Source organism: Ammospiza nelsoni, chromosome 2, assembly GCF_027579445.1.
Source record: "Ammospiza nelsoni isolate bAmmNel1 chromosome 2, bAmmNel1.pri, whole genome shotgun sequence".
NCBI lineage: Eukaryota > Metazoa > Chordata > Aves > Passeriformes > Passerellidae > Ammospiza > Ammospiza nelsoni.
In genome coordinates this window covers 88,203,072-88,272,104 of record NC_080634.1, presented here as the reverse complement: position 1 = coordinate 88,272,104, position 69,033 = coordinate 88,203,072, and the positions used below count along the sequence as shown (strand labels likewise).

The window sequence follows — 69,033 nt, the reverse complement described above, 5'->3', positions numbered from 1 at the left end:
ACCATAGTGCAGATGCCACTAAATACAGCTTCTTTGATGGTTCCTACAGGATGGTGCAAGTCACTGTCCTTTTCATAGACACCCTGTGACAATCCAACAGAAGGAACCAGGGCCAAGTTATAAATCACCTGGGCAGTGTCTCAACTGCACTATCTCTGAGAGGCGGGTCCTGCCCACAGTGACACCTTGGGATTAAAATGTCAGCAAGTACTTCATGAAAGTTGTTATCTATTAATTATTTCATAACTGTGTAGAATATTTATGAAACTATGCTGTAAAAAATTATTTAGACTTGAGAATTATTACCTTAACTGTGCTTAGACTGTAATTAGAATACACTGAGGTTAGTGATCTCTTCCGAATGAGCTCAATGGTAGTCAAATATTTTTAAATCCTTTAGAGTGAGGAAAGAGTTGAAGTTTTTTAAAAACAAAGTCCTGCCTAAGAGTACGCTGAGTAACATGTTCATCACAAATGTCGTAAGGAAATATATGAAAACTAAAAGGTGAAAAACAGGTCTTAATTGTTTAACATATTTCTTTCCTGCGTTATCAAAATGCTGTGCAGTATTTTATAAACACCAAATCTATTTTATGTTGCTAAAAGACAGTAAAATGCTTTAAAATATGGCATTAATAGGTTTAATGCTTCCTGTTGAATCTAATGTAAAAAATACCATGTGAAAGTCTAGTTATCTGCCAATGAGACAAAACCTCTTTTATATCTGACATTTTGGAAATTATACACCACTTTTTTTCTAAATGAATAACTGTCCAACATATATCATGCTAGGTAAAGAACTGTCATCTATGATATATTGCTTTTGGCCAAACAACCCTTAGCATGAATGAAGGTAATTATTTTATAGTTGAAAACACAGCTCTCAGTACAAACACAGTGACTGGGTATAAACATTGCTTTTGGGATTGGTGTTTGTAAATCTCTCAGTGATTGTTGTTGAGCTGATGCTACATTTACAAACAGAAACAAATCCTTTTAAACTCCTTTTGTCAGCAAGCCTTGCAATCTCAGCTAAAGTTTTAGCTTTGAGACTTCATTTTGGCACGTAACTCCCAGCATCTTGGGTTTGGCAGAGCTTTGAGGCCCTTACACAGTCTTGTCCCATCTTCCGTGCTGCCCTGTGGAGGGTTGGTGGGGATGGGAATGGTGGAGGGTGGTGAACAGCCGAGCTCTCTGCTGCTGCAGCACAGTGCACTGTCTCTGCAAGCAGGCAAGGGACAGGAAGGGGTGACTGCCTGGCCCCCTTGCACAGATCAGAGCCCACTGGTGGGACCACACCTGCCCATCATTCCTACTATTTCTGACAGTGGAGAGGCTGCAAGCCCTCCCTCCTTGGCAGAGGCGCAAGCTGGCACACTCAGCCTGGGCAGCCAGAGCACACCTGGGTGTGGGGAGGTGGCTAACTCATCTCTCCACTGACTTGCCAAGGAGGGCAGGTGACTGGCCCTGATTAATCACCCATGTCATAGGTGACTGAAGTCATAGGAGCAAACCCTTTTTTGTAGGCTTAAGTGATCAGCAATATGCCACCTGCAATTCTCACCTCCAGTTATCCCTTTTGATAACATAATGATACTACACTCTGCATGAAAGTAATACTACTTAGCTTAAATAATTTTTCAAGCTGATGGACTGTCCTTTGCTGTATATTTAATGGCTGACAAGCAGAGGAATCCACATCAATTTTACCTAAACTGGAAAAAGCTGGGTCTACTGGTGTCCACAGTAAAAAATCCAATCTGGTCTATACTGAAGCAGCTTAATGGTATAGGATTTTCATTTGTATATTAAAATGTTGAATTTATTGTTACATAACATTATCTATCTTGCAGAATGGTATTGGGATATTTTGGGTCAGCCCCCATTCCTCTGATTCCCCCCTCCTGCTGTTCTTGTTCTCATCTGTGCCTTCCTGTTGCTCGCCATCACACTGTGTCCCCCTGCAGCAGCCATTGCTTTGGGCTCTTGCCTTTATTTTCATTAGGTGCTTCTCTTACCCTGTCTTTGCTTTCTGTAGTTTTGGCAGTAATACAACAATATTACATTATTTCTTGTCTAGGCTTGATTAGAAATCTTAACATAACCACTTTGATTTGCTGTTGCAGTGAAGATCCTCTGTTAGCTGCTATACAAGATGGGCAATTTCTTATAAAAAACTGTTTTTAACAATTAATTCATTTTTTTCTGTCATTCCAAACATTTCCTAATCTGACAGGCTTAGTAACTGCAACAAGGATTTCTAGTCAATACATATTTCTCTACAGTAAGCAGACAATGTGACAGAAATGTATGAAATACCCTGGCACACACTTAGAAAAATAAAATACAATGGCAGAATTCCTTGTGCCTTCATGATGATTTGATTTGAGTATGAATAGTGGGGTCACAGGGCAGGTAGAATTCAGTGGGTGCAATGTGGCTCTAGATATTTATAAATAAAACCACCTGAGTTTCATAAAGACTGTAGCATTATAAATCTATGTCCTTTGAATTAAATACAGTCTTTAGATATTATCAAAAAATTGTCTCCAACCTGGCTGGAATCCCAGAGACTCTGAGGTATCTTGATAACTTTGTCACACATGACCTCTCTACCCTTTCACACGTGATGCTGCCAGAAAGACTTTGGAGTTTTTGAAGGCAAATCAGTCTGGTGGTTTGCACAAATCACTGCACAATTTTATCACTGTTGCTCCCTAGTCCTTATGATAAGCCAAACCTTCCCTTACTAGAGGAAATTGTTTGTTCTCCATCTTGCCTTGAAAGAATGAACTTTTAGCTTTAGCTTATCCTAGTGTATTCAGCTTGCTAAGCTATTTACTGGCTTTTAAATGTGTTGGCAGAATATTTGTTTGGTTTTTGAACTCTTCTGGTACCAAACAATTGAAGCATCTTCAGCATACACTATCACAGCTGTGCCCCAAACATCTCTCCATATTCAGTGTTTTTATGATGGTGCAAAATGAGTGTCTCAACCCAAAACAAATTTTAGTAAGGCTTTTACATGCTCTTATTTCAAATACGCCATTGAAAATTTCCCCTCCAGTGCAAATTAATCTACTCATGCATTCATTCATTTTCTCACTCCTCCTGTCTCTCCATCTATGCCTCATTATCTTCTTTCATTTCTACTTTGCACTTAACATCCCTGCTCCTAAAAATAGAGGACTGGGATGACCTTCTTGGTCAGTTTGTTCTCTTTTATATAAACCTCTATCTTTTAAGCAGCTTGTGTTCCACCAATACTCTAGCTTTAAGTCTGTTCCAGATCCTCACTTTTTTTCTCACATTTAAGAATTTTGTTTTGTTTTCTAAACTAGAGTTATTAATGGCCACCTTAATTTCCTTCATTTGCATGTTTTACTAGCTTGGAAAAAACCCAACAACCTTATTTTTCCACTTTTGCTCTCCGTGCTTCCCAGCTTCTTTACCTGTATTGGTATTACTCATTCCTTGATAAGCTACTAGGTTTTCAATGTCCTGTCCTGGGGGTTCACAGACCAAAGGATATTAGCAGGCAGATGTTAGTAGAAGTAGGCAGGGACTTTTTACACATGTTAATTAGAATCATCCTGTTGTGGGAAGACATGAAAATTTCATGGCAAATTATGAGATAATTCCTTACTGGAAGAAGAAATCAGTTCTTTCCAGCCTTCTTAAAAAGAAGCCCTCAGGTCAAAGACAAGCTGTAAATAAGAGTGACTTCCAAAATCGGGAAGAACATCACTGCCAATGGACTTGGGGAAGAACAAGAGCTTCTAGAGGAATGCCTCATTCTTCTTTCAGTATAGTATCTCAAGCACTGGCATGGTGCCTGCTAGCATGCTTTTGAGCTTGTGCAAGCAGGCTACCTGGAAAGAAATTCATGTGATCTAGGTAAGGCAATATCACCCCAAGGCAATAAGGAATCAGCAGTATTTGTGTCTTTCATCCTCCATTCCAGAAGACACAAACACTGTGTGGGTACCAGGGAGTGGCAAACCTTGATTTGCAGTGCCTGTCTTAATAACAAAAGTCATGGAGCCCTGCAATATTTTAATTACTTTTTCATTTTAAATTTTGGCTTATCTGTTATGCATTGTTCCAAGCAGCATTGCCTCTTCAGTGACAAGGTCACCTCCATTAATACCTGGCCATACTACATGTGGTGACTGGAAGACAGAAAGTCATAGGGATGGAAAAGTTTCAGTTTGGAAACACTTCTAGTTAAGTATAGGTCCAAAAAAAAAGTAAAAAGAAGAAATTTTTAGAAAAGCTGAAGAATGGTATATGCATATTCAGCAACTATGCTTCTTTCAAGACTGCACTGGTAGATTCAGGAAGCAGCAGTGCATGACTGAGTAGAGGAGACATGCACAGCTCAAAAACGGGTGGGCTGGTGAGGACAACCAGTTGCTGGCTTCTGTTGGAAATGCAACTCTCTTTCCTCAAGGCCTGAAATTAGATTTTTAAACATGGGCACTAGACATTCACAAGTGATGCCCAGCTTTTCATTATCACTCCATGATTAACAGTTTAGTCCTACAGCTATTATAGTTTGTTAGACAGGGGCAGTTCTTCTATGGCTGATTTACCTCTGGTTCTCAAATAATCTGAAGAATTTTTTGTTAGAAAGTTTTTAGGAGGCACTTGAGGGGTCAGAACCACATACACTTGAAAGGAGTATTTTACTTATTTGATGATATTTTTATGCTTTATATATTCTGTGCTGATTGACTGTTTTTAGGTGTATGCAGGGTTTTTTTAAGACAATCACTGTAAACAATGTGTAAGGACAGCATTAACCCAGGTTCAGTCCAGCTTGTTTTTGTTCTTTTCCTTACCCCTTGCAAATGATTCCTGTTTCTCTCTGAAAGGGAGTCAACAGGAAGCATGACACTCTGGGGAAGGATGTGTGACAGCATTAAACTTCCTGGTGAAGCTTCATTCTTTGTACTATCATAGCCATAAGCATCAGTGCCATGAGTGTCCTTACCTACTGATCCTGTGCACCATGAGAGAAAGTCTCTTAATACATTAGCAGTTAGATTAGATGCTTCATGTACACTGCTTTTCATGGATAAAGAAATTTTGCAATTTTATGTTAAATGTGGTTTTAGTTATCTAAAAGAAATAAGATATTATGTTAAAGAGTCAGGGTTTTTTTTAAATGAAAGACAGGAGAAGAGTGGATTATGTCTTTATTTTGGTTCAAAAGGAGTAACCATAAGCCACAAGCCAACACTTACCTGTTCTAAGCACCAGTAGAGAGAAAATGCTGAGAATTCTGATTTTTATCCATAAGAAAAACTGATCAAATATATTTACTGATAGGTGAAGTACTCGAGTCAGAACAAAGCCATGCTTGCTCATGCAATCTCAGGATGCATGTTCCAATGACATCATAACGTTCCCACCCATCAAAATCACTTTGTCATTCAGCCTAAAGGTCAGATGACAGAATGGCTCCAGATTTAATTTTATCATCCCAATGGACAAGGAGTCAATTCCCACTTTCAAGTTACTTGGATCCCCCACCTCCTTTATTATTCAACCTTGCCTCATTGAGCAGGCAGCATCTGAGAATACATTCCTCATTTTCACAAGTTACAGAGCTGCAAATGGCCAAGGCAGGGCTTCCACATGAACAATGTTTATGAGATATGCGGAGAGCATTTTATTTTCCTAAGAATTTCACCTAAGAGACAACAGCCAGTAGATTACAAAGCCCATGGGAGCCAGAAGTAGCTTTGCATTTGTCAGCCTTTGCCCCTGGGCTTGTCAGGCAGTTCTATAAGCCCTGCAGTTCAAAGCATTTAAAGGAATGTTTTCTTGCAACATATTTTGTTTAGTGCAGCCAAGCCTCAAGAGAAGTTTTCTGGCACACTCTATGCAGGGAAAGTTTCAGCACATATGATCGCTTTTAAAAAAAAACCTTGTAATTACTACATTTACAGATATTTATGCATGACAATGGATGGAGCTTTTCTGTATAGTGCATAAAAAATTACCTGAGCAATGGTTAAAAAATTCGCTGGAAGCAGCATAACAAATCAAGAGAATGACTAGTTTGATTTTTGGGCACCCACTTACAAATCCATTCCACTTACACTTTCAAGAGAAATTTTTTAAGCCTTCCCCCAAAAATATGAGTCTCTACAGAAGCTTGTGCCGTGGCAGTCATGGTGTCTGAAAGGATCCTGAGAACATTCAGTTCTACTATTTTTAATGATATGATGGGAAACTGTTTCATTCCTGAGAAATAAATGCCTTTTCTATACCTCAGGGGAAGAGTTGTGCAAGCCCAAATCATTTGCCATGCCTAGGCTAGTCTTTTAATTCCTATTATGAGAAACTGGAGCTCCAGAAAGTCATGTTCCCATCCCAACCACATGCCTTATAAGGAACTTCTCTTGCCTGTCTCTGTTTACCAATCCTGGAGAGTTGAAGCCAATGCTTTGGATGGCCTGTGGGTGTGTGTTTCCATCTGAACATCAATATGCAGGTAAGGCTGATCCATTGATCCTATAAAGTGACAGGTTTTTTTTATTACTCTGTGATTGCATAGTAAATCAGAGCAAAACAGGTAAAGCACAAATCTCAGCCCTATCTGTCTGTCAGCTGGAAACTGAGCTCACAAACATTTACAGACCAAATACTGCAAATAAACACCTGGGGTTCTGGTTATCTTAGGTCAATAGGAGCTTTTTAATACCAAGTTCAGGTTTATGGTGCACATATTTTAGGATAGTTTTTATTTTGGTTTCTCCAGAAGGGTGAAATAGCTGGGCCTGTTCAGCCTTGAAAAGACATGACTGAAAGGGGACCTCCTTAGTGCATGCAATTATCTAAAGGGGGGATGCCAAAAGGAAGGAGCCAGGCTCTTCTCAGTGGTGCCAGTCACCAGGACAGAGGCAAGGGGTAGAAACTGATGCACAGGAAGTTCCACCTGAATATGAGGAAGATCTTTACTGTAGGGGTGACCGAGCACTGGAACAGATTGTCCCGAAAGGGTGTGGAGTCTCCCTCACTGGAGATACTCAGAACCATCTGGACACAATCCTCTGCAATGTGCTGACCCTGCTTGAGGAGGTTGGACCAGATGACCCACTGTGGTCCCTTCCAACTTGACTGATTCTGTGATTGTGTGAGCACAGCATCTCCCCAGTCAGTTCCTCTGACTTAAATAAAGGACATGCGTGGCTGCTCTTGTTATAAATATTGTCAACGGCTTAGCCTAAATTAAGAATTAACGAGACCAGAAGGCTCGAATGCTCTATATATAGATTTCTGTAACTCTCCAAGTTGGCCCGCGTATTTCTGGCTCCCCAAGGAATGAATGCACGGCGTTGTGCAGGCGCCTGTTGAGGATGAATTTATTCCGCATCGGTGTCGCCGCGGCAGCAGTGGCAGGGGAAGGGGCAGGGTGGGGGCGGTGGCAGGGGCAGTAGCAGGGGCAGGGGCAAGGACAGCGGCAGGGACAGTGGCCCCGGAACCGCCCGTGCCCATCATGCCAATGCCCGTGCCCGTGCCCATCATGCCCGTGCCCGTCCCGCCGGCCCTCGAGCAGCTCAGCCCTCGCGCTGTCCCTCCCGCCGCTCGGTGGTTGCGGCGCGGGGTGAGGCCGGGCCGTGCCGTAGCAACCGCGCGGTCTCCAGGCTCTCAGCGGCTCCGAGCGCGGCCGGGCAGGCGGCGGTGCGGAGAGGCCGCGGCTGGAGGCAGGTGAGGACGGAGGGCGGCCGGGCGGGCGCCACCGCGCTGGGGGAGGAGAGGAGGCGGCTCAGGCGGCAGCTGGGTCCCGGCACTGGCGCAGGGCTGGCGCCGAGCCGTTGTCCTTCACCCCCGAGGCCCCGGCTTCCCTTCCCCGCCCGTTGCCATGCGGTGATACAGGGACGCGGCCGGTTGCCTCAGGGGGCCTCTGAGAGGCTGCGGCGCCGGTGGGCGACGTGGCCGGGGCTCATCTTGGCCCTTGTCCCGCTCTTCCCCTCTTCCAAGGCCCCGCTGTGGTTCGGCTGTGACACCTGTGCCCTGTTTGAAAAGGGACCCCATCAGTGTATAAACATCTAAAGGGAGGGGGGCGGACGGGGGTGTGTGCCAAGAGGAGGGAGCCACGTTCTTCTTAGTGGTGCTAATCACTAGAACAGGAGGCAAAGGGCAGAAACTGATGCACGAGAAGTTCCACCTGAATAAGAGGAAGAACTTTGCTGTGGGGGTGACTGAGCACTGGAACAAATTGTCCAGAAAGTTGTGGAGTCTCCCTCCCTGGAGATGTTCAAGAACATCCTGGACACAATCCTGCACCATGTGCTCTGGCAGAAAGCTCTGCCTGCTTGAGCAGAAATTGGACCAGATCACCCACTGTGGTCTCTTCTGACCTGACCCATTCTGATTCCATGATTCCATTTCCTCAGTGGGCAGCCACCAGGCTCAGCCCCCTGCACTGCCTTTTCCTGGGTTTTGGTGCTTCAGGTGGTGTAGGGCTGTAAGGCGTGTGGGCTTTCCCAAGACATTCCTGCCTGTCAGGGACAGCCCAGCGGAATGGCCTCAGCAAACATTGCCACCCACACATGCTACACACCCCGAGCCAGTGCTGGGTTATGGCTTTAGCAGTTTGTTTGCACTGGCCAGAGCAGAAAGGGTAGAGGTGCTCAGATGAACTCTGGTTCACCTTTTGAAAATAACCTGTTTGGATTCAGATCTTCGGCTGAAGGTCATCCCAGCTACCATTGGTTTTGAGCTCTCTGTTTCCAAGATTTGAGGTAAAACTCAATGTTTCCATTGGAAGTTGCTTCATCTGTTTTCAAATGCTCCTTTTCATACAGAGCTAACATTTCACGTCCAGGTGTTGTTCACAAGCAACTAGAGGTGGTGCTGGAGGCTGAGGCAGGGGAAAATCTGTTGCCATATCTCTGGGCATCTGGAAAATGAGTCAGCACCTGGAATTCATTCTCTGATGCATGCTAGAATGTGTCTTAGCTATTACCATGAGAGTACTATGATACTTCTTCTGTAGAGAGAAAAATGGCACAAGCCTTGTGGCTTGCTGTGGCCTTTCAATACAGGCATTTTATGCCACGGCTCCCCTGTGGCAAGGGCTTCCTTTTAATGCCCTGATGCCAAGGCTAATCAAGGGTTGTGCTGCACAACGCCTGGGGTGTTAGGATGCAGAGTTCTGTTTTTTTTAAGTCCTCCCTGCCCTTCTCACTGTTCATCTCTTTCTTCATGAGCAGGACAAAGACTGAAATGGGTTATATGTTTCCACATGAGTATCTAAACCCATATAAGAGGAATAAATAGCATGTTCCATTCTGCGATGAAGAAAGAGGGAGAAGGCTAAGACTTTGGGTTAAATATTTACCCTGTTTTTGCTTAACTGTGGGAAAAACTGCTTGATGACAGTGGCTGACAGCTGGCCTGCTAGTGATTCATAAATATCTCTTATTCATTCATCTTACTTACTTAAAGAAAAACCAAAGCACTGGTGTCTCAAAGCAATACACTCAGCCACTGTATGCTACCTTGCTTTGTCTAGCATTTTGTCTTCTGTTCCTCTGCTGTGTCTTATTCATGCTTGGGCCATATACCAAGTTCACACACATAATTCCTTTTCTTTGTGACTCAGCTTGTAGTCTTATATGTAAAGTTATGAATCTCTAAACAAAACTGGATCTCAGATACTTCCAGGTTTAGTCATAAATTGGATTATAGCAAAGGTAAGGCATACTGCAAAGCAATAATAGAATATTATACACTGGCTGACAGCATGCCAAAGCACCACACTTATTTTTCTCGCATATTGGCTCTTTTTAATGATGATTTGGGGTGAAGGAAGGGAAACAATATTACCAATTTCCTGATTTCCTGCTTTTGAGCTTGTGGATCCCTGTCAGATCTGACTTCAGCCTTTCTTGAGAAGGGGAGTAGCTATCATTTTTACATTATTTTTTTGCTTGTTGAAAACCCTATTCTCATCCTTCTGTGGTTTATTATTAGCTGGGCATGTGGAACTGGTCTCCAGTTCATGTTGACCTGTGCATGGCAATATTTTAATTTTTTTAAAACAGTGATTCCCCAAGGTTTCAGAATAAAGCAAAGAGGAGCTGCCAGTCAAGAGATCTGTCATGACTGCTAATCCATCTAAGAGACTTGCCTGGAGCGACTGTGAGTATTTCATCACTATTTTTGCATAGATTCCATGTTCTCCTAGATAACTTCCAGTTTCCTTTGGAGCACTGTGGTGTGCATGCTGGCTGTAGACAAGCCATTCTGAAGCTGTGCCACACTCACCTGGGCTGTGTGTGGGGTGCTGTGCTGACTTTTATGTATTTTTGGGGAAGGAAACTGGGAATGACTGTTGAAGTGACTATAAACAATGCCTGACTGTATTCAAAGCTCAAGCAGCTGCAAACCTACACCTGCCTCTCTCTAGAGTTAACATCTGTCACTGCTGCTTCTGCACAGAGCAAAGGAGGGCTGGTAAAATGCCAGTCTCTACAGGCGTGCCAGCCCAGCATCCTGCTTGTAGGACTGATGGCTGGGAAAGAACTCGTGCCAGTCTACACCACATGGAAGCCCTCTGTCACTGAAGGATGATTTCTGAAGATAAGAGTCTTATTTCCTTTATGTAGTGTTAAATGTGGAACTGTCTATCTAATGAACCTTTGGAACCAGGTTGGTTGTTATAATACTTGAATTTAGCAGGGAGTTCTAATCATATTCCATACAAGACTGAAGATTATTTTGGAGGCATTAGAGACAGAGGTACCTTTCTTTGTATTTTGGGTCAGTTCAATGTATGCAGTACATTTACAGGCAGTTTATGGTATATGGGCAATGGAGGACTGGGACACACCAGATGATGTTGGTACTGGAGAAAATGTATAGAAATTTCCAAAGTCCACAGAAAATAAACTTAGATACAGCAAGGACATTTAATCAACTAGAGACAGCTTAGCTCATGCAGAGTATTTTGGGAATGAACAGGAAATACAAAGTCCTCCTAGAACCTCTGTGCTGAAGAACAGAGGCATTATTGTTTGTCATTGCTTCCATTTCTGCCTCAGCACTCTGGGGTCTGAGCTGCTGCTGCTGCCAAATGCAAGTAGAGCTAGCCTAGCAAACCATACTGCCATGCTCAGGTGTGTTCCATGTCCTGTAGAAGTTAAAAGGAACCTGGACCTTCATGTCCATAATTTCTTGTGCATGCACATGATCCATCACAGCCCAGAGCAGAAACTGACAGAACCATCATTTGAACTTGAGGCAAGTGATTTGACCTGAGGGAATTTCACCAGCCTTGAAATAAAGTCAGGTTCTTCTGGGGACAATGCTATTGCTTATGGGAGGAGTTCAACATAAATTTTTTAGGAAATACTTGTTTATTACGTAATACTTCTAATGTGTATGTAGTAATGGTCTGAATCTTTGAATGCCTGTTATGTGTTCTGATTTCCAAGACTTAGGAGAGATGTCTTAGGAGTTGGAAGAAGTGCCATTTGGCAAACTGGACTTATATTTCAGGGCTTGAATTTCAACATAGAAGAGACATTTACTTTAATAAATTGAAAGTGAATGTATATGGATGAATAGAAAGATGTAACAGCAACTGGATGTGTAGGACTGAGAGCAGCTTTCCAGATTAAGGACATTATTCAGTATTAAAAAAAGCAAACAAGAGGTAAGCTATACATATATACATTACCATGGAATACAGGTAAAGAAAGGAGAAATTAATCTCATTTGGTTTTGAAATAGTTTGGTTACAATATAAATGTAGTGTTTCCCTCATTTCTATTTACAGCAGTTGCCTTTGATTCAAAGCACAGGCAAGACCCTGAAGATTTCCACGAGGTCCACAAGAAGAAATCAAAAGAGAAGAAAAAGAGACTGGCAGTTGGTCAGTGGAGAACAGATGTACAGTCCCTTGTTTCTTCTTCTGAATGGCTTCAGCGTTATGGTCTCAAAAGAAACAAATTGTCCCTGTCCCAGATTTTATCCCAGATTGGATTCCAGCACAGGAAAGGTAAAAGACATATCAATAATAGGACAATAAATCCCCCAACTTTGAATAGTCTAGAGAGTCACACTCATTCTGCACTCATTATGCAGTGGAGATTTTCACATTGTCTCTTATGATAATGGCAGAAATGGAAGCTGTATCCGCAGTTGCTGACATTGCCAGTTCAAAGAACTGAGAAACTCCTTCTCCTTTTAATATGAGAAGGACTTAGGATCTGAGAATAGCTTTCCTTACCCAACTGTAAGTTCTTTCTTTACCCTAGGCTGCAGTTCACATCCTCACCAATATAGCTGTCACTCAGAAATAGCTAATGCTGCTGAGACTGTTAATCTTTTTCTTGCAAATAACACGCGATAAGATCTCTGTCTCCTTTCAGATGGCAAACATAATGTATGCCATGCCATAATCTGTGATCTACTATTGATCATCAGGGTTAGTAAACGTGCTTGGGAATAGGATATTATTTCTGGGTATCCAGCTTTAAGGAAAAAGTTAAATTTAATTAGAATTCAGTCTGCTTTTCATGCAAAGTCAGACTATAGAGAAATGTTCCTTTGCAGTTATCTGACAGCTGGAGGGGAAGAGTTTGCTAATAATTATTAACCACTGCCATAATGGTGCTTTGCAGAGCATGGTAATATATTCTTTTCTTTGAACAGCTTGCTGCCTGAGAAGTAGGAATTGTAATGTATTGCCATAGTTCTAGGTTGCATAATTTAAGGTTTTGGCTGGCTTGTGTCCATGGGGCATTCAAAGATCACCAGTGCAATTCCTGATATCTTGTATGCTGCAGATGAAGAAGAAGCTGTTAAGCAGGGTTAAAGTTGTTGCAGTGTTAGGAGCAGAATGTACTATCTTGGCAGGGCAGCATGGTGTACAGATAGCTGCTTTATGACGTTAACTATTCCCACCCCTAATGTTTTCCTATCAGTGGAGATCCCGGAGAAGATTTCTAGCTAGTGAAAGTGCAGAGTGCACCCTTTTCCTTAGATGCACTCACTTCTGCACCCATTAAATTGTGTAAGAGAACAGCATTATCTGTACCAGATTTTGTATTTGGTTTGACAGACAAATATTTGCAGTCCTGTTGTGGATTGCCCAAACCTCACAATAATAAAGTCCTACGTAGCTTTTTGGCCTATAAGTAATGACGGGAGTTTTTTCCTCACGTCTGACTAAACTGGGAGGAAGCAGCAAAAGCAGGGCTGCTCTATGGGAGGAAAATGAGCCAGGAGCCAAAAGGGACTGCAGCCCAGGCAGTGCCCTCACTGAACAGGATACAGTCCTGCAGCAGGGCGAGGTAATTAACCAAGCCAGGGGATGGGTTAAGGGTCCAGCCAGGGAATGCAGCCAAGGACAGCAGGAGATGCAGCCAGGGGTTGAAAGCCTCAGGGCCCCATCATAGATATAATCAGAAAATAAAACAAAAGCAGAATTAGAATTTCTCTCAAGTTTCCTAATGTCAAGAGCTCAATACTGATGCAAGTGCCTCACACATGGATGACATACACATCAGCCTGGAAAATACCTTTTTGAAGTAGTTCTGAAGATTAGCAACTTGATATTTTGTAAATTTTACTGTAGATTATGTGACCACCTTGGGGAAACCTGTGGCTTCTCGATATGCAGATGGTCTGTTTCCTCAGTACAGGAGAGCACAAGATGGCAGCGTGTATAATGTAAGTGTGGCTGGCTTGTGGCACCTTCCCTATGCACTTAGAAGTTACCACTGTAGCAGAAGGATGAGACTAAAATGCTTTCCTGTGACAAAAAATACTTTTGTTCTTTGTGAGAACTTTATCTTCTGATAATTTTTTCTTCTGTTTTGTCAATCTGTTTGTGATAACTATCAGTGGTAGAAAAATTAGATATCTTTTTTCCTTTCTAAGTCTTAGTCTCTTGCCTTGGTGCAGCATTGCAGTAAATCTTCTCCAGACATGATTGCAGTTTCTAAGCAACATCTACCCTGTCTTGAAAAAGGGAACCCATAAAGAGAAGATGCTCAGAACCAGTTAAAAAAATAAAATTGTAATCAATAAAACAAATGGGGACACTGAAGTAAGAAAACATAATGCACTGTCATTGCCAATGCAAAGCAGTGCTTTGCTTAGTGCCAGCAGGTCACAAAAGGCTCAGTCTATTCTACAGAGACAGCTAGCTGGATCTCTGCCCAGGCTCATGTTCTAAGGAATGTCTTAGCAACAGCTGCTGGCAACCCCATTGTTAAGAGAATGGATTCTGATTGAAGAGATGTGCCTGTGAGTGTGGAAGGGAGAGAGTTCATTTATAAAAGATTTTACAAAAGCAAATGGCTTGTCATTTTTCTGATGACTAGAGTCACTTCTGATGTCACAATGCTTAAAAATGGGTAAAGAACCATTTCAGGGAGCCTTTTCCCCTCATTTTAGTCCCATTAATTCAGTATGAAATATCTATATAATGTCTTTTAATCTTAGGACATGTGAGCAGCAGGAAAGACATTTTTGCTACTATATAAAATCTGGTCAGATCTCCTTTAGGATGTTGAGTGCATATTGTGTACAGTTAGTACAGGCTTAGAGGAAGCCATTTGAAACAGAGTAGGTTCTGAGAAGAGCTGGTAGGATGAACTGCAGTGGAGTGATGATCTTACAAGAGGGCTTGGTTGATGCTGAAATGTAAGCCTGAAAGAAGACAGAAGAAGAGTAGTATTATTGCCCTTGAATGCTACAGAAAGGCAAGTTACAGGGACAGGGAGAAGCTGTACTTTTCTCTGCTAGGCATGCTAGTCCAAAAATAAATGGGTACGAACTGAATGAATAAAATTAGGCAGGACAGTCAGAAGTTTGCTGGCCCTCAGAGAAATGGAAATCTGCACTTGCTTACTACACGAGGGAATATTCTAAGAAAACTGCTTTAATTTAAGATGGAGTTTGGTTGGTGTAGTGCAATAAACTTTGTATGAATCTGACTGTCATAGGAGGAAACTGGATTTCTGAGTGCTCCTTCGCAGGCCGACATTCCTTTGGCAGAGTGCCTGAGACTCTGTATCTGGGAGGCACATTACAGGGCCTGAGTTGATATTAAAGAACACAGAAAAATACAAATGAGAGGAAGAAATGTGCAGACTGACACACAAAATGTCTTCTCTCTGAGAAATGTTCTTGTTTAAAAACATTTGTATTTCCAAGGTTTTGTACTTAGTCCTGGAAAGGAAGTTAGAGGTAGAAGGCAACAAGTAAATCAGCTCACATGGGCCAGAGATATTGGGGAAATCTGTGGTGCATTTTTAGACTCACAGGCTTAGGGAATGTGTATACACTTATTCATAGGGAGGATGTGCTGGTTTTAATTTTAATACTGAATCTAGACTTGACTTTACTGAAAAGATATGGGAAGTTTTATTTGTTGATTGCAGTTAGTTGAACTAAATTTGCCTAAGCACCTACCCACAAATAGTTAATCTGTAATGCTGGGCGTTGTTAGTTGAATAATAGTACAAATAAGAAACTTTTTACATTTTCCTTTCAAATGCTGAAGACAAAGTGGAGATTGAAGTGCCCTAGAACCAAACCGTATGCTGCCTTGTATTGCTGCAAAAATTTTTTTTAAAGCCAGTCAAAGTTCTAGTCTGAGAAGGTACAAAGTTTCTGTGTCCTTGTTTGTTCCCCCATCTGCTCTGCAGCCCTTTCTACATCCTAGCCTGTGTTGAGCTCATTCTAATTGCTCCAGTTTTGAGACAGACAAGTCAGACAACCCACTGGCACTGTCCCATGCTCACATAAAAAGATTATGAAAAGCAATTAGGACAAAATGCAATGCCTTTTCTTTATAGCTTAGATGCATTTGTCAAGTATTTGGTCTTGAAACAGTGGAGGGAAAATGGTTTTTTTTTACTGCCACCTTAGCTGGCATATCTGACACTTACAAACTAGCTATGCAGCTGTGCTAAGCTTGGGGCTGCATTTGTATTATTTGTTTTGATGTTCAATTTCCTTCTCTCCCTTATTTGAATAAAGCTGACAGCCAAAAAAGAACTGATTCTTCATTTTGTGGATTGTCTAATTGGAGCTATTGAGCTTTATGAGCAGCGAATGGAATGGTTAACCAGTGAGAGCCGGCAGATATTTGGAGTGATTCAAGAACAGTGCATTGTCATTGTGTTGGATTTTGGCACTGCAGCTCCAACTGAATTTGATCTGTGTCGGGATGCACTTTCTATGGTGCTTGTGGAACAGGTGATACAAATTTCCAGATTCAACCTCATTCGGTAAGCAGAAAGAATGCGAATCAAGAATGGTTTGGGTTGGAAGGCACTTTTAAAGGTGGTCTCATCCAACACCCCTGCAAATGGGCAGGGACACCTTCCACTACACCAAGTTGCTGAAAGCCACATCCAACTGCACCTTGAATGTTTCCAAGGATGAGGCATCTCCCACCTCTCTGGGCAACCTGCTCATGTGTTTGAGTACCCTCATTGTAAAAAAAATTCTTCATTTTTTCTAGTCTGAATATAGATTCTTTTAGTGTAAAACCATCATCTCTTGTCATATTGCTACAAGCCCTATTAATAGACTCTCCCCATTTTTCTTTTAAGTCCCTTCAAGTACCGAAAGGCCACAATCAGGTCTCCCCAGGCTGGACAAAGAAGTCCGAGTCAGCCCATTGCTGTAGAATAAAAAGGAGTTGCATGTTATACATGTTTGGATAAGGGACTTTCTGTACTGGAAATTATCATGGTTCATGTCATGCTAATATCTGTAGATTTCCCACCAATTTTCGCCCATAGCCATGTTGAACTTGCCACTTCTATGTAACAGAAGGCTGCTGTTTCCCTGAAGAACAGATAATGGGTAACAACACACATATTGGCACGTCTACAAAATCGGAAGGATTTGCAATAGCAGTAATGCCCTTCAGATGTTGCAGTATTAGTGAAACAGTGAGGTGCTATCTGACCACCTATTGCATTCTTGTGTCTTTAGACATTACAGGTTTCTGCCTTGCAGCTAAATGTGCACTTCTCCAAGTGCCATAGGCACAGGCATAGCCCTTTGTGTTTCTGTAGATTTCCATGGTCACAGAAATCAGTAGCAGCACTAGGAAACAATAGTAGATTTCCATAACAAAAGAAGATTTCCAAGCGCTTGTTCCCTAAGAGGAATAAATTAATTTGCATTTAGTTAGAAGAATAGAAGTAGCTATTCATATTTTACCTATCTGCAAAAATTCTCATGCATGCATGAGAGTTTGAATGTTTGGTTTGGATAGATGAGTGGAAAAAAATTATGCACAAATTAGGTAATATAATTTTAAAATTGGCTCCACAATGTTAACTTGCAGTTACATGGTGATTCTTAATGTTATTTTACCCAGGCACAGGTTTGATTCAGGTGCCCTATCTTAATTCTCTAGATTGTGATACTACTGAGATTTGAAAAGGAGAATAATAAAATCCCGGAAAGGTTTGGGTTGGAAGGGACATTATAGACCATCTAGTTCCAAGCCCCCTGCCATGGGTGGGGACATCTTCCACTAGACCCAGTTCCTCAAAGCCCAGTCCGGCCTGGCTTTGAACACTTCCAGGGATGAAGAATTCACGGCTTCTCAGGGCAACCTGTTGGAAAAGTAGGTATTTCCCAAAGAAGATATTTTCCAAAGCAGATAGATTCCATAGTTTTTGAGAACAGAAAACTTTTTCTTTAAAAATGAACTGCAAAGCTAAGTCAAAATTGAAACAATAATTATGTTCATCAATTTGTTTGCTTTTGCAGGATGGAAACAAACGACAATATAGCATATAAATTGCTACTTTAAAAGAATCTTGGGTAATATATTTGCCTTTTAGATTTGCAGGAAACTCTTCAAAATAGTTCTTGATGGAATATCACAGATACTGGAACCAGTTGGTTTTATAGTTCCTTTCTGCCTTTTTATGTACAAGTGCACAGGCAAAAGTGCTGATTGGCTTTGTACTTCTGTTCATCCATTAAGACTACAGTCTTTTGTCAATTAAAATACCAAAAGGCCTAGCATCATAAGTTTTGTTTTTGGTGGCTAGGTAAAGTTCAGCTGTACTACCAAAAAAAGTGCTCTGGCACCAAGATCGTGGAGCAAGTTGTAGAACAAGACCTGTGGAATACACTTTTCTTTTTCATGCCCTGTGGAATAAACTTTTCTTTTTCATGCCCATACTTTAAAAACCTGATTGAGTTTTCATGATAAGAAGAGTTATGAATCAGGAACTCTTTTTAAAAGATTTTATCTCCTCTGATCCTACTTTGGAAACAGTTGTGTCAAAAAAACCACCTTGTAAAATTACAGTATATTTCTAATGGTTTCATTTTTTCTCTGCTTCCTTTATTGCAAGTCTAGATTTAGTATCTGTGGTATACTGTAATTCTTATTTAAGAATATAAAAGAATTGTAACAATAGCAGAGCTCCACTCTCTTGTTCTGCCAGCATGATTCTCACTCTTTCTGATTTATCGTTAATCTCATTTTCAGGGCTGCTCAGGATCTCACGAAGTGGCAGCAGAAGTGCGCTCCTGTGTCTGAGCGTGCTGTAAAGTCTGCAGTTCGATGGCTCTGGAAGCTGGAGCGTATGACAGCTGTCAGCCACAGCAGCTCTGCTGAAGCTCTGCTGGAGGCCATGGCTGATGAAGCGGTAAGCTCATGCTTTTCAGAAGCCCAAGTAAATCCAAGAGTGTTCAGTGCTAGGCTGGCTGCTGTGATTTGCCCTGATCAATGCTGCAAAGATAAATATTCATGTCAGCATTTGGAAAGGATTTTTTTTCCCCTCAAGTGTAGCTCTATACTATGCTTTATGATTGTCTTTTTATGTAAATGTACTGTATTTTGAATGCAGAAACTTGTTTATTTTCTTTTCTAGAGTACCCAGAATAAATAACATTCAGTCATTAAGGGAAAGAGAAAGCATCTTCCTTTCCACTTTCTTTGCCATATAAGTTTTTCAAGGCTTCAGGTTTATGACAAAATTTCTAGTTATCAACATTACTGAAGGCAGGGAAACCATTTTTATTTTGTTTAGCATCCAGCTTGCTCATGAAAAGTTATATTTGAAATTCAAAATAGTGAGTACAGAGATTTATGGAAGTATTAGCTTATGATAGGGCTACACAAATCCTTTTTCATCAGCGAGGTGATAGCTAGACTTTCTTCCAAGACAGAGACAAAGCATGCACAGTTATTCCTGCAATTAAATGCTGTTCATTTTTAAAAGTGCCCTATTACTTTGTTCACTAAAATAGAGTAACAAGAAATGAAACATATATGCCATCATCTCAGCTAGTAACTTGAAACTTGTGTCTTTAAAGAGATATTTTATGACATTTCCTTAAAATATATGTTCTTTCAGTTCTCTAACACCTGAATTTAATGGAAAATTTGGCCTACTGTCTGTGCCGTAGAGTCATTGGTTTTCACTGCTGTTAACATCCATCCCTGTGCACAGATCCAATCCTAACTCATGTAAATCTCTTTCTAGAACATTGTTTGAGGGAGAAGGTAAATTTTGCTTGAGTTACGTTTTGCTTCCTTATGCTGCTAGATTCTCATCCAGATGAGCCTTGAAAGGTCCTGCTTTATTAATATTAAAAAGGAACAAATTGTAAAGAACAAATTGTTCGCCAGTGAAATTTTTTTATGAATGCTTTTTTATGCTGCCTTCATAAATTTTATTAGCATTTTCAATTTGCAGTATTAATACTGATTTCCTGATGAGTAACTAAAATATTGTACTTAGATTTCAGCATTGTTTGGATGAAAAAAGTCTTGTTGGACCTGGTGGGTCTCTGTTTGAATAAACAGAAATTAAAATCTGTCAGACAAGGAAACATGTATTATTATTTTTCCAGATATTGGTGGGCCAATAGGCAATCTGAGGGAGTCTAGTGTGGCAGGTACTCAACATGAAACAAATTTCAATTGCTCCTAAACAGAGTCATTATCATTCATAACTGACAGTTCATTTAAGAGCAATGTTCACTGTAGTGCAGATGGGGGATACCCCATCCAGTCCTAGAGAAAACTTGTCTACTGAGCAGTCATGAATAACTCATTCCTAAGAACTGGCTTCATCCACAGAAGTTGTTCCAAAACAACAGTTGTTTTTTGTTTTTTTTTTTTCCTGGACATGGCTCTTCTTGTCATTTCTTCAGCTGGTCTTTTCTTTCTATATGTGGTGATTCCTTAGATGTCCTTTCCTTATGACCTGTAAATCCCAAGCTCAAGATCAGTCTGCTGTAATGTTGCAATCCTTTGAGCTCTACCTGCCACAACTGCCTCCAGTTCTGTACACATGCCACTCCATGAAGTGTGGATCACTTATCCAAAACACCTCCCCACCAAGATCAAGACTCTGAAGATCTGTTCATGTTGTTCTCCTTTCTGTTCTTACATGAAGTTTGTTTGCTTGTTTAAATGTATAAATTACAATTTTCAAAATATGAAGGACTCACTTGAAAGGTTTTATCATTTCACCACTAGCTTATGAGGAACATTTCCTTTGTGGTATGTCATTGCTGGGTTTGTGGTTAAGTAGAGTGGTTCATAATCTGTGGTTCATAATTTTTAAAAATTTTCGAGTGGGGGTTGTTTTTTTTTCAGTTATTCCCAATAAATGTCAGCATTTTGAAAGTTACAGAGGCAGGCAGAGAATCCCTTGAAGAAAGTGTGAAAATTTATATTCTTGTTGAATATCAAGTTTATGAATTAATGGCAGTCTTAGAGGGGAGGGAGAGAAGATGTGAATCTGAAGGAACACGGAAAAATGGTTGTGCAAATGTGCATGCATACCTCTGGGCCAGGAGCCTCTTCAACAAAAGCAGTAGGAACATGGTATTGTCCAAGGACTGGGTCTCATCTGGGAGACCTTTGTGCAGGTTCAGATAGCTTTTTAGCTGGAGGAGACAGACAGGGAACTTTGTAAAACTGAACTAAAAGACAGATAGGTGCAAGAGTTCATTCTTGATGTTTCTGGCCACATTTTTCTAAAGGTAGTAAGTATTTTGATAATCTTGTACATTAATAAAATACATTCATTATCTCTTTACCTTTAGTATTTATCTAGAATTATCAGTGACGCTAGGACACCTGGTCCTGCTTGCTCCCAAATAAGTGGAATCTGTAACTATGGCTCCTACCTTCCGCATGGAGTGTCTGGCTCCTCTGCAAGATCCAAGAGAAGTTCAAGATGGCAAGGTGCTGCTTCATTGGTTTGTCTGATCCAGCCTGAAATTGGTTGGGCTACTTGGGAGAGACATCTTCCAGTGTTGAGGAAGGTGCCAAAAGGTCCATGAGGGAGGACACTTGAAATGCAGAAATTATTCAGGGAGCTGGAATACAAATCAGTATCCAGGGCAATAGTGGAAATGTAAAAGCACACTTGTAGGTGATATTGAATTTGCATACTACATTGCTTTACTACATAAAATTATGTGAGTGCAGAGACATTTCCTCAGTGCCATCCCAGACTCAAACAGTTGTCTTTTGTGGTGCATATCCTGGGATTCATATTCATAAATATAGAATATTCATATTCACAGAATCATAGAGTCACAGAATGGTTTGAGTTAGAAGGGACCTTAAACACTATTTAGTTCCCACACCCCTGCCATGGGCATGGACACCTTTCACTAGACCAGGTAGCTCAAAGCCCCCTTTAACCTGGCCTTGAACACTTCCTGAGATGGGGCATTCCTAACTTCTCTGGACAGTTGCTCCTGCTGCCTTACACCCTCATAGTGAATAATTTCTTCCTTGTATCTAATCTAAATCTACCATCCTTCAGTTTAAGGCCATTCTTCCTTGTCCTTTTGAAAAGTCCCTCTCCAGCTTTCATGCAGGCCCCTTTAGGTCCTGGAAGGTGCTATGAGGTCTCCCCAGAGCCTTCTCTTCTCTGGCTGAACAGCCCCAACTGTCTCAGTCTGTCTTCATAGGAAAGGTACTCCAGCCTTGTGATCATCTTTGTGGTTCTCCTCTGGACTCCCTCCAGCAAATCCATGTCTTCTGATGTTGGGAGTCCCAGAGCTGGACACAATGCTCCAGGAAACGTTTCATGGGTGTAGAGTAGAGGGGCAGACACACCTACCTTACCTTGCTGGCCATGCTGATTTTGATGCAGCCTTGGGGACAGTTGGATTTCTGGGATGCAAGCACACATTGCTGGGTCATATTGAACTTCTCATCAACCAATACCCTCAAGTCTTTCTCTGTAGAGCTGCTCTCAATCCATTCTCCACCCAGCCTGTGCTTGAACTTGGGATTACCCTTACCCAGAAGCAGGACCTTTCACTTGGCCTTGTACTTCATGAGATTCACTCGGTTCCATGTCTCAGGGCTGTCCAGGTCCCTCTGGATGGCATCCCTTCCTCCCAAGACATCAGATACCACACAGCTTGGTGGTGTTGGCAAACTTGCTGAAGGTACAGTCAGTCTCACTGCCCTTGTCACCAACAGAGATGTTAAAAAGCGCCAGTCCCCATACTGACCCCTCAGGAGCACCGTGGACATTCCACTTGGATATCAAGCTGTCTGCCCCAACTCGTGGAGTGCAACATCCTGCCAGTTCCTTATCCACAGAGTGGTCCATCCACCAAATCCACGTTTCTTCAATTTAGAGACAAGGGTGTTGTGCAGAGCAGTATAAAATGCTTGATAGAAGTCCAGGTAGATGAGGTCAGTAGCTCCAGTGTAGAAGGTTACCAAATTGTCAGGCATGCTTTGCCCTTAGTGAAGCCATGTTGGCTTCTTATTTTCCCTGTGCTTTAGCATAGTTTTGAGGATGATCCACTCCATACTGGGCTCAGAGGTGAGTATATTCAAATGTATTTTTTCAGTTAAACAATGATTTATCAGGTATTTATCAGCCGGTATGTACCATGATATAGAACTGATATACTGCACATATTGTCTTGAAAGTCATCACAGAATAGCTGTTTATTACATTTATTTTTAATGATGGTGAAAATTCAAGAAACATACTCACCATGAGGATCATTACATGGATAAGCACAGGTAACATAAAATCTCTCATAATGTAATATTCAGGCAATAACTAAAGGACATTTTTCCAGCTTCTCTCACTTCTTGTAATAACATTTTCAGAATGTAAGTGTACGTGGTTATAGTAAAACTGCCAAGCTCCCTCTGCCTTGGGAAGTATAAAAAGTACAAATCATCTGTAAGTACCAGCAATAGCATTCAAATAATCACATAATCACAGAATATGCTAGGTTGGAAAGCACCCACAGGATCGCTGAACTCAGCTTCTGGCCCTGCACAGGACCATCCCCAAGAATCATACCATGTGGTGAAAGTGTTATCCAAACACTTCTTAAACTCTGGCAGGCTTGGTGCTGTGACCACTGTTCCAATGCCCAACCACCATCTGTGTAAAAATTTTTCTGATATCCAGTCTAAACTTTCCCTCACACAGCTTCATGCCATTTCCTCACTGGTCATCAGAGAGAAGAAATCAATGCCTACCCCTCCTCTTCCGCTCATGAGGAAGTTGTAGACTGCCATGAGGTCTCCCCTCAGTCTCCTTTTCTCCAGGCTGAACAGACCAGGTGACCTCAGACACTCCTCATACAGCTTCTGTCAAGACCCATCTTTGTTGCTGTCTCTTGGATGCTCTCCAATAGTTTAGTGTCTTTCTTATACTGTGACCATAACCGCACACGATATTCAAAGTGAGGTTGCACTAGTGCAGAGCACAACAGGAAAATCACCTCCCTTGATTGCCATCTTTCCTAACCCCAGAATACATGCTGCCAGTAAAACTATGTCTGGTATAAAGTCCCTACTTTTCAGCACTGGCAAGGCACCAACACAGCACGTCTCTTGATAAAAGTGACATATGGCACAGACCCTTTTTCTGACTAATGATGCAGTTGTCCTTCCTTACTCCTCTCTTTGGCTTCAGTTAATGTCTGTGGAAAGAGGTTTGCCCTGGGCAGAATCAGAGCCAGGGACTGTGGGATAGGTTCTTGTCTCACTTGAGGAAATTTTGTGTAGCCTTCCTTTGAATTACTAGCATAAATGAGAGGAAGAACCAAAGATCTGAAAATCTTATAGACCAAGTAATGCATCAGTTTTACCAAATTTTCCTACTGAGGACGGGACAGTGCTTGAGTAAGTATCAGTCATTTATGTAAAACTGTGTCTTCCAATTATCTTTTTTTCTGTGTAATGACAGGTTGAAGCTGTTTATTACTTTGCTGTCGGGGATGTTCCAGTGGACACAAAGCAGCTACTCCTTGAGAAAATTTCAGATGTCTCCTGTCCAGTGAACATGGTGTCTTTCAATGCTAGGGAAGATGAAACTATTATTTTTCTGAAGGAGTTGAGCCACTTGGCCTCTGGCAGGTATGACAAAGAAGGACAGTAAAGATGACAGTATTCATGAAGTTCTTTGCTGTTAGAAGTGATATTGGGACATACCTGAGTGTAATTCATGAGGAAAATGAGACAAAGCCATTCAGTAAGTGATCTGGGGATATGGAAATAGTCTTAAGATATATGACTAGTATGCAGGCCCTACTTAAACAGTCCATTTTTTTTCTGCATATGTTCTCACTGGCTTGCAGAAAGGCTATTCCCTTTTTATGCCCAAAATCACTTGCCATCTGCCTCTCTCTTGAAGTCTGAAAAAAACTGTTCGGGGGAAATTGTCACAACGTAAACTGAAATAAGTTTTTGTTGTGTTGCTTTGTACATTAGTACAAAGCATTACATTCCTATCCACAAGCACCAGAAAAAGAACTAGAGTTTTGTTGGGTCAAGTGCCATAGAGACAAGTACTGAAAAGGAGATGTCTGTCCGAAATTAACAGCTCATGGAATAACAGTAAAATGATGGGGTGTTATTCTTCAAGCCTGGTTGTGTGGAAAAGCAGTTCTGTAACATGCTCTCTAGCATCCTTTTGGGATGGTTGGTGGAAATTAATATATTCCACATGGCTTTTTGTCTGCTTTATCCTGGGAATCAGCCATGTGGTAAGAATAAGCCTTTAGTATAAATGGATAAGACGACTTAAATCTTGATTCTGTTATCAAAATAAGGAAAACAAATGAACAAATACAAAACCCACAAGACCAAACTCATGCTCAACAGCAAGAAGGCAGTAGGAGTCAGTAGGTGTTTCTCTGCTTAACAGAAGTCACCATACAGTTTCAGACTTGTGAAATTGCTGCTAGCTTTTTCTCTTTCACTGTTGTTTGTGCAAGAGTGGGAAGCCCTCCAACAGTAGAAATCTCCCAAATGACAGCAGAGCAATTGGTAAGATGGCAGCTGCTTAGCTCTTTTATAGCCATCTGTGTTTAGAAATAGCTTTTAGGAGAAGGGAGCGTCTGCCAAAAACTAGACTGGGAAAGTGTTATGTTTGCTCCGGTCTGATATGTGTTTAAAATGATTGTGGTCATTTGGAAGCATGGTACCTTTGTAGTACCAGATACATTGCCAGTCACTATTCCTCATTTTCTTTTGGCAGTGTTTGTACCTTCTTTATTAAAAAGTGAGTGTTTCTTGTATGGTATAGACAGAGACAAAAAGGGTTGTGGCAGGGAACTAAGAGGAATTTTTTTGTTTGATACTATTTTCACTGTCATCTTTTTGCATGAGTCTAGCTTTTGTGCAGACTTACAGGGCCTGTTAATAACTTGCTGGTGGATGATTGCCCAACAACTGTATATAAGTTTAAGTCAGCTTTCCCACAGGAACAGCCAAGTTCATGGGCTTTTCATGCCTTGAACCTGTTTCTAGTGTACTTCTGTTTTAGAAATGCATCTTTTTCCTGCTCTGAGAGCTTCTCTGTTTTGACAATGAGGATAAATAAAGTCTGCATGTCATCCTGATTTGTATGTCCATAATGAAATAAATGTTCCTGCTAGGCTTTCAACTGGGAGGATAATCTGATAAAAAGGTGTTAGTGTCATCTCAGACATCTCAAATTACATGCCTGCTCAGCCTCTTAAAAGCATTAATTAAAAATAGATTTCCAGGAAATTGAAGAGTAAGGTGCTTTGCAGTTAGTAATATCAAAAAGAAAGAATATTCTACATGAGAAGACTTCAGAAAGTACATAAATGTATATAAAAAGCTTGAAAATACTAATCTTAATTAATATAATCTTATTGTAGTGGAAGCTTTAGATATGATTCTGTAGTTGTGTGTTTGCAAATCACCTCTTTAAAATTAGAGAAATATTTATGTGTTTTGTGTACTGGTTAAAACTCATTTTGTATTACAGATTCCATGCTTTTGCTGAGAAGAATAACTGCAGAGATGCTACTGGACCTGCACTAAAATATGAAGAGGATGGAAAAGGATTAATTTTGAACTCTGGAAAAGTGAAAGGGAGAAGGCCACTAGGTAGACAATATAAATCCCAAGATTACACTGATATTATCAGCAACATGTCAGAATAGAAGTGTAGTTTAGGAACTTGATGAATGTAAAATCAGAGGAAACCTGTAGGTGTGGGTGGGGTGAGGACAGGACTGCTCTGGAAATGGAAATTCTCTGTGTGGGAAGGAGAGGGCAAGGAAAAGAGAGAAATTAAGAGAGGAGAGCATGTGCATGTGAGAATGAAAGAAAAATGAAAAAAAAGGGAGAAGATAATTTATTTAGGAATATAAAGAATGGTACTTGTGTGCTTATGCCAGTGACCTTGTGGAAATGTATGGAGAAATGGTTAAAAGGAAGAGGAATAGTGTGGCAGACCATTTGATACAACAGCCAACATCAATATAGGCCAATTTCATTGGTAATATAAGGGGATTAAATCAACATGAGGCTTGCTTGCTTGTCACAAGAATTTGTCACAAAGGCAAAAAGCACACTAAAGTGACCATAGAGAAGGCAATGCAAAGTGGTGGTGGGAGGATTGATAGAAAAAATACCAGGAGGAAACAACCAAAATAAACAGTTTCACTGGTGGGTGGAGCTGGGCAGAAAGCTCAATGTGTTTCATATTAGTCACAGTGCTACTTCCTCTGGGTAAGTGTTCAGTGGGGGACTGGACTGTGGTTTCAGCCAGGGTGGGAGGAGAGGGGCTTGTGATATGAAGTGAGGCTTTGTGTGTCAAATCTGATGTCTTTCTCAGCAGGAGAGTTAAAAAAAAATATTTCTTTTAAGCATCAAGAATCATAAGACATCTTTAGTCTCGTGGCTCAACACACCTACCCCCTTCTCTCCCTTTGTGCTGGGGGCATTAGTGTTGCCCCAAAGGTAGAACAGTGTTATCCTCTTCTCACTGTTAGGGAATGTGTGGCATAAGATGGATTTGGTGTCTCATGTAAGGCTGTTTGTCAGTCTTGGACTGAGTGGCCCATATTTGGGTTGTAATCAAGTTTCTTGCATACTAATCTATCCTTCACTAGGATCATGATTATAGCAGCACAAGAGAAAGAGGCATTGTGAGGGCCAGAAATAAAGAAGTGAGGTATCACCTGCTTTTTTGAGTCATGAAAGGACACTCATGGCTCACCCATGCAGAGTTTAGAAACCAGCAGCAGAGTCTGCTTCAAAACGCTGTCGTTTCATACTAATGCAGAGCAGTATAATGATTGCCTTCAGTCTGCTGTGAGTGCTTTCTTGCTGTACCACATTTGGGGGTGTGCATGGGGGGAGCTGCCTCCCTCTTCCCCTGGGGCAGTCAGCCTGTTTCAATAGATGAGCCTAGAGCTCCTGTATGACTGAAATTACTTCCTCACCACTGTTTCTAAAGCTGAAGGCTGAATAGCTTTAATCACTCAAAAGGGCAGTAATCCCCTTGAAGTGCATTGTCAGTTGTGTCTTATTGCTATTATGGAGTAGAATTTACACATTAAAAAGGAACACAATTAGCTTTCTGCATTTACTGGGTATTACAAGCACAGCCGTGACATCACTGGCAGCCAATTGGAGTGTTTCAGTCATATGCAGAATCTTAAGTCCTTTCAGAAAAGAAAACACATTGAAGACATTATTCTAGTCTGTGTCTGATTTCTCGTTTCAGAGACTCCTTCAAGGACGTTGTAATAAGGCAATAAAAATAAAAGTGTCGGTTACTCACTAATGGGCTCTGAAACTGGTTCTTGGATATGTGGCATAAACTACGCAAGGAAATAAATAGAGAATGAACCAGAGATTTAATCCTCCAAATGTGGTGTTTCTAAAAACTAAAAGGAGGCACAGGAATATTTTGATTATGCTCCTTTTTGCACCACGAATGCAACATCTGGAGGGTGAAACTCATAACCATGTTATATGGACTGGAAAAGCTGTTTTAGCGACATCTGATAGTTTCTGGTATCCACTGAATATCAGCATTTTGCAAATACTGGATATCTTTACATTGATTCCTTTTCATCTGCTTAACAAAACAAGTCAGAACTATTTAAAATTTTAGATAAGAGCTCAATTCTCCCCTCTTTTGCATCTTGAGTAGACATTTGGAAAGCAAGTGTGATAAACTAACAATTTTTTGACACTCATTTTGAGTGGGTGCTCAAGATCAAAACAGGTGTAACTCGTTAAAGAATTAGGGTCCTTTTGCTGGCAGCCTCAGATTTACTTCTGGCAGAGAAATGCTTTTACATAAAGCCTTATTTCACCAATGTGATTATATCTCCTCATCCAGCACTAATTTTCCTGTTATCACTTCTGCCTACATTCTTTGTGCAGTTTATTCATCTGTAAAAAGCTGTAGAATTAAGCAATCTTGTTATGTAGTTAAAATTATAAGTGGAAAGGAGGTGACATTTAAGTTGGTAGTCGAAGACAAGGAAGGCAAGGAATGGTGGAAGCTGTGAAGAAAAGATGTCTTTCTGAAAAAGGGCACACTTGTGTCATCTGCTTGGAGTAACAGGGTGATAAGTGCTACATAGTGCTTGAAAAGCAGCAGTGCTTTGAACTAGATCCTAAAATGAATAGAGGGTCCTTGGTGGCTGACACAGAAACAGTAAATTTCCGTGTAGTGGTTTCTGTGTGGTGGAATAGATGAGCTGGCAAGTGTAGAGAAAATGCAAATGGACTGAAATCAGGATTTTACTGATGTGGTAAATCCAAAGTGTCTGACCTCCTTGTGAGCAATATAAGGCTCTGTCCTTAGATGTGCTTGATATTTCACATATGGGGAAATATGATAGGGAATATTTCAGGTTATTGTGTTTAAAAAAGGAAAGCGTAAGAGCGTCATTCTCCTGTATGACATTGAAGTCAATGAACTCTGCGCTGTTTATGTACACTGACATGGGAAAGATTGAACTCTCCCTTTGGAGAGCCAGAAAAGAGTGGCTACTTTTCCTAGAAGCTGTAGCAAAGATCATTGCCTCTGCTTTTTTCTTGCATGTGCTTTGTCTAGTTTTAGCAGCCTAACCTTGGCCTGGCAAATCTCTTTGCTAATGTGTAGAGAATGATGCAGATAGTTGTTTTGTGATTCCACATGGGATGCAAAGTTCATTTGCTTTGTCCATTTGCCCAGTGGAAAAGGGGCAGGATTTGACTGCAGTGAGTTTCAGTGCTGTTTGACCTGGCAAGTATGCAGGTAAAAGCTGTGGACTACCCTCTTACACCTCTTTGTGCGTTCATTCATCCCCCTCTAAGTGGAGATTTTAAAAATCAATGCCTATGGGTATATTGCTGTGTTCTGCTGCCACGTGGAGGCTGAGAAAGGGACTGGCAGTGAAGAAAATCAATTTCCCCACCTTCCCTTGCCAGCACATTTATTTTCAGACAGATCTTATTTCCTTATATTTGCATTTACTTGCTTCCATGGTTTAAGTCAGATATTCAGACAATTAAGAAATGCTTTTGTTTTCCATGATTTGCTTTTGTATTGGTATTTGCTTCCTGTTTCAAAGATATTGTAGGTATTTTGGACATTTTGTAGGTTGTTTGGTTGTGGTTTTTTTTTTTTTTCCCCAAAGCAGGATTATTTCATTAGCAGTACGGAAATCAGATTGGTTACAGTGACTTGTAAAACCGGGTGAGTTTGTTTGTGGGGAGGTACATGTGGAAAAGCTGCTTCTTTTGAGATTGTCTGCCAGTTAAATAACTGGGAAATGGAAATGAGGGCAGTTATGAGTTTCCGTGTACATGTGCAAGTGTGGTTGTGGTTTTGCTTAGATCTAACATCTTGCTTCTCAGTTCGTGGGAGTCAGCAAAATGCTTCTGCCCCTTGCCACAGGCTCTCCCCACAACCTTGCTCATCCTCTTCCTCTTTCCTAGGCCCTCCCTTCTGCAGAGCAAAAACGCCTTTACCTGCGGGCAGGGCACTCCTGGAACACTACCCAGGGTGAGGTTCTCTGCAGGGTCAGGATGGCTTTGGGGAGAACCAAGGGAAACTGACTGCACTTGGCCCAGGCTGGACATGTGCAGCAGGGTGTTCGGGCCAGTCCCCTTGTGTGTGACTGGTGGCCACACTCTTGCCATTGCAGTGGAGTGGGTTTTGAATGACATCTGGGGGGGTCTCCAGAGGTCTGGCTCTTACACTGCCCCCCAGAGCAGCTGGGAAAGTTCTTCATGGCAGGGGGAGCCAGGAGTGCCCTTTCTCTCCCTGGATAAAGTAATTTTTTAAGGCAAGATGATGCCTGGGACATGGGTACCTGAATGTGTACAAGAGACAGTGGCTTGGAGTGGTTGTGAACTGCACCCTCCAGAGGGGTGACTTTCTTTGGTTGGTGGTCCCCCAAAAATGGCACATCTGAGGTTGAGCAGAGGGAATTTAAACAAAATGAGGTTCATGCCTTTCTTGGTCATTTACCAGAGATGTGCTTTGAGAGATGGGCCACAGCTGAGAGCCACATCCAGAAGATGCTATGCTTTACATGTAGATTTTGATTTTGGGGGTTCCATTTTGAAAGACACAGGCCACTCCTTAGCTGCAGGGGAAAAGAGGCTGAGGCAGAGGTGCAGTTGAGCTTCCTGTGTAGAGAGAGAAAGTGCTATGGATATCACTGCTTGCAAGCTTATGTCCCAGTTGAATCCCGGAAAAATGTTGTTGGAAAAAAGGTTTTAAGCAGCGGGAATTTTACAATGTGCAGTTCTTGGTGCCTGCATTTGTCCTGTGTAGCAAGTGACATCGAGCACACTTGCTTAGGGAAGGCATGCTGTGCTACAAGCATAAATGAGGAAAAAATATCTTCTCATGTAATACCAATTCAATTCACCTATCTTAATGGGGACAGTAACAATAATCCTGTAAAACTGATGAGTCCATATCATTAACTTAAGAGGAAATGAAGCAACACAATGATATAATTGTTATTGATTTAGAGGTAGTTAAGTTTCTTTAAATATTTCTTTAAATATTTTCAAATTATTTAAAATATTTTAAAATGCTAACATATTAATAAAATTAAATCTGGATGACAGTAATTGACAGCTTGTGGAGGATATCCAGATTTATTTGGAAACAGCACCACTGGAATTGCATTCTTAACAGCCTTAAAGTTAGAACTATGTTCATGTGTGGTGTGAATCCATGTGTTTTCATTTCTGGGGAGAGATTGCTTATAAAATAAAAGTAGAATTCTTTCTGAAATATTTGATGGGAATATTTTTCTTAAATTTAACAGGTAATGATTACGTACTGAGGGGAATTTTTAATTCCCTTTTGTGTTTTATGTTGTGGAATGATCTGCCTTACTGAAGCTTTTTGTGATTTAGGAAATGTTGATCTTTGTTCTAATAGCTGCAACAGATGTTTTGAAATGCAGGAAGGTCCCAGGAGATGGCAGTGTACAATAGCACAATTCAAAATATTTGTTGGAATCTGAAAGCATTTCACAATTAAAATCGAGTTATTATTTGTATAATTTTATTATTTTTGGTACTAGTATTGGTATTATTTTTTTCAGAAAGTTTATCAAAGAACTGGCAACCTGCTTTAGTAGATAAATTTTCATATGTTATCTTTCATACAGTGAACCATCACTGAATATTAGCTGAACCACTGGATGGTAAGATATAGTTTGCCTTGTTCAGCATTTTTATGTGCAATTCATAATAGGTTGTGATCTGCAATAGTTTGTAAGCTGTATTTGTGGTTAGGATAGCTGATTATTCAGCTTCTTTTAGATTTTCACTCTAACACTGCACACGGTTTCTCTGCAGTGTCCAATATTGCAGTTTAAACTCTGAGAGTAACCTAATTTAACACATTTTTAATAGCAATCCTACTGCTTAGGTATACAAGGTGTCTCAATTTTAGTAATTTATTTTATGAAATAAATAAATCTTTTGTTATTTTCAAGAAAGACATATCTGTTGAAATTGAGAAAACCTTGTCTTAATTCCAGTTTTGGATCTTTCTAATTATTTTTGAAAATATAGCTAGGTAGTAATTTTTTTTTGGTAACATTTGTTTATGACTGTTGAAGATTGTTGGGAGGAAATTAAATTTATCTTTAGCAAAATTTAATTAGATAGTCATCAGGGAAGGAAGGTTTAAATAAAATTAATTATGTACTTTAGGATGTGGAAAGAGTCAAAACTGTCTTCTCTTTCAAATGTCAAAACTGAGTTTACTCTTTCGAGCCAAGTTTTGCAATGAAGTCCAGGGGCAACAAGTGAATTTCATTGTGGATTTTCCTTATTATTTTCCAAGAGTGTTAAAATGTATTTGCTTCCTCTGTGGGAACAATCTGTGGCCAACTTTGGAGGTTAGCTCCAATATGCTAAGCACCTCTCATATCCTGGAGCCAGGTTTGAGTCTTTTTTTTGAAGTCTGCCCGGGAACAGCATTTGTCATTGCAACGGGACCTCAAGAAAACAAGGTTATATGGCAAGTTCTGGGTATACCAATGACTTTGTTGTGATTGAGGAGTTACAAAAAACTGAAATTGTATAAAAATGTGAAGTTCTATTTATTATTTCTCTTGCAGTGGCTGGTGTCTGTGAAGATGTGTTTTTGATCTGGAAAGAGCTGGAGGAAGCCAAGAGTACAGTGAGACAAGTTCAGGAAATCTTATCAGAATCTGACCAACCTGCTTCTCAAGATGGTATAATTTATGTTTCTTTCATAAGAAATACAGCTACCATTGTATTAATGATCAACATTTTTTGTGAACAGTTTTGATTGCACATCAGTTTGAGGATGATTTTCTCAAAAATTTCTGTATACAGGGTATAGCACCTATGTGTCTATATAGCACTGTAATAGTTATCTAAACTTAGCATTGCTTAAGACTTTCCAGTACAAATCTCTGTTTACTATGGTTTAAGCTTGCCAAAGTTTAGCAGCTCAGGCTGAAACACACCATTTTTAGTTTACCAGTGACTAGGTTTAGAAGTTACCTGGATTTTAGGATATAGAAAGTATTTGGGGTGTTTTTTGTGATGTCTTCCTGTCTGCCTGAACCAGTAAATCTTCATTTTTTTCTACACAGTGCTGGTGAAATACCTTATCCCTCTCCTATCACAGTCTTCTTGGGATAGCCTCCAACCTGGTAGCTAGTTCATTCCACATAAAGGGAAGAAGCAGTGGGGTTGCATTTTTGTCAAGGGCAGAGATCTGAAAACTATTCAGAATAAGCACTCTGACAACTCCTGTCTTAAGACACATAGAGGAACACCTACATTTGTTCATTCAGCCCATAGTTTCTGCCATTGTGTCTGACCTAGCACATGCTCATTTGTTGTTCTGTGCAAACTGATTGGATTGAGCCCTGTTGGAGACAGAAGTGTAGCTGGTTTCTGAACTTCTGCTCTGGAAGGCTTTAACAAGGGACAGTGAGAAGCTACTCAGTCCTGCAAAAATGGAGATGCTCTATGCAAAGCATGTGGGAGAAAGAAAACAACAGTTTTCTTTTCAAAACTTTGTGAACACATTTGTGACAGTTGTTCTAAGGACCACAGGCAATCATAAAGCAAAGTTTTCCACATGAACAGACTCTGATTGGGCACCTGTCCTGATGTTGGCTGATCTCTGTGTGTGTAAGGGCAGTAGATGCCTCCGTAGGTTTATTTACAGGCTCAGGATCTCACTAGTGTGGTCACTGTAGCTGCATCTAAACTGAGTAGACATTTATACCACCTTGGTCTACCAAAATTAAAGTGTAATAAAATAAATTCACCCTGCTATGGGACCCACTGCCTTGTGATTTGGTATTGATGTGGTTTATTGGGATAGTGATGAGTCAGTGAAGAATCCTGTATCCTATTATTTTATGTGTGTTATCTGTATGCAATACTGGTGTCCAGAGTTGTGCAGTGTCCTACCTTAAAATAGTCCTTAGAAAATTTGTGAAACAATATGACATTGTAGTTTGCCTTTTACTTTAAATAGCCATCTCTAAACAAATTAATGTTATGGTCTTTACTGTATTTTCAATTATATCTTCTGTTGTTTCATTTTCTCAAATGAATCTCCTTGAAGTTAGACATCTTATTCAGTATTACTTTCTGGCATTTTGTAATTCAGCTACTAAGAAAATTTGGTTTTTTATGTTGATCCTCTCACTATTTATTGTCTTTGCTCCCTGTCTTCTGGTGGTTTTTTTTTCTAATTACAAAGAAGTTTGTTGCAGTGAGTTTTCTGATAAGGAAAAAAACCCACAGCCAAAGTATAGACTATTAAAAATAATAGAAATATCTGTTTGCTCCAATGCTATCAGAATAAGTAGAACAAGTTTGAAAATTTTGATTCCAGTATCAATCTGGTTTTGAAAATAGCTTATGCAAAATGAACCCTGTTATATAGGAGATTTTTTTAATTTTCTTTATTAGCAGACAAAGGTGATCATCCATTATCAAAACATATAACTGATGAATATTTGACTTCTGAGAAGTGGTTGCAGACATATGGCTTGAAAGCTCAGAAGCTCACACTGTATGATGCACTTGCTGATAGTGTTTTTCACCATGTAGATGGGCCTGTTGGCATAAACACTGAACCAGAGGTTGAACGTTCACAAACTGATGCTGTGAGTATTGTTCATTTTCCCTCATGTCCTATGAGTTGTTTATTTTTTCTTTTAAAACTGGAAAACTTGGTTGATGGATAAAGTGATCATATAGTGTATGGCGTTGTTGTTTTGTATTTTTTGTTAAAATCAGATTATTAATTATTGAGACAGAATAACAATGTCTCAAAGAGCTCTTTGAGAATGACTGCTTTAAGGACTTCTTGCTGGTTCACATACATTCTGAAAGGAAGAATCAGGACTGGCTTAATCAATGCCTTGGTTTTCTTTGTATTTCTGTGGGCTAGGGCAAAGATTTCATGTTATCTTTAGAGGATGTGTTAGTCTCAGATGCTGCAGTGTCCTCTAGTTCGTTAAGAAAATTTGGATTAATTTGTCTTCTATTTGTTTTTCTCAAGCTTTACTATTGACTGTTTGGTAAGCTTCTGGTTTTTGCTAGCTGCAAGAATAAAACCACTTTCTATTGAATCTTTATAGGAGCAAATTCTGTGAACACCATATCCTATGTTTATTTCTACTCCTGTTCACCTGCAACAAGCATGTCTTTGAAGTTTGTTCCCCAAATATTAAAGACACTGCAAAATAATATGTTTTCCACATGAAATGTGTTTTTCTTTCCTGTAGGAGACAAAGAGGAAGATAATTCATGCAAGATATTGTGACAAGTTTGTACATACCCTCTGGAAAGATGGATCTGTAGTTCATGTATATGTTACTACAGAGAAGTATAAGCAGTACAAAGAGAAAATGAGGACAGCTCTCAGACAAGTGGAAGGAAGGTTTGTGTTCTTTCACATAAAATCAGTTTGATCACTTTACATGAGTGTTGAAAAGTTTGACATTTACTGTCATAATAAGTTGAAGTGGTTGGTAAACTGACAGCGGCAGTACGAAGCCAGAAGTCTATTTTAAATCAGAATCTTTTTTGTTGGGTTTCTTAGTAGCCATAGAAGAAAACTGATTGAGATTTTGAACTTTTGTTCTCCTTCTGAAACACAGGTGTGAAAGTCAGTCTGCACATTTTTTGAATTACTACTAAAAGTGCCAAAAAGTATTTGGGCTATAAGGTGGCAGACAGCTTCAAGAATAATCAGTAAAATTTAGTGAACATTCATCTTGTGTACCTAGGATCCCTTGTGACACCAAGAAGCACAGCTTGGCTTGTGCCTGTACTGATGGTGTTTATCTGCCCTTTTGTAATTTTGTGTTGAAGACAAGTTTGAACAGTCTAGATCAGAGTCAGTAATGCACCTGATCACAAGTTCACTGATCAAACTAGCTGTGTAATTCAGATTTATTCAGCCATATGGACACTTAGGTTTTGTATGACATCTACAAAATAATAGGTAGTCTAAGGAAAACCTATTGTAGAACAGAAAAAAAAAAATTTGCCCTCTTGTTTGTATATTAGGACAACAAGATGCCTCACTCAAAAAAGAAGGATGTGAACCTTTATATTATTGGTGAATTTTTAATTTTGTTTCTCCTTTCCAGCCAAAAATATAACAATCTGATTATATTTAGCAAGGTCAAACAGAGTTGTGTTATTCCTTCTAGTTTACCTTCATATTACTGTATTTAGGATAACAATTACATACTGTCAAAGGAAAATTTGAGATAAGCAGTTGTGGTGAGCATGAATTTTTGAAATCCAAATCAAGATTGCTGTTTCGAATGTTTCATCTGAAGTTTAAAAAGTCTTGGTAGACCTCGTCAAACACTTGGGGTGAAATAACTAATGACAAAATATATATCAGTAGCTACTCTAGCAGTATCCTTATATTTCCATGTAAGAACTTTTCTGAAATCTTCTGTGGAGATGTATATTTTTCCCAGGGCCATGATGTTCCATGTGTTAAATGTCTCTGTTTCAGTGTAGATAAGTATTGTATGACTCTCAAGGGAAATCAGATTTGGACTTGCTGCATCCATTACCGAGGAAATGTTCTTGTGCAGAGCAGTATGTGTGCATGTATTTTACTGGCTGGCACATCCCAGTCCTGTTTAAAATGTAAATCAAACTCTGTATTTAAGGCTCAAGGTCCACAAACCATTGAAGCATCTGTGTTATATTAAGGCTCTTTGAAGTGCTTAAGTTCCTTGGAGAAGAGATTCTCAAGTGGTTTCCTGAGAAGGGAGCCATAGTAATATAGGCTTAAATGATTGACTGAGATGAGTCTGGAAAACAGATACAGGGACCATGGTTATACCACTTGTTCCATGTTGCTTCCATGTTGGATTTCCCAGCCCAAACTACCTGATATCTGACTTTAGAAAGGTGCTATATTGTTTTCTATTGAAATAAAAAAACTAATAAAAACCTAAAAATGTCTGTGATGTAGGGACAGGGGACTGATTCATCAAGGGCTTCTGACAGTCACTACTAACAGGTCCTTTGGGAAAGAGAATAAGAAGTATGGCAGTGACAAAAAGATCCTACCTCTCAGATTCTGATACACAGAGCTCCAAAGATGTTACAGAACAGGTTTTGATTTTTTTTTCCTCCCCCAGGATTAAGTGGCTTCAACAAGGAAGCAGAGGGCTTTTTGGGAATGTGTTTGAAGATGATATCTGTATTCTTATTGATACATCCCAGTCTATGAAAAACAAGCTGCCACTAGTGAAGGAAAAAATATTTCAGCTAATGCAGGTATGATAAAGGGATGACTCTGAAGGCTGAGGAACATTTTAGAGTAAACTGATCTTTTCTGGATAGTTGTTACTCTACTTTTTCTTTATTTTTAAAATTTTTTTTGAAAACAGCAGCTTTATAAAAATATTTAGATTTTTCTTCATGCACTCATTTTTTAATTAAGAATTTATATTTTCCCCTTATTTATACAACTATTTGAAAAAAGCAAGAGAAAATATTAAAAATTAAAATTGCTTAGGTCATTCTTTCCCTCAAGCCACATCACTTCTAAAGAAAAGAAAAACAAGCCAACTAAAAAGCAAACAACAACAACAGCAAAAAAAGCCAAATCAAAAACAAGCTATGCAATGAAATGCCTTTTGGCATTTTCATTTTCACTTTTAAGCAGTGTCATTCAATTCCATTGGCTTGTTGTGATTTGTAATGAGTGTTCTAGATTCACTTTTATGCTTCTACAATACAGGGTGTAGAATGTTTTTGACTTCCTTGCATTTTACAGCGACTCAGAACTTTGCACAGGGACTGGCAAAGTGCAGGAGTACCCCAAAAGCTGTGAGTACTGGGAGACACACCTAAGAAAGGATTGTCTTTTCTATGGTTAGAGGTCTACAATGATGTCACCTAAGCTTCATTAATATTTCAGAGACGTGATTAATTTTAAATTTCTTGAGTCTTAAGAGAAGTAAGTGAGATGAAAATTCAGTCTGGCATTGATAGCAATCATTGGTAGGACTAAAAAATTGAAAGTATGACAGAGAGATTTTTGAGCTAAGTGCTCAAGTCATGGGACATAGTATTTTGTGGTCCTCTAAGTAGATCAGCACTAGAAATATCTTAGATACTGTGCTAGAAGGTTTCACAGGAAGCTGCACACAAATTATGATGAAAGGGAAGCAAAGACTTCAGGCTCTGAAAGTTTGTACTTGCTTGCACAAATCTTCCCTAACTTATAACTTCTGTCCAAAAATAGCTTCAGCAAAGTCTTGATTTTCTCCTGCTGTCCTAGTTCTTCTTGCCGGTGCTCTTTATATGATTCTTGTTCTCCTCCTCTAAATGATATCTTACTTTATTTCTGGTTTCAATTTCCTCTGGTAAGCAGTGGTAATCTCTTTCTTACACCACTGATCATAGCTGGTTTCATCTCTCTCTTTCATGCCCTCCTACACATTTGCTGTTTAAATTGTTTGAGAAATATGAGTATATGGAGACTTACTTTGGGAATTTCAAGCAATCTTAATAGTTGCAAGCAATAAATGTCTCTAGCTTTCTATGTCTCTCTGGACACCATATATTTTAATTTTATTACAGTAATAATATTAAAATATAAACATATTTTAAACATAATTTAATATAATAATAAAATAGAAACATATTTTAATATGTTATAATTTATTGCAATAATATCATTAATTATATAATAATTAAAATAATTGCTATTACTCAGTATTTCAGGATACAAGTATAATTTCTTTTAATAGTAGATAAAAATCAGATGCTGTCTCCTGCAGGAGCAACTGAGACACAAGAAGAGATTTAACTTTGTGAAATTTAGTGCCCAAGCAGTGGCATGGCAAGAGAAACTTGTTGAAGTTAATGAGGAAAATTTGCAAGATGCTTGGCTTTGGATAAAAGGGCTTGAGGTAATACAGCAGCTAATTATTACAAAGAGTTTTTAATAAAGTGTGTTTGTTTCTTTGTTTGTTCAAAGTTGTGTATGTTTCTCCACTTTCTGTATAGCTGGGGTGATTTTGCATAGACTGTCTTTGACTTGAGTAAGCTGACAATATAGATGATGGATAAAATTAAGTAGATCTGAATACAATGTATTTGCCAGATATAATAATCCTTTAACAATGGACCTGTTTAGGAAATCATATTAATTCAACTTGCAGCTTGCTATGTTTAGTAGCCAAAATGTGAGCATTGGCCAATTTGACTTCCCTAGGGATCCTGTGATCACTCAGACCCTGCTTTTAAATTTGTCATTCTTGCTGCAGGGCTGCTGCATGGATGAGAGGTGTTGCTGGCTAACTTACTGCTCAGAGGTGGTACAGGAGACCAAAGCCAGCAAACTGGAAAAGCATTTCTAGTTTAGGTGCCATAGAAACATGAGAACAAACATACTCAGACCAAACATCTATCTACCCAGTATTCTCTCTCTGACAGTGGCCAAAATCTGAGTGTTTTTCCCTGAAACAAAGCAGAACTGCTTGTAGTCAGTCACAATGATCCGCCATATTGTAACTATCAGCAGCTTTAGGACCATTAAATGTGGACAGCAATGTTATGAACACAGGACTAAAAATCAGTCATGCAAAGGTATAGATACATCCCACATTATGTTTTCTGGCACAAACCCCCATGTTCATGTAATAAAACTTCTCAGCATTGTGACAGCTCTTCTTCAGCCTTAATACGAGATTCCTGGGGATGAGGGAATTGGGTAAGCAACATAATACCTCTGAGACTACAAAGCAAGATCAATAACTTGGTATTCTCAGAAAACACTAACAGACCAACACACAGAGAAAAGGAGGTATTAGTGTGGCCTCCCTGAGCAGCTGAACACTTGTAACTGAGCTCATTTAGTCTTATTTTGCTGTCCTCCTTGAGGCTTGAAAACTTGTCTGCTTAAGTCATGTATATTGTACAGCATCATGAAAGTTCAATAATACTTTGAACTACCATATTTTGATACCATCTTGTATATGCATTAGTGAATGGCCTTTTCCATCATTATTCATAAAAGTATGAATTTTAGATTATAAATTTCATTCTAAGTTGAGATCTAGATATTGAAATGGAGTAGGAAATGGCACAAGAACAGGCTACTTTCTTTCAAGGATGACATGTGCTTCTGACCTTTTAACCTCTTTTAAGCCTTGCAGTCTGAGATCAAAAAGCTGTCTTTGCAGTGAAGGTGAAATGAACAGAGGGTTGCTCTGGAATATTATTCAGCGTAGATCCTTTGATCCCATTTTATGCTCTTTGGTCCCAAGATTATGAATAAGGAAGCAGAGCTGTAAACAGTAACTAACTGCTCCTTAAAAATCCTTTAAATGTAATGACATCTAAAATTTTAGTGGTAGTACTGTCATATAGTTGAAATATGTCATTGTTGTTTAAACACTGATAAAACTGGTGTTTGTTTGTAACAGTAGCAATTGAGAAACCTAAAATGAACCATAAGGTATGGAGTTACTTTCTTTTAAACCTTTACCATAAGGTACAGGGTTATTTTCTGCACATCATCAGCATCCACCCTATGTTCCTATGATGTAAAAAGCAATTAAGGAAGCTGATTTGTTTTAAATCAGTTGGGCCAATTTAAACATGGTAATGAGCGATATTTCAAAAACTTTATAAATTCTAAAACATCAGGAGTATTAGATAAATTTAACGACTTTGGCTGGTTATTTCTTATGAGTGGGTACTGATAAGAATTGCTTGTGGGTCAGAAGATAAGACAATTAGGTAGATGAGCTATCACATTGCCTGGCCCATACACTCTTATGTAGTCATAAAGAGTAACTGTCAGAATGTACCTTCTATTCCATTTCACCTGATTTCCTTTGCCCTTGTGGGAAGGACTGGAAGAAATTTTAACACAGTTTATAGGACTGAAGAAATAATGATATCTCTTAGCATATATTTGCATGTATGGGTCAATGTTAGATATGTATATTTATCTTCTGTAAGGCATTATATCCATGGATGCTGAATCTCTTCTTACACCACTACAATCCTCACTGCCCTCCAGAACAGTACTCAGGTGTTATACAAGCATAAAACAGACTCTTATCTTTTTAGAGGTTTTGTTTTGGTTCCATAAAAGACTAAGACTTGATGAAATGCTTTTTATACTGGTAAACCTTACATGTTCCTTTAGTTTGGAAGGTTTTGTACACAATGTTTGAAAGGTGGACAGCTAAGATGCAAAATGTAGGGCTTAGGTTCCTAAGCCATGAAATGCATTTAATTGAATTTAGTGTAAAAAGAAGAAAGGCAGATCATGATCACTGAGTATGTGAATGACATAGGAAAAGTGCTATTATTACTCCAGTGGAAATTTTTAGTGAGCACAGCATTAGTTTGCTAGGCATGTTTTGTTGCTAACTTTTTTGTGCTAAAGTATAAATAATACTTACATAAATGTGTGAAAGGGGTAGATGGGAGAGAGTCTGGAAAAACATGTTTGGAAAACCAAGAACTCCTTTACCAGTTTTGGGGATATAAATTTGCGCAACTCTTTCGAGGAACTTTTGAACTGTTTGATTAGGTAAAATATGTGTTTCAGGGGAGTGTGATGAGTTGGCAAGCAGGAGCATCAGTGGTAAAAACGAAGAGAATGCATCTTTTGTCTTCCATCTTCCTATCTGTTTATTGTCTTTTAGTGATTGCTTTCGCTTGTACAGCTCAGATTGCTGCTGCCAGCATTTTTCTTCTGTGTGTTTGCATAAGCACTGAATACCAATCTGGTATCAATTTATTTTACATTGACACTTGCTTAGCTTTTGTTAGCTACATGACATAAATGTTTTCACCATTTTATTAGTCATTTTGGTTCTGTATTATCCCTTAAATCAGTACACTGTCATTATGAATTTAAGAACAGATGCAAAGAATTGTTTGTATTTATAGCTGTTTCTTGGTCTTTTTCTCTTTGGTTTCTTAGGTTGGAAGTTCCACAAATACCCTCAAAGCTCTCCAGATTGCTCTTGCTGATACTGACACTCAGGCTATTTATCTCTTGACCGATGGGAGACCTGACCAGGTATTTCAAAATGAGAAAACAGAGAATGCAGAAAAGAGGTGTCAGCAGTTGGAATTATGAGATGAATGTCATACCTGCAGTGCTGAGTCTTGTGGAGTCTCTTGGATGTTGATTGGCATTGTTTCACAGTTTTTCTGGCTAAGAGCATAAATTAATATTTTACCAAAGAATAATTTGGCTTCATGTACAACTCATATTCTTATTTTTAATATTTTTATTAAGTTCAAAATTAGGGAATAAGTAATTTCTTTTTACCTTGTTAATAATGTCTTTTTATACCTTTTTAACAGTTAAATAAAGGAAATGGCAGATGTTGGTTTTAAGTATTAAAGTTCAACCAACACAAGTATTATATTGCAAACATTACTTAATTTGTCAAGATTTTTGAGTATTTTGAACAACTGAAATGTTATCAGAATTTTGAACTGAGTCAATAATTTTTTTCTACCAGATCCTTCAGCATTTTTGGAGATGGTAGATCTTCTTTTTCACCTAATTTTTATTTCTTTATGGGAGGAGGAAACTAGCTTTCCTATTTTCTCAGCCTCTACTTTGTTTTCTGCTATTGAATTAACTTTTCTTTGAACTAATTCGATTTCTTAAGAAGATCCACACTCATATACTTCCAAAAATATTTTAGATATATCCAGTGATGCTAAACACTAATGTAGTAGTTTAATTTCCTAAACATTAGTAATTTATTTTAAAACTTCAGAAACAAAGAGTACTGATTTTATTACAATTTACATCATGTGCCTTAATGCACTTATCAGTCTTTCAAACTCAGTTTTAAATTAGCTCATTTAGCTAATTTCTGATTGAAATAGCGATCTGTATAAAGTGGATACTTTTAACTGATCTATATCTGTATCTCAGCAACAGAACAACTGATTAAATTGTTACAAATTCTCCATGCTTTGATGAATATGTTTCTAGATGCCACATTTTTAACATAAAGTTTTTTTGATTTTCAGCCCCCCCAGATAATTTTGGCTGAAGTCCAACTTCACTGTAAAATTCCCATCCATACTGTATCCTTCAACTGTGATGATATAGAAGCCAATAAATTTTTGTATGATCTATCTACTACAACACAGGGACGGTTTCATTATTACAACATTTATTTGAGTGATCCTGATACTCCAGAGTTTATTTTTGTGAGTATCTGAAAATCAATATATTTGCTGCTTCATACTACTTTGGAAAGCCACATGACTTGCACTATTGTGATTTCATATTATAATAGATTACTCTTAAAAGAGAGGGTTAATCCTAGTCAGATTTGATGTGATATGAAAGCAATAACATGATTGTTTTCTTGCAAAATTTTTCTAGACAACAACAAAAAAGGTTAAATATTCTGCAAATTACATTTGTAGTGCTATTGTTGCAAACACACTATCCGTCTCCTGATGACCCCTCATGAAAACTAAAACCTAAAAGTACATGTAGACCGAATCAGCTCTGGAAGGAACATGTCATCTATGCTGTTTCAGAAATAAGTTACTGTTTAAAATGAAAGCATGGTTTGTATCCTGTTAATAAATAAGAGAATGCAGAGCTGAATTTGAATGATAATGATTCTATGGATTTTTGTTACAAGTTTGTTCTACAGTAGCTGCACGGGAGAGATCTATAAGTAAGATAAGTAGAATAGCAATCATTTATCAAGTGTGACTGAGCAGCTCAACAATCTACAAGAGGAAATTTCTGAATAGACTAACAGAAACACCCATTTGAAACATATTCTTGCTTTTAATTAAAATTAGCACTCAGTGAACTAATTGCATAGATTTCAGAAATGGTGGTAGTTGAACTATGAGGACAAGACAGTACTGGGAAATTTGAACTTTACAGACACCAATTAGAATGAAGATGTGAAAATAATCCAGCTTTTGAAAAATGTCACTGTACTGGGCAATTTCAGTGATTCTGCTGGTGTGGACTGTGTGACACTGCTCATGTTGGAAAAATAAGGGCCAGAGTCTGTGTTGTACATCTCCAGACTTGGACATGGGAGCCTGTGGTCCTGTGGGAGCTGTACAGGGATCATTGTTGGAATTTCCTTCCCGTTTCCTCCTTTAGCCTAAATGATTCCTAGTCAGTTCCAGTGTGCATCTGAAGAGTATGGTTTTTGCTTCCTTGGGCCTGGGAATACAATGTGATACAGCTGAGATCTGTAGAATAACAGGCAATGTACCTTGTAGTGTACATATCTTGTATTGTGTTTTATTTATGTGCTTATTTTCTTGCTTGCTTGAAATGAGTGGAGCTAGTGACTTCATTACCTTATTCAGAAATACAGCTGTTCCTATCTCAAGGGGTAACTGGCTAGTTAGGGAATGCTTGCCATTTTCCTAGGGAGGAAGAATAATTTGAAAGGCTATAATGCCAAGCACAAGAGCCTACCTGAAAAAGTATACAAAATTTGGAAGCTGTCCTGAATCATTATTCAGAATTATTATCAGAACTTGCATCATTTCAGTTCAGAAATGAAAGATATTTTGGAGTAATTGTACTAAAAGATTTGATTTTCTCTTTGTTAGAATAAAGACATATATCTTTTGAAAAGAGAAATTGATCAAGGAGAGAAAGATCTAGAGAAAGTGAAGACCTTTCATGAGAAAAGTCTGATGATGAATTCTTGTAGTGAAGAAAATTATCCAGAGAATAAGTATGTCCTCATTGTGTTATTATGTTAATGAGAGGTGTGAACTATCTCTTACATTTTTCCTTTTTAAAAGATGTTGTTGCTTTGTTACTCTCAGGGTAATGGAAAAGAAAAATCTGGAAAAATTAACTAATACTGTGATGCCTGAAACAAAATTATCTCAAATATACCAATAGTCTCAACATATTACGAATAATTAAAGCAAAGAGGGGAAATGATTTTTTTGTCTCCAACATGTGGTAAAATTGGTCCCTCTGACCTAGAGAATTCATGAAAAATTATTGTCATCTAAGTACAGCTGCCTTGATACCTCATTAGAATAAGCTGATTAAAACATGAACTATGTACAAATATACACATACAAATATGTGTATTTATTTGTGCAGTGATACTAAAATCATTAAAAAATGCATTAAAAGAAATCAGATTTCTAAGACAGAAATCTATTTAAAACAGTAAAAGAATGAAAATAAAGTAAAAATTATTACAAGTGGACAGTGATGTTATGATTTCCTGTATGAAAGAGAAGGTAGGATGTCCAGTATGAAAATATTTTTAAGTGCTTATTTCAGAATTTGCATATTACATTTTTTATTAATGCTGGGACACATATATATGTGTGTATCTATATATATGTGTATGTGTGTGGCAAATATTCTCATTGCTAATGGTAGTTACTTAGCCCTGGGATTCAAAGTAGCTATTAGAGAGCATTCTGTTCTTATTCCAAATACATGAGTGTTATCCTAAAAGTAATGAACATATTTCAAATAAACTAAGAAATTACATTTAAAAAATTAAAAAATCTAAGAATATTTTAACCTGCTTTGAACTCTCCTTTGAAATGCATATTAGTATAACAGAAAATATTTTGCACTGTTCAAAGCATTTGAAATCAGTGTTTAATTTGCCAGAGAACTTCAGCTTAGTGTTATTCAAACTGGTGTTATATATTTGCTGTAATTTCTTTTTGTCACTTACAAGCTGTAATCACAAGCAGACACACACTGTGTCCCTGTTTCTAAACACATTAAAGAGCAGAGTACTTCTCTTAGGAGTAGGCCATGCTATGCTTCAGAAGAACCATCAGTGCCATCACGTGAGCAAACCAGGCAAAGCACTGCTGCCAGTCCAGCCCAAAGAAAGAAAGCATTATATGCAGGTGAGACTCATATGAGCTGTAATTCTCAGCAGAATTCATTCACTAACTTGAAAAGATTCTGTTGCAAATAGCAAAAATCATCCCTCATTTTGGGAACAAATTAATAGTTTGCTGACTTAAGTAATCATCATTTTGAAAATCTAAACTTCTCTTCATCACTACTTTTCAGCCATCCTACTTATTTGGTGAAAACAGACAAACAAATGTCTGCTCATATGTGCTTTGTCACAGGCCCTGCCATGAAAAAGTAGCTATTTTAGCAGAATGTTTAGAAAGCTCTGTAAAAAGTTTTTTAACAGTAGATATTGAACCCTAATCTCTTTTTATTCTAAGTACATAATTGGCAAGAATGAAGAGGTGATCTATATTTTACCAATTACAGCATTACTTACACTAATGTTTCCCCTTACTACACCCATAATACTACATTTCTCCTGGAAGCGTCCTGGATGCAGTCTGAAACTAAACTTGCCCAGCTGAAGTAAAATAAACCCTCATCTTTGGGGAAAATTCACAGCACAACTTAGCACTGAAGTAGTTTTCTGCTTGATGTATTGTGTAGGCAATCACTTAAAAATTGAATATCAAAGAAGAACTCAAAAATCTGAGCAGTAAGTTAGCTCTTCCTTTCTTTCCCTTTCAACAACTACAGATCAAACAAAGTCAAGTCTGCTGCAATTCCTGAACCGTAGTGTGAAATTTAGGGAAGAAAGCCCAGAGGAAGGAGTGTCTCCAGAGGAAAAGAGTTTTTCTGTCAAAAAGGGTGTGAAATGTACAACCAATTTCAAAGGCAAGTTGACAGAACAAGAAGCTCTGACTGGGGAAGATGGTAAGGTTTCTCCCATTACATTTGTAACTAATGGTGCCTCATTTGAGGCAAAGCTGTGCAGATCTGCAGTACAAAGAACTGAAACTCAACAGAGATGAAGTTGGGTATTGTGAGAGTGTCCTTACAGCTGTGTTCAGACTCCTGCCAGTTCTCAAACTAGCCTTTTACAACTGGGTTTTCAATGGGACTTAGAGATACATCCAGATAATATTAATTTCTTTCAGTAATTAGTCCAACTCTGAACTTTATGATACATCTAAGTACTTCTAAAACCTTACCTATGACACTTGAAGATGTTTGACTTTTTTACATTTCAGCATCTTATGTTTAGTTTTTTATATATATTTTATAGAGCTTTTCGTAGTGGTGTACCTTAAATTAGCTACTCCTGGCCATCTCATTAGTGGTAGTACTTGGTGTTACATCTTGACTTGGGAAATAAGCTGGGTAATCTTTGGTCTTGGTCAAAAATAAATAAACTGAAACAAATTACAGTTTAAAAAACAAATTGCCTTCCTATTTTATAAATTTCTTCTCTGGCTGATTAGAGCTCATGAGGCATGTAGTAGCACTGTTACTATTGATCATGCACCAGGAAGGCAAGGAAACTAAAACTAATTTTCACTGATTAATTTAGCAACTGAAATGTTTTACAGTTGTTGTACATGATGCTGCTTGTAGGCTCAAATAAAAAATGATGCTATTATATGGCGACTAATTTAGGCATACTTTTGTGTGCACAAAACCTCTGAAATAACAAAATGCAAATGTTTTCTCTTAGATTTGAAAATGCAGACTGTGAAAGGGGCATCTGAAAGGTATGTGTGTGCATATATGAATGCACAACAAAACTTACAGTTTACATATTTTCTTCAGTCATTTCAAACCTTTCAAATGTGTTTCTACCTTGAGCTACATCTTACAGTCTCTCTTTTCTAGCTCTCTAGATGTCTCTTCAGCTCTTTGGTTAAAGACCCATGGCTTGGTTGCTAGGAGACTCACCATCATGGATGCCTTAGCTCCTACAACTGTCCTTCACAGTACAAAATACATCCCGGTTCTGGACAAGCATGTGGTTTCTAAAGTATTTGATCAGGTAAAACTTCTATACTGTTTGAAAGCTAGAACAAAATTTGACAGTGTTTTCAAAAGGTTTTTTAAATTAATCTCTATGAATGTCATAATAACATTTTCTGGTATTGTAGATTGTTGATGTACACTAAATTTAAATTTGTCATGCATATCTGAATGTTCATTAATGCATCAGTAAGAAGACAAAACTGATAGTTAGTAGTATGTCTTGCATGCTTTACCCTTAGGTTCCTTCACAGTTACCAGCTGATGTCAGTGTGCAGCCATTGGGTGTTTGGCAATTTCTTGAGCATTGCATCCTCCACTAATATTTATTAATTCGCTGGAGGATGTCTATTATTCCATAAAATCATCTGGAAAAGGGTACTGGTGCACATTTTGTGGATTTGTGCGTTCTCAACTTTTACATGGAACTGCTAAGATATTTTGAAAAGTATTGTCATTCAGGAATTAAAATTAAATTTTGAGAGCTGTAAGGCAGTTGTAAGATTATATAAAATTGTGGAGGAATTTTGTGTCATAGAGTTTAAATTGCTGTTCCACTTACAGGAAGTCCATATCATGGCAAATTCCTCTAATTTTTCTTGTGTGATGCATCCTGCCAAATGATGCAGGATGCATCACACAAGAAAAATTAGAGGAATTTGCCTTGGATATGCTGCAGCTCCTTTCAATTAATACAAACTATTTCTTTAAATAATGCTCAAGGAAAAGCTAAGCTTTTTCAAAAATAATAAAGAAAGAAAAAGGGATTTGTAATAGAATGTGGTATAGAACTAAGTAAAAGATTTATACTAAATGTACACAATTTTACATTTTAAACTATTCATGCTTGCTTTTTAAATTTAGGAATGGGAAATTTTGCTAAAACTTGCGGACTGTAGAAGAAAAACCAGTTCCACTCTTTTGGTAAAACCAAATCAAAATCAAGATCTGTAAGGATTTTTTAAAAAATAGAATTAAAATATGTCTTTTTATATAAGAACATTTTTAAAGGTACATTTTAACATTTCAGATGTAAAATAGCCATTTTTTCAAAAGAATTCAAAGAATTCAGACATTCAATAGTTACAAAACTGTGCAAAACAATCTACCATAAATGTCAAACAAAAGACATTGGGAATTGCACAAAACTCTTACATCTCCTTTGTGAGCAGTCACTTCTTTTTCCATCTTCTTCTGAATATATCTGAAAGGTCCTCTTTCTTCCATGTTTCTCAGTGAAAAGCCCTTGGAGTCCTTTAGAGACAACCATTGCAAAAATATAAAGCAGTCTGTAAAACAGTGTCTTTAAAAGTAGCCTAAATTATGATTCAGCAAATGCTGTGTAAAAGTAGTTTTTAAAAGCAAATCATAGGAGCTCCATGTAGTCTAGTTCAGGATTGAATTAAGTTCAGTGTTATTTGAATTGACAGGTGCTGTACAGAATCCAAACAGTGATCCATGGGCTTTCTTTAGATTCAGGGATGTAAAAGCAAAATAATAATTTTTGTAATTTCTTCATACCTACTAGTCTCCATTAGTTGTAATAAGACACTCAGTTTCTCAGGCAGTGGAGAATTATTTTTCTATGTGTAAAGGAATGAGTTTTTCTGGATCTGAAGCTGAGTATGGAAAAGAAAAAGAAGGTTGAGGGTTGCACACAAGGTGAAAGCAGTAGAATTTTTGAGCTAAAGAACCCACTTGACCTCAAGCTTGAAGCCAGCATATCAAGAAAATAGGGTGAGACTAGACAGTGAGCTTGAATGGGAGACTTTCAGGATCTTGATTACTCCAGTACTTCAGAAGATTCCATTGAAGATAATAAATGTACAGATAATTTTGCATTCTTCCTTCTGAGATCCTGGATTTCTTGGTGTGGAATGCAGATATCCTTGTCTGCTTTTCAGGGGATAGTATAATTTTTATTTTTGGCCTTTGCTGGCAGTGGTGATGGAATAAGTATGAACAGTTTTCTTATCTTGGAGATGCAGCAAGAAAAAGGTTTCCATGACAACTGTTCATTAACAAAAGGCTGACCTGTTGTTTTCAGTTCTGTGCTATCTGTCAGTTTCACCTGAGTTATTTCAAAGAGGCTAATGTATTAAACTACGCATCCAGGTTCATATTCAGAAAAAAATATAGTGGCTTGGGAGCTTGTCTAAATTATGCTATGTTAATTCTGGGGGAAACCTTCCCTGTAGAATCATGTAAATTTATGTTACAGGCTGTGGCATCTAAGTGCAGGTTTGCAAGTCATGAAGTTTTGACTCAGTGCTTTGCTCAAAAGAATTAGATTCTGCCAACAAAACCATCTTTCTTTGGTCTAAAATAAGAACATTTTTTATTTGGTTATTGTGCTTTGATTTTGTCTTTAAGATTTTGAAATTTGAGGTTTGAAATAAAAGCCATTTTTAAATAAGTGAATTCCTTTAGTGTAAAAGTTAAAGTATTTAATTTAGAAAATGGAAAAACATTTTGGCAATAAAAAAATTTCTGTGTGATTTCTTTCAGCTGAATCTGTCAAATTTCACTTGACTTTGTGAGCAGTTTTCATTGTTCTCAAATTATGCATAGCATTTCAAGTTTAGTATTTTCTAAGAGCACATTCCATTCTGGTTTTTGTCTTCAAAAGTGTTACAATGTGTTTATGCTTGTCTGGTCCTTCTATTCTATACAAAATATTTTATAAATCGTATAAAATATTCATGTTGCAAATTATGCTGTTTGTACTTTAAATTCCTCTCAGAATTTGTAAGGCTATGTAGACGTGAGCTCCTACATGGTGAGGCCCTGCTGAATTTCTGTTAACTTGGTTTGAGTAACATCATAGACAGCAACCATGGCATTAGAGAACTTGAAGAGGTGTCATCACTTCCCTGTCTGTCAACTTTCAAACTTCACCTGGAAATGACAAGTAGCCAAACATCACTGCTCAGAATTATGGCCAGAGATTTACCTCATCTGTCTCCAGCAAGATGCTTTCACTGACATGTTCCCATTGTCTTCAGCTTCTAAGTGATTTAAAGATTAATTTTATATTAGGAGCTTTTATGTGGTCTGGCACTGATGTGACACAGATTTATTAATCGGAGAGATGCTGTCCTTGGAAAGAGGGGGTCATATAAAGCCACACTGCTGGTCTTAAAAAATTATTTTTGTTGCAATTTGAAATCCAGCTATGCTGAGATGATTCAAACACAAGTACAGCATTACTGAAAAATGTTCTCAGTTAAATAATTCTCTTTATTGTTATATTTTCTGGTTGTTTGCCTTATTCCCCCAACAGGGGTTTTAGTTTAATGTAAATTGAACCTCATCCATGTTTTTCTCATCTATATCCTGATCTCAGACAGGCACCTGGGGAAGATTCCCACTCAGTCATATGCATTGAAGACAGTTAGGGGGAGAGTAACACTCTCTTTCCTCTGCAGTTTCTTCTTTAGAGTTTTTTTTGTTTATATTCAGCATCAAGACATTGATATGTAAAACAGCTATTTGTTTACAAACTACTGAATAATTTAATGAGCTGAAAGATGGTGGGACTTTGGATGAGAGTTTGGAAGGCATCTTTCCTCCCCTTTAGTCATCCATTTCTAACCTTTTCTCTGCCTCTTTCAGATCTACTTGCAGTGGTAATAATTTTTTTTATAATGAAGTTGAGTTATGTAGGTGTTGTATTGAGAGATTTGAAAATCATTAAAGTTCCTGATTCTGATGAACCTGATTAGGTTCCTAAATAGTCAAGACAAGTTTTGGTGACCAATGTCCACCTCGTTTGCTCTTTGGTGATCAGTGTGATGGTGAGAAATACCTTTCTACAGCTTTACTACTTTAATTCCTTGCAAAAGAAAGTCCTCCAGAAAAAGAGCATTAAATACATTTAAATATCTACTCTCACACCTGTATGCTACAATTAGATGCTAGAAAGCATGAGAGTGTTTTAAGGCAGTAAAACCTGGAAGATGATCATACACTAGACATACTTGTTTCCTTCTGACTTACATTATTAGAGTGAGTTGTTTGACAGTACTGATTTAGTTAGAATTACTTAGTAGTTAGGAATCTTAATTTGTAACTTCTTCATAATGAGATTAATTTTAGAAGAACTGGCTGGAAACTGTTTCCTAATTCTGACATTATTGGTGCTTAGATTTTTCTTTCTGCAGCTTCCAGTGCTCCTTCTGGTTGTTCTGAGCCTTGGCACTCACTCATTCATAAATTTGTATGATAAATGATATCTGTGTCTTTTATTGTATGATAGATGTTACCATTGGCCCATGTTAGCAGTGACAAGAAGGAGATTGCACTAATTAATCCTTGGGCAGTGAATCTTGATGCCTATAAAAAGAAGCTGGAACAAGCAATTATATCCTATGAGAGGCAAGTCTACTCACCAGAAATTTATTATGGTTGCAGTCATATTTCAGTTTTTTCCTCAGGTACTCAGTATTTCCTCACACATGCTTTGCTCAATATTGATAATTCTGCGTGTTGACACACTTTAATCCACCATCAACATTTAGGAGAAATTTTATCTTCTTTAAAAAATTAAAGCAGAATGTAAAAACAGGTAATAGTTAAGGAGATAAATAACAACATGTTGCTCATATTATGTTTTTTCAGAAACAAAAGCAAAATTCTTTTACTTTTTGGGAGCAAACCCGAAACCAGAGCAAACCTGAAACTCAGGAGGAATTTGGCCATAAACATACAATGCTAGCCAGACTTGTAACTTAAAACTAAGCTCCTATATAAACAGGCTGATACTTAAATTGAGGACCTGTTTTTCGCTGCCTGCTCTCTATCACCCAGCTATGCATGCAAAAATATAAATGAGGCATCATTAAGAAACTGACAATTTAAATTTGGTGATTTTTTTTTGAGAGGTATATATATGTATTGTACTTTTAAATTAAGTGTTAGTAAAAACACAACAGAAATAAAGAGGAAAAAGGCCTTAGATCTCCAAACTACTTGTTTCTATGATCTAACTTTGTGCAATTTTTAAAAAATAATGCAGTTGAATAAAGTGTAATTCAGTAATCATATGAGAGCTTTGACTTGAATTATTTTAATAAATATTTTTAGGCTGTATTCTAACAACATTTACAAATGTAATTATTTTATATGACCAAAACCCCCTTGATGACAATGTTTAGTCCTTGGTTTTTGATTAATTCCACAGGGGATCTTTAAGGTTTGAGATTATTTTCCTTGTTATCTATATGATCATACCAGTTCTTTCTAAAGCATGTTATCACTTTCTTTTTCAATCCTATTATCCTAGATGGATCTTTTGTGATAAAGTCAAGAAATTTGATTTGAAAATGCTCTTCATATGTCTAGTATTAATGGAGTTCAGTGAATAAAAGTCTCTTGTTTTCTTTTTTCTGTCACTGAGACAACACTGTTGTTATCAGGCTGATGAAGAATTAATAGAAATTTATTTGTCACTCATTTAAATAGAAGGTTCAAGCAGTTTATCTGTGATGGTGAATTCTGAAAAAAATCAAGTTTTTCATTGCTGTGCCATACCATTGAATGTTTTACATTTACTGACTTTGATTTTAAGGGAAAGAAAATAGTTTTCTGGTTAAACTCTGATAGCATTGCCACAGTCTCCCTAAGACTTTGATAATAAGGATTGCTGTTTACTTCTGTTTACCAACAGAGATCAATAAATCAGTGTATTTACAATAGTAGGATTGAGTTCCTACTTCCATGAAAAAGAGGTATAGAAGACAAATCTACCTGAAGATCCTTGTAATAGGCAAAAAATGAAAAAAAAAAAAAAATCTCTTTGCTTTTTCTCTACCTGTAAAACAGCAAGCCAGTCAGTTTTTTGTTTAATCTAGATGTCACAGTCCTTTTTCTAGTAACTGAACTTCCAAAAGCTGCACTTCAGCTTTGTAAATAGTGGTTGGTCACAAATTTATTCTCATATATGTAGAGGAAGCAATACATCAGAGCATCCAGGTTTCAAGCACAGAAACAAACATGCCAGTATTTTCCCCAGATGCAGATTGAGTTTAGCAACAGATTTAGAGGGAGAAAAGTGGCAAGGGCAGAATTTTTGTGGTCTGACAAAGAGAATATACAATATTAAAGGAGAAAAACACTGAAACCTTCATAATGTGTATGATTTTGTAGAGCCAGAAGCTTTTATAACCAACTGTTATGGGTGTGCAGATTTAGAAGGATGAAATAGGCATTGAAGCATGCTGAGACTGTATATTGGGAATGAACTAAGTATTCTTAAAATGCTGGGATTTAGTTTCTGGTAGATAAAATGAATCATCAAGAATTTAGTATTCAGAATCTGTTGTTAATGTGCTTTTTTTTTTTTTTTTTTTGTACATGCACCACCACAAGACTACTTGTAGTTAGTCAGGTTACAATCTGAATTTTTCCTAGCAATGAATTTGTTCTTGTACCCAAAGGAAATTTGGGAATTTTTTCTAGAATTACAGTAATTGGGATTATCAGTAAGGTTTATTTCTATAGCTGAAATACAGTAACTGAGTGATGGCTTGTTTGGGATGTTAAGCTAGATAATCTTGTAAGAGTTTAAAATTTCTGTCTTAAAAAGCAAAAGCAGAAAGTTTAGTGATGCTTTTAAAAAATCTCAGAACTGCATTGCTTTGGGATAATCACTTCTGTTTTCCTGTCAGTAGTTTTTTTTCATAGCCAGAGTTTAATGAATTAGAAACTTGAATGGCACAACTGAGGGACAATCTTAGCAGGGAAAAAAATTAGAAATTAGCATTACTACATTCAGACTACATTTTCTGAAAATGTTTAATTGGAGGAACTGTGCATCTTAACTGGCATTTAATCAGTTTTGTTATTTGATTTAACTTGCTGGTGCTGAAGACAACCATCCATAGAAAATCCTGGCAGGAAGCAGCAGTGATTGCCATTAAACCTTCTATGACCCTGAAACAGTCATGCTGTTATTTGATGGAAGATACTGCTTTCCCATCTTCTTTTGCAGTTGATAATTTCATAGCTGAATGATAAGGATACAATTTGATGATATGGTGTGCTTGGAATACAAATCAGTGCAGATATCTTAAGAAACTGTGTTTATTTGCTAGTTTTGAGATGATCAGCTGCACAAGGAACTGCATTCCCTCAAAAACTGCTTTCCTTTCTTTAATAGGCGCCTGAACCTAGTTATTTGGAGAGCACTCTCTCAAGAGGAAAGAGACAAGTAAGCTATCACTTTTGGTTTTCTAATGTGCCTCTGAAGGTCATAAATATTTTTTTTCACTATTGTTATGATTGTTATCACTATTTCTATAACCAACCAGTTTTAATTTTCAACTATTTCGTAATTATACCTTGTTTTCTAAAATGTATATATGATATGGAGTAATACTAAATTCTGGACCTCCTTTTTGTGGTGCTGATTGTTTTTAAAAGAAAGGACTTGCATCCCATTTGAATTTTGCTTCTCTATCCTTTATCAGTGTTAAATGCAGGGCCTTGAGAGGGCAGTGTGTCATTGCTTTTGACATCAAAGTAAATCTTCTCTCATCCTGTAAAGAGCTCTCTAGTGGCTGGTTTGTTAAGGTGTAATAAGCACCTTAAAAGCATGTGCTGGAGCTGTATATCACTCTGGAAGTTTGCACTATGTTAGCCTATTTTTTTCTATTGATTTAGAAAAGTAATTGCTGTATAAACATCAGTGAAGTTAGCATCTGTTTGTGCCAGAGAGTAAGGCAAAGATCAATTAATGAAAACTGAATGTGCCTGAAATAGTTCTTCTCAGAAAAATGGGAATGAAAACTAGAATGCTTTTAAGAAAATATAAGCTAATGAGTAAAAGACCTATAGTTTTATAATTTATAAGGAGAACTAAAACCTCATTCTGGTGCAGAGAGGAAATGAAGACTGTTAAACAAAACAGAATGTAATGGAAAAAAAAAGGAAACAGTTGTCTCTTGATAGACAGTGAGCTGCAAAATATAAGAATTTGACAGGGTGTCATCCACAATGTTTAATTATTGATAACATATGGCCAATTATGCATGTAATGAAAAAAATGTCATAGCAATTGCACAGTCTATTGCTAGAGGGGCGTATAAATCATTATAGTATTGTGCATAGATATTAAAATGTTTGATTTATTTTTCATAAATTATGACTCAGCCACTTGAATTTCTCTGTAGCTGTGTTTCTATAAGATGTAGTTGGACCAGGCATGATTGTTCCACCAAACACAGCAGTATCTGGATGAAATGCAAGAACTTGCAGCATACAGAAGATAAATTGGGCAAATCTGATTCTATATTCTGCCTTCACAATTTGTGACTCTATCTGTAGAGCTTTTAAACTTTTTTTTACAACTTTTCCTACTTGTGATTATTAATTTCTTTTAAAATATATATTTTTTTAAGATTTGAAGCAGATGGGCCAGTCCCATATATACAGCATAAAGAAACATTGCTGGAGGCTTTAGAAAATTTGGGATGGCCAGTTTCCTATGAAGATGTAAAATTGTTAGAAGATGAGATATTGACAGCATTAACATATATACAACAAGCCTCTGATCTTCAGGAAGCCGTCAAAAAGGAAATTGAGAAAAGCTTAGTATCATACATAAGCAACTATAAAAAGGTAATACATGGGAAGGGATTTTTCCCCTTAGACATTTCTCTTCACTATGTACCTCTGGAATATTTTTTTTTCATTAACATAGGTGATAAAGTAGAATTTTAGCATGATGCTAAATAAAATGGATAGAGGAAAGAAGGTTGTTAAGAAGAGAGCAAACTTTCAATTACTTTGTTTAAATATTGGGGAAGTAAAAGTTCTGAAGCTTCAGAGACAGCCACAGAAATTGAGCCTCTTAGAAGTAAATCACAGCAAAGCATCTTTATCTCTGCTGTAATGATAGCAGGAAAGAGAAATAACAGATATATTAAAGGCAGTCTAGATACAAGATTTGTTGTTGGGTTAATATCTGATAAACAGGACTAAAAGGTATTCTAATATTAGAGTGTGATCACTGTGATCTTCTATGGTACATTTCTTGTAAAAAATATAGACAGAAGAGGTGGGATTCAGCTTCATTTTTGTACACTAAAATTTAACTGTCTCTAAAATGTGGGTATATGTGAACTGGTAGGCAATATCACAGCATTGAGAACTGAGTCAATGGCATCTGGAGCTCATTCTGAAGTGGACACCCACTTTTGGCTAGGCAGAGAGGCTTATTTTCTCTCTCCATTTCATTAATACTTTAGTCTAGCATTAATACATTAGTCTAGCTACTCTGAAACTGCAGTTGAAATTGGTGGTTTTGTATATATACATGTGTGTGTTTTCTGTAGTTTTTGAGTTTTTAAAGACTGCACATTTAAAAACATTTCAATGTCTTCTTAAAACAGATGATGTTGATTCATTTCACATTAGTTTGAAAATATTACATTGCTATTAAAGCTGTTTTGATTATTGATTTACCTATGCTGTATTATGTCCCAATACAAGAGCAGCAGAAACATGTTTATGTTTCATTTGTTGAGTGTAATTTTACTGTTGCTTGGAACAACCAGTGTGTGCTCTCAGACATGATGTGATTAACATTGTGCAATCACTTATCCTGAGTCAACCTGCTTTAGGAGTCTAATCAGAGCAGCATCTTCAGTAATTGCTAATCTGCAACTGAAAGGCTTCAGGAGTGAGAGGCAGAAATGCAGATGTAATTAGAATTCTGTTTATGTAGCAGAAAAACAATGGGGAAAAAAAGAAGAAAAATGGGAAGGCTTTAAAAAGTTTTGTTGAAGGTTTGGGCAACTGTGATGTCTGCCCACAAAATGGATCTAGAGAAATAAACTGCCAACTGAAATATGATACAACTAGGAAATAGCAGATATGGCACTGAATGAAAACTGTCATTCTGACATCATAGAAAAATCACGATTATCCTGAAACTACTCAACAAAGCAGACTTTTAAATTTCCTGATGATTTTTTTATTAAATTTTAAATAAAACACCATAGTTTTCATCTCTTTCTTTTTTGGCCCTTTCATAAAAATGGGCTAGGTCCATTCAGAATGGGCTTGTTCCCACTGGCACCCAGAGGAGAGTGGTGATTGCTTCACTCTGGAAGTGTCAGGATTATGAGAACCCAAAGTTTGAGCCAAGATACATGGAGATCTGAGGGTATTCTTTATGTCTATTCTCACTTATAGTAGGAAAGTGCAAAGACTATTCTTTTTGAAAGGGAATTAAAAAATGTAGCACCTAATGGAAGAAGTAAACAAAGTCTCCTTCACCCATTAATGCATTGCCTTCAACAGAAGCAAAGCGAAACATGGTAAAAATCTCTGAGAATCAGATAGGGCTCTTTTGTAATAAAAATAATGAATGCCAGAAATGGCCACTCCAACAGTGTCTGCTAAACACCAAAAAGCTGTGTGAGAGAAAAGAAAGATGAATTTGAATTTAGACAGTGTTTCTGAGCCACCTGAATTCTGCATGACTCAGAATCGTCATTGTGGATGCCTGTGTCGTCTTTAATATTTGGATTAATGTGGAGTGCTGGAAGTCGCCCAAGTTATTAGTCAAGCAATACAAATTAGTTGATAATAAATATTCAGCAGCAGCTGTCCTTTTAGAGTCTGAGGAATTCAGTAAATGCTTTACCCAAATATTTTTTGTGTCTGTGGAACTGTAGGTCTGCTCTCATATCAGCCTTTGTTGAGTTATACTTCAAGCAGTCAGTTAAGCACTGTGAAGAGCCTCTGGTTTAGTCTGAGTTTAAAAACCCAGACTGTTCATATAATTAATATTCTGTAGGGGTAAAGAAAAAGCTAGAAAAATCCCATGTATCTCTAATTTAAAATATCTCCTTGCCTCTTTTTTGTGTTTTGCTTATTTTTAGGACTTTTTTCTTAGGGTTGTGTGTGATTTTTGAGAGGGAGTTTGAAAAAAAGATACTTTAATACTTATAGTGAAACTGAGAACAAACAATTCAGTCAAAGTTATTAATATATTTTCCATCATTATTGACTAATAGGGAAAATCAAGTATCAAATCAAATACACTTTTTTAAAAAAAAATTCATCAGAAAAAGAAGCAAGTCATACACATCCTAGCAAGCAGGAGTTTTATTAAAAGTCTGTGAGTTATGGTCATTTTTCGGAACAATATGTAGATCTGTGGAAAAGCTCTAGATTTCAAGTTGCACATTTTTATGATTCAGAAAAACCATGTAAGAGATAGATGCCTGCAAATTGTCCGTGAGATAGACTAATAAATATTTTAAAAACTAATGATGAAACTAATTAATTTAATGGTGAAAATAAATGCCACGATTTTCATTTAGTGGTGAAACTGATTTATTATAAGCAAGTTTTGCACTTGCTTGTGATTTATATTTAGGAAATCATTGTGAGTAGAATGGCAAAAATGATTAGTGCATGAAGAGCTCCAACTAGTTGGGCAGAATAATGGACAGTAGCAGGTCTGGAAGATGTGGTACAATATTTTGCTAAACTGGAATGTTTTAAAATGGTTGCAAATGCCAATTGAATTTTGAATTTATAGTAAATAAACGTTTTTCCCCAGACATTTGAAGATTTGTTTGAACATTTTTTGATTTCATATTTTATTTTTTAATGATTCATCCCATACAGTGAGGTACTTCTAATGCAAATCAGATTACTGTGAAAACTCTCCTGTCTGTACAAAAATATGTAGAGCAAATTTTCTTATTCTGAACAAAGAGCTGATTTTTCCTTACCTCATCCTTTAATATGAACTGTGCAACTTTGTGACCTTTTTTGTAGAAAAATTGTAGCCAGAACACATGAAAATATAGGTGTTGTTCTGACCATAAAGAACAGGAATTTATAGTGAAAACACTTATATAAGTACTTCCTGTACTTAGAACTACTCTTAAAGTTTAAAGCATTTCCAGTTTGCTGTGAATTCTGTACAGATCTTGTAGCATTACACTGCCTCAGTTTTTAAATAATTTCAAATAATCGATTAAGGCTGACTGTATTAGCTGTTGTAGAGAAATAACTGTCTCAAATTACAGAAATTTGAAGAAGAAAATGGGAAGCTGAAGTCTAAGACAAGACAAAAACATCAAATATTTGTAACTCACAAAAGCCAAAAGGTAATTGCGAGATCAGACATCACAGGATTTTATTATCCAGGTATACATTTTTGTCCACATTTTCAATATTGTTTAATGCTCCTTTACACTGATAAAGCATAAGTTATAGTCATAATTAACTTCTTCTTTCTTAAAGACATTTACTATTACATGTGCATATTAATTTAAAATGAATATATATTTTGTATGTGCACATATATATACATTTATAAGAAGACATTAATTTTGTAAAGTTGGAGAGCAATGATATGTTTGTCTATGAAAAGTATGGAAGGAAATCATGAGCCAAGCTTTTGCATGTGTCCAAAAAAGATCACTAAATGCTGCTGCTTTTTTGTTGAATTTTAAGCCAGCATGGTTAATAGGTAAAACTCAGTTCTGTTATTTCACACAGAGAATATTAAAATATTCTCTGTGTGTATGCATTTATCTTTGTGTTATCTTTACTTGTTTGGTTGGGATTTTTTTAATTACATATTTTTAACTGTGGTAGTGGTTTTATTATGTTAACTGTCAGTTTTATTATGTTATCCTGATCAGCTTGCAAATTTCAGGCCTGTGCTTGAAAAAGACTTAGTTTTCTTTTTATAGCACTATTAAGACTGGTTAGTAAAGCAGGGTTTTTTATAGGTTCAAATGTCTCCATTGCCCTAGCACAGCTCACAGTAGCTAAATGAAAATGAAGAATGCATAGTATAGACATGGTTGACCTCAGTGATGTGTGACAGCCTATAGGATTCTTTTACAAAATAATTACCACAAGGGATGAAAGAAAAATAATTTGAATATTTTATTCGGGCTTTTTTTAGGAACTGTGATAAAGAATATCAGTTCTTCCTGTGCCCTTGTTGACTTCAGCAATGGGGAGAGCTGTGATGTCCTTGTCAAGTTCACTATACCTGTGGGAGGTGCTATGCCATGCCCACATCTGCAGGTGAAAAACTGTATTTTTTTCATGATTGCACATATGGATTTTATATTTAAAAATATGAAATTCATTTTATTTTTAGGTAATAAATTATAGATTTTTTTAAAAGTCTCTTCGATACCTTTATTTTAAAGAAGAGTTTTTCATTATGGTAATATCATACCATTTTCAACATGGAGTTTTTCATTTGTTTGAAGCTTGTTTTCATTGTAATTCTATTCCTTTGTTTATTAAAATTATGTGTTCTAAATTAATCTATATTGTTTTCTTTATAAAACATGAATGTTTCCCCACCCATAGAAGAAAGGTGAACTATTTATTAGTGCAGTTATTATTTCATAGCACATACATTATAAATTAAAAGACCCTTTTTTACTTAGTGTGAGCAGTTTACTTACAGCAGGTTTTAACCATTTGGTTTTCACAGCATGTTTTAAATCCAGCAAATAACCATATACTAAGGCAAATAACAGTAATAAAAAATTATAATCCCTGTTCATTTTGGATTTTCTTTAAAATTTATCAGCTGACTATCTGTAATCACAGCTGAGGTTTTTTTGTGATTCTTATTTTACATACCAGAATGGTGATGGTTGCATAGAGGATACAGGATGGATCCATCTGTTTTGAATAAAAGAAACATGTTTATAATTGCAGTGCTATATATAAAACTAGAGACATACCCTTTTTTTCAGTTTGAGATAAAGACAAATCCTGATATAGTAGCTCCTGATAACTCTGTAAGTTCTGTATCCAACTCTAGAGACCTGCAGAATTTTATATAAAACTGTGACTTCTGTGTTAATTTAAAAAACAATTTTGGGTAAATCAGTTACATATGGAATTATCTAAAATTCCCAAGGTTGGTTTGTTGAAAGACTTAAAATTTGCCTAGAATCCAAGGGAATGCACAGTTTGTAAGAGTTTCCTCATTCAGTTCAGCTTGCTAGCTAAGCCCAGGTACATTTAGCAGAGCTCAGTCCTTTATTTTTGTTTTGTGTTCTCTCCCTGATTCAGTGGAAATTGCATGATCAGAACATGCAAGGACCAAGTTCTTCTTTACTTTCAATGGTTCATATTAAATCTTGGGAACATGATAGAATGATGATTCCTGTAAAAATACCTTAGTAGTTATGTCTTGTAAAGCTCCCAAGTGATTCTTGCAGTGGTTCTTGCACTGATGCTTTGCTGTGCACAGGTTGGAGATTACGTGTTTGCCAGAACCGGGACACGGGCAGAAAATGAATGTTATGTACCTGCCATTGTCATAGCAACACCACAGAGGGTGGAGACAGGTGACAAATTCTACACAGTGCTGCTGTTCAACAATAGAGAGGTAAGTAAACCTAGGGGATGATACCAGGCTGGCTGGTTTTGAAGAGGCAGATAGAATTTTCCAAGCTAATGGGCTCTCTGTCCCAGTCTGAGTCTCCAGCTAACCAGAGTAAATCAGATTTCAGAGTGCAATGAACAGCTCATGCAATAAACCTGAACGAAGAAATTCTGTCAGATAATTTATTCTTAAATCATACTCTGTTCTTCCTTCTTTAATACATTTGGTGGCTTTCACAAGTTCCATGCTTCTAAAATAAGAAACATAGGAAGTTTTAACACAGTCATTATAGTCTGACATTAATTCCATTATGTTTGTTTGTTTTTTGTTTGTAAGCCATTATGATAATTTCACTACATTTTTCACAGTGTGCATTAAATAAAATGTACTTTGTACTTGAAACTTTTATATTAATTATCTTTATTAGAGGCTGATTACAGTTACATTTAAACAGTTGATTTTTTATGTATACGTATCTTCATTGCTTTTGAGATTTGAGTTTTAATTAGATGAATCTTGTTCGTGTTATTGCAGGAACACTGTATAAGAAGTGAGCTCATTAAAATCAGCCAAACCAAGTATGCTTATTCCTGTCAGTACATAAGAACAGTGCAGACAGTGGATTATGAGATGTGAGTATGTTTGAACCGAAAAATACCAAATTTTTAAAATTTGAATCCTAAATGTTGCACTTTGAGTTCAGCTATGCTGTCAGTTTCCATACATAGTACTCTAACTACAGCTATTGTGAACTGGCTTACTCTACACATGCAGCTAAGTTTATGTGAGAATTTACTACCTTACTTTCATTCTGGAAATATTGGTGGGATCTGATGGTTTGAAGCTTAGTCCCAGAAAGTTGTTAAGGGCATTGCTGAAATGTGAGATGGAGTTTCTATTTGTATTAGACCTTATTTTACTTTTAATATACTTATTGTAACGTAAAGCTGCACATAAAATTGCAATTTTTTTCTAAGACACTTGTTCATCTTCTGAGCTTAAATCTGGAGATGGAGAGAGAGTGTGTAAGATGAGTATGAGCCCCTACTGAATTCTGCAGAATTAATGGGCAGCAATATATGAAGTGTGCACTGAAAATGCAAGTGTTCCAAGTGTTTATGGATTACATTTTCATCTTGTATTAAGTTCTAGTTTAATCCAGTTGAAATTGGGATAGCCTTTGGAGCACTAACAACCTCATACAACGTTAGGATGGACAATAAGATCAGAACAATCATCTAGGGATATTTCTCCAGAATACATTCCCAACCTACAATTATTGGAATTTAAAATTTCTCTGAAGCAGTATTGGAGTCTCTGTATTAAACAGCCTTGATGGAATTTTCTTCCATGAATTTGTGCAGTTTCTTTTTTTGAAAGCATGTAAAAGTTCATCATCCATAGCTTCTTCCCAGGGGGAGTTGCACAGTTTCACATTTTATGTGAGAAAACATAATTTGGTTTTGAGTCTTCCATTTGCCTTGACATCTACAGAATGAAGGATTTCCTCTTACATGTAGTATGAGCACTGCTGCAAAAGAATAATATAATCTCCATCATGGGAAGTTTATTTCCGAGAAGAAACATGAACAGGGAAAATCACAGAATCACAGAATTAGCTTGGTTAGAAAAGACCTTTGAGATTGAATCCAACCTATCACCCAACACCACCTTGTCAACAAGAGCATGACCTGAGTGTCACACCCAGTCTTTTCTTAAACACCTCCAGGGACGGTGACTCCACGCTCTCCTTGAGCAGCCATTCCAATGCCCAATCACTCTTTCTGTGAAGAACTTCTTCCTAATGTCCTGCCTAAACCTTCTCCTGGTGCAGCTGTCAGTGGTTACCTGGGAGAAGAGACTGAACCCCACCTCGCTGCACCTTCCTTTCTGGTAGTTGTGGAGAGAAATAAATTCCACCATTAAAGGCAATTTTAGATCACAGAATCATGGGATGGGTCAGGTTGGAAGGGGCCATAGTGGGTTATCTGGTCCAGCCTCCCTGCTCGACCAGGGTCATCCCAGAGCACATGGCGCAGAATTGCATCCCAATGGTTGAGTATCTCCACTGAGGAGACTGTACACTCTCCCTGGGAAACCTGCTCCAGTGCTTGCTCACCCACAGATGTTCTTAATTTTAATTGAAATGTTCTAATATGATTATCATCACTAAAGTTTTAATCTAAAAATTATGGGTGACGGTACCAGTTTTGGGCTTGATCTATGGATTCACTGAGAATGACAGAGTGAAAAGCATCTGAGATTCAAGTCCTTTGATTCCCACATATTTTCTAGTACTGATCCCATTAGACTTTGAAACTCAGCCTTCCACCAGCTTGCAGCTACAGCACACAAACAAATTATTGCCCTCTCTTTGCTGAGCAAAATTCCAAATCTTGGAATACATCAGTGCCATTCCAGGCCATATAATTGATATGATAGTAGCCTCTTCTCACCAAGAAGCAAACCTGAAGACCATGGTTTCCTTCTCAATGCAAACAACCAGTTGAAAAGAGGGAGGTATATAACTGGTCTGAGTTCCAGCAAAAGCAGCAGAAGTCTTTCTCTTCTACTGAGTTGGATTTTATTCTGAGGTATCATATTAAGAAAAGATGTGATTAAATGCATGAGCAATAAGAATAGTGTCCATTCTGCATGCTTTATTTCATGAATGAGTGCTTTGGTACAACCATTCACTCTCCAAAGAGAACTTGTTATCAAGCTGACTTGCCATTTTTATGTACAGATGAGGAGAAAATTGAATTTTGCATTGGCAAATGGAGGAATTCTTTGGAGAATAAACTGAAATGACTGCACTAAATGGAGTTTCCATTAGAACTCCTACCTTTTGCGAGGACATGGAAGTGTGCTCTGCAATGAAACTTATTATTTATTATATTTCTAAAATAAATCCCTAACTCCTATGTCCTACTTAGAGGGGGACACTGCAGCATATTGCTCATGGATATGCACAGATCTAATGAGAAAATGCTGACATTGTTGATAGGAAAAATACAAAAATATAATTTAATTGGAAAGGAATCAAAAAGTTTGACTGCAGTATTATATTAGAACCTCAAAAAGAGACTAACTGCTTCTGCTAAGTGCTGGAGTAGTAAGGGAAAAAAATTAAAGGCACAGATTCCATGCTGACAGGAAGTCCTCAGTGCCTATAGGTGTTATACAGTGGCTTGGCTAACTCCAGCTCTGAGTTCTTTGGGATTATCCTTTAATGTTTTTGTGGTGTGTATTAGGGATTATGCTTATTTGAATAATCTTTAGAGGTACTAATATAGCTCTTATGATTTTAGTATGAGACATTACCATCTTTGGGGCATTTTCCTGCCATCACTGTGGAAAGAAATAATTATGGCAGAATAAGCACTCTGCAAATGTAGCTAACAAGTTCCATATGCAAAGTACAACACTGTGCGATATGGACCCACACAGCAAAAGGGCCCTTTTCCCCCACATCCTTTCTGCAGTCATAAGAGGCAGATAAGATTAAGGGCCAGAGCCCTGTTTTAGGCTATCCTTTACTTATTCTATAAGTAAAAGGGAAGCTGAATTGTAGGACATTTACAGCCCTGTCAAATGGTCAAGAGTGTGATAAGTCCTTCTCTTGTCAGTACTGTGAGATGTGGAAAAAGGTGAAATATATGTCTTGTAAAAAAAAAAAAAAAAAGAGGCTTTATGAGGTATGTGCTTTTAGCTTAGTGGATTTCCTTTTCTGGTTTTCCAGCCTGGATGCTAAGACTAAAAAGCCCTGCCCTCACTCAGCTGTGGAAGATGAAGGAAGAGAAGCAAGAAAAAGTATAGTGAAAGAAAAGAGGGGGAAAAAGAAAAAGAAGAGGACAACAGTAGACAAAAGGCATCCCAGGGAGATGATGTCAAACTTGGATAATCTTTTGTCTCCAGAAGTGAAGTAAAACAGAGAGAAAGAAATTCACTGTCTAGCAATAAGGAAGAATGTAAAGATGTAAAGATGTAGCTCTGAAAAAGTGTAAGGAATTAAACATTTGTGAGGGCTTTTAGCTATTCCCAACACAAGGAACAGATTTCTGCATTTCTGGGTGTTAGCCAAGTTAGCTTTCCTGTGTCCTATATGATGAAATTTTTTTACCTCCTTTAGAAACTGTTCTTGACACTTTCTCAGTGTGTGTTTTCACAGCAGTAGCAAGAAATGAATAAAGCCTGTTCCAGCATATCCCACCTTAATTTCCCTAACAGTTGTAGTAGCAGTGAGGATGCAGTAACACCAAACCTTAATACCTGCTTGTAAGCAGAGCATTTATTCCAGTCCCTCTACCATTTGTTCTTTGTTAGACTGAAGTTATGTCTATATTGTGGGTATTAAATGATTGCACCTGTAGCTCAGTGCTTCAGAGGTTAAATTGCTTTTGGTGTATGAGCTGGCTCAGTTAAAGCTGACAGCAGTACCTATACTCCCTGTCACTCTGGAGCAGAGACTGGACTAGTGTAGGCCTGCCATTACATGTCTGTCAGCTCTTCATTTTCAAGATTCTCCTGTCAGTGGAAAGATAACGGGATTTTTATCCATACTTGCTGGGTGTACCTCCTTGTACCATTTTAAATATGTTTTCAATGGTCTCGTTATTTATTTACTTTCAGAAGTGATGGGTTATAAATTCACTCAATCATCATGTTTTCAATCAACTTGATTTAGCTCATCTGAATGTTCCTTCTGTGTTCTCTCTCATCCTTTAAGGATTGCCTGCAAGTTCCATATACATTGCTTATAGAGGCAATTATGGTCCCCATTATATAATGGACATTTTAAGAGTCGCCTGATCAGAATTATATGAGAGCAGAGTGGTTGGGCTTGTCCAGTGAAAAACCTGGTTTCCAAAGGTGGGGCTACATCGTTGGAAATGCTCAGTTATCGCAGACACCTTCCTCTTGGACATTTTGAGATGCAGATGCTGAGGAAATGTGAAATAATCTTAATGTGATCAGCAAGTCCTGTAACTGATTCCCTGCAGCTTGCAGGAAAGATTACACCAGAGCAGTGGTTATCTATGCATTTTAATCCTGCCTAGATTTAGCAAATAATCTCATAGTATTCTAACAAGGCTTCAATGTCATATGCAGGTCAAACATGCTGAAGAAGGTACCTTGTCTTCTTCTTGTGACACCATAAATATTGAATATGGGTTTTTTTTCCCCTAAAGTTGATTTTCATTTACATATCCTTCTGTGTTTTGTCAGAAAGGGAAAAGTCAGAGCTGATAAAGATGTTGAGTAACACTGTATGGTCATCCTCACATGGTTTAATTAGATACCTCTTTATCCAATCTCTCTACATGACTGCATATTTATCTTCTTTGGGTGTAGATAGTTACCCTATTTTCATACCATGCAAATGTTTCAGAGTACTCTGTGTAAGTTATATAATTTTATAAGTTAGGTCAAATGTGCTGCCTGACCCCTGAATACATATCTTTTTGAACTGTGCTAATACTGGATTTAATTTTAAAGATTAAGAGAATGAAGAAAACAAATTTGCCTGGCTTTTTTTTTTTCCCATCTGCTCAACTTCCAATCAAGTATGAACTATTAGTTTACACTTACTGCTTGGCAGTTCAATATGTGTTGAGCACCAGTGAGATTCCCCTATGCAGGTTAACACTTTTCCTTAGAAGTTGTCATATTTGATTACATTGATGTGAGTAGGTGTTAAATAACATGGATGAGGAGTTGGAAAGCCCTGCCATTCTAATTAATTATTTAGTTAGTCTCTGTGGACCAGGTATTAAAAATATCAGGTGTCTGACAATGGACTTTGCCTTCATGGAGTTTTTGTAGTGCTGAAATAAGGCTGGATATTCAAGTCAGGAGCCTCAACTACACAAGTAAGGTAAGGTAAAACACCCAGTTTTCCTCTTCAGACTTCTGTATCACTCTGATGTCTCAAATATTGCCTTTCATATGCTGGACACACCAGTGTTCATCAGAATGATCCCTTTCCAGGTTTTCCTAATTACTTCATTATTTCTGCACTGTTTATATCAAAGGCAGATTTTTTTTCCAAGTCAGCATCTCAGAGAAATGTTTTGAATAGCTGTGATAATGACAATTTTTATAGTTAAATATCTTTTACAGTAACAAGGTTATGGTTTGTTTTTTTTAGATTTCTAAAAGCAGTCTATTAAACTGTTTGGGTTTTTTTCCTGAAAGATGTGTATTCCTCCCATGTATTCTTTTCCTTGTAATGTCAAATACCTAAATAATTTGGATATCTTTTTAACTTCTGAAAAAGCTCAATAGTCCTGATCTGTTTGACTGAAGTAAAGGCATTTTCTTCATATTTGTATAAAAGTTTTCTCTGTGTATGTATGTGTCTAAGGCATTAAAAGCATTTATGCCATCACTGTTTCTTGCATTTCCTTTAAAAAGGTTTATCTTGTCACTTTTTTTGTCCAGATACATACACATACACACACACACACACACACATATATTTATATATATATTTAGAAATCTGACTGGGCTATGTTTTGTAACTATTTGATGTGTTAATCAACA

At 37.6% G+C, this 69,033-nt stretch overlaps 1 protein-coding gene across 1 annotated transcript; it reads left to right on the top strand.

The window, feature by feature from the left end:
• Nucleotides 1-10,100: 10,100 nt before the first annotated feature.
• Nucleotides 10,101-66,569, top strand: VWA3B (von Willebrand factor A domain containing 3B). The gene is made up of 27 exons (XM_059466460.1): nucleotides 10,101-10,161; nucleotides 11,801-12,022; nucleotides 13,604-13,698; nucleotides 16,018-16,268; nucleotides 18,506-18,665; nucleotides 24,219-24,388; nucleotides 26,271-26,392; nucleotides 32,890-33,006; nucleotides 34,733-34,929; nucleotides 35,554-35,708; nucleotides 37,441-37,579; nucleotides 39,091-39,222; nucleotides 42,258-42,356; nucleotides 43,331-43,513; nucleotides 44,903-45,030; nucleotides 46,083-46,189; nucleotides 46,842-47,018; nucleotides 47,800-47,836; nucleotides 47,958-48,114; nucleotides 52,354-52,472; nucleotides 55,255-55,305; nucleotides 56,495-56,714; nucleotides 60,146-60,266; nucleotides 61,036-61,160; nucleotides 62,353-62,490; nucleotides 63,022-63,119; nucleotides 66,230-66,569. The coding sequence occupies exons 1-27, from the start codon at nucleotides 10,122-10,124 to the stop codon at nucleotides 66,414-66,416; spliced, it is 3,747 nt and encodes a 1,248-aa protein (XP_059322443.1). The 5' UTR covers nucleotides 10,101-10,121; the 3' UTR covers nucleotides 66,417-66,569.
• The last annotated feature ends 2,464 nt before the right edge of the window (nucleotides 66,570-69,033 follow it).

Bases quoted from the DNA above. Each gene is read 5' to 3' on its own strand.
- VWA3B (XM_059466460.1), top strand. From the start codon at position 10,122: ATGACTGCTAATCCATCTAAGAGACTTGCCTGGAGCGACT. The intron at 34,930-35,553 runs GTGAGTATTGTT...TCTTTCCTGTAG, and splicing joins AACGTTCACAAACTGATGCT to GAGACAAAGAGGAAGATAAT. The intron at 60,267-61,035 runs GTATACATTTTT...GGCTTTTTTTAG, and splicing joins CACAGGATTTTATTATCCAG to GAACTGTGATAAAGAATATC.